Here is a 72,089-nt window from a genome sequence, read left to right as displayed (position 1 = left end):
TGAGGTGCAAATTGTCTTTTTTGGGTACACGTTAAGCTTGTTCTTCCAAAATTTCAAGCCGCGCCTTATTATGCCGAAAATTCAAGCTAGCGTCTCTATCTATCGTGCTGGGAAACTCCCGCCTCTTCAACCCGTGCCTTGTTAGCCCGAAATATTTAAGATATATCTTTGTCTCATTCTGCTCCGACAACTCCCTCCATCTCAACCCGCGCCTTGCTATTCCGAAATTACAACGCGCGCGAAAACTCCCACCTCCTGTGAAATCCCGACACGCGAAATGCCCGTGGTACCCCTGAACCGAAAGAACCGCCTCAAATCGGTGGGGGTACTTTCGTAACTTACCCCACATTTTGGACAAGCGCGTCTCTAAGCCATGGTTCCCCACTGTCATCTCATCCGCCCACCCATTCGTACACCGAGGCCGCGAAAACCGGCGACGAAACCCCACACCCTGCTCCGTCCACCATCCAGCCGGAGCCTCTTCCCCGACGACGTCGTCCACAGCAACACCTCGACGTCCCTCATCCACCGTACCGGATGAGGATCCGTCGTCGATCTCATCGTCCTGCCGGTTCAGCCACACCATCCTCCACCTCCAAGGAGTTGCCCCGACGTTCCCCTCGTATTTCGTGCCACCTCCATTCCCACACCGTCGTCTTCACCTGCACCACCGAAAGAGCATCATCATCACCGTTTCCTCAGATGAAGCTGCGGCCTAATCGGCGCCACCAAAGAGGCTGTACACTAATCGCCGCATTTTCTTCTTGATTCGATCTCACGGTGCTGCCGGCGCTCGGTCCCGAGCCGACACGGCGCAGCTCCATCCACGGCGGCGTCGCCAGCCACTTCCTCCACGGCGTCGCTCCCTCGGCGGCGACGACCACATCAGTAGGACCTGCTGCTGCTTTAGCTCCTGCTCGTGCTGCTGCTCTGCTCTTGCTCTCGGTCCCCTGCCTGGTCTGCTCTTGCTATTGCTCTTGCTCGCGCTGCTGCTCTCGCTCTTGCTCTTGCTTGCGATGCTGCCCCGATTTAGCTACACTTCACTCCGATGCCGCCGGGGTGAAGGAAGAACCAGCCGCAGCAGGGAGGGGGCTCGCCGGAGAGGTACCCCACTATCTATCTTAGGGTTCAGGATGGGGGCGGTGGTCGCCGGCGGTGGCGGGGCGTTGGCGGGGCGGTGGCGTGGGGATCGCCGGAGAAAAAGCTCGGCACGGGAGGGCCTAGAGGGATGGCCGGGGCGGCGGCGGACCGGCGGTGGGGAGTGTTTTCGGGGCGGGCGGGGCGGCGCACCGCCGGCCGCGGGCGGCGGGGGGCTGTTGTTTGGCCGGCTCAGGGGGTGGAGGTTGAAGATGAACCGCAGGCCCTTGATTTCGTATCCAACGGCTGAAAAATCGACTGATCGGAGATGAAAAAGTCAGTCGACCGACGCGTAGCCTCACCTTGCTAGTGCATTCAGTTTCGGCAGCAAAATTCAGTTTCGACAGCAAAATTCAGTTTCGACAGTTAAGTTCAGTTTCGACAGTTAAGTTAAGTTTCGACAGTTAAATTCAGTTTCGATAGTTAAGTTCAGAGATGAGCGGCTGATGTATTTTACATCTAGCACTTTGTGTTTATGTATTTTACGTCATGTATTGGAGATGCTATTAGAATTCCACTCAGGTTAACGTTGTTTCTTGTCTCTCTTGTCCTGCTTCAGCCTTGGCATCGTACAACTCACTAGAGCTGCTCCAACGATGAAACCCTCCATCACAGCGGAGCAGTACCTCGGGCTCCATCTCCAGACGCCTAAGATCTTCTCCCCCTCCTCCGACAGCCAAGTCAGCCGGAGGATCCTCACCGGCCAACCCAATCACGCTGATATCGACATGGCTTCGCCAAAGAGGTTGTACACTTGTTGCATCTCTTTTTTACTCTACATGTTATATATATTGTCCACTAAGCACTCGTAGTACCGGAAAATATGATTATTTTATCCTACTATATGACAAGCAGTGAGGTACCAGGCAACTTAGCTATCGGTGATGGACTCTCTTGAACGCCATCATTATTTATCTCTGCGCGTTTGAGCTGTGCATTTGTCCATGGGCCTGGGAGTTGAGCTAGTATGGCAGTGGCATGGGTCCAAAGTAATAGAAGTAGCACAAAAACATTTTTTTAGTGTAGGATTTTCCTTGCTCAAGCCTGCCTACTAGAATCGCCAGTGCTTGAAAGGAAAAGTGAATGAAAAACATCGGAATTGGAAAGTTTCCTATGGTACTACTTTTCATGAATTTGGTGCAAAGGAATGGAGCAAAGGAAAACTGTAGGATTTGTTCCTTTAGTGTCTCCTTGAAAGAAAAACCATAGGAATTCTAATTTCCACTTCTCCTCCTTTTCATATTCCTATTCATCAAGCACAAGACTAAGAGATAGTAGCATAGTAGCATTATAACCATACATTTTCTTGTGGTTTGACTTAATCTCACCATGCTTTTTTGCATCCTGTGATCTTCCAATTGTTGTGAACTAAACACCCATAATGGCAGAAATCCTGTGTTTTTAAATTCTCTGTTTTGCACGTGCATTCCTATCCTATTCCTGTCTATTTCCTATCCCTGCATTGTTAGAATCCTCAAATTCAAACAAGCACTTACTCAATTACTTCTATTGCAGATATGTGTCAAAGAAAACCTTGTGTGGTTTGTCCTGCTCCTACGGCGCTGTGTTCCACCCCAACTCAGCTGCTCCAACGATGGAAGGGTTCACCACAGCAGGGATCCGCTCTCTAGACTGTCTTTCGCCGCCTCAGATCTTCTTCCCCACCGCCGGCAGCCACGGCAACTGCATTACCATTATCAACTGAGCAGATGACCTTGAGGACTACACGGGTCCGCAAGAGAGGTCGCACTCTTCCGTGTCTGCTTACGTTATGCGTCGCTTAATATGATGACATGCTACATTATTGTCGTGTTCACCTATTAGACTCCGAGTCAGGTCCAAACTAATGCTGAAACTTGAGTTTTTAAATGGTTGTGGGGTACATATTGGGGCAGCAATCAGTACTATCTGTCTACTATCTGGTTAATCTCCGGTGTCTACTATGAGTTTCATGTTGGGTGCAAACAAACATTAAATGAGCCATTATCTGTATTTTTTAACTAAAGCTATTATCTACCTGCTATCATTGGTTTTGGGTCTATCCACAGTTTGCTACCATCACTCTGGATTTGTGCATGCACTCCTTACATAATCTCACTATGTTTTATTCCTATTCATGCCAGTTATTGTACACAATGGAACTGATCATGTAGAGCAAAAGAGACGAGCCTTGCGTAGCAATAAAATTTCATGCTGACGTCGTTCCATGGTGGGCGCAAAGGCAGCCCCCCTCCACCCATTTCGGATCATAATGAAGAGGAAGATAACTGTTATGAGGGGGATTCAGAAGGAGAAGACCACTCCTATTTACCCCATGAGGTCTTCGCTCTAACTTGGCATGCTGATGTTGGTAATATCATGCATATGGTGCCTTGCATTGCTTATTGTATACATTAAAGATGTCATCTGCTTAGTTTAGACATGCTTTGTGTCAATGCCATCTGTTTAGTTTCTTTATCGTATATGTGAATCATGCAATGCCATCTTGTCTAGCCAGGCATCATATATGTGAATTTTGCAATGCCACCCTGGTTAGCCAGTCATCTTATATGTGAATTATATCATGCCATCATTTTTTTATTACGTGTTAAATTCGTCAACAATTTTAGTACATACAATTACTCTTCCTGTGCATCATCCATTTGGCACGGTCATGGAAAAATCTGGAGTGGAAACAAGGTCTTCAGAGTAGACAATGCTATCTGACGAAGCGCATGTCTTGCTGGTTACCGATAGCTCCTCAGAGGAGGATTCAGAGACAGATGACCAGTCATATTTCCCCCCCCCCCGAGGTGCATGCCCTAACTTGGGAGGGTTATGTTGCTCATATCGTGCGTATGGTATCTTGCATTGCTATGTCATTTGCTTAGTTTAGACATGCTTTGTGTGAATGCCACCTGTTTAGTGTCTAATTACCATATATGTGAATTATGCAATGCCACCTTGTTGCAAGATATTATATATGTGAATTATGCAATGTTATCTTGTTGCAAGGCATTATGTATGTGAATTATGCAATGCCATGCTGTTTAGGCAAGCGTCATATATGTGAATTATATCATGCCGTCCTTTTTTTGTATTTCTCATTGCTTTTGTTGGCAATGTTTGTATATTCAACTGCTCTTCCTGTGCATCAGCCATTTGAATTGGTGATGGAGAAATCTGGAGTGAAAACAAGGTCTTCAGAACAGACAATGCTACCTGCTGAAGCAGATATCTTGCTGGTTACAGATAGCTCTTCAGAGGAGGATTCAGAGGCAGATGACCAGTCCTATTATCCCCCTGAGGTGTATGCTCAAACTTGGCAGGGTTATATTACTCATATAATGCATATGTTGTATTGCAATGCTTAGTTTTTACATCATATACACAATGTTGAATACCATCTCCTTAGTTGACACATCATATATGCGATTGCCCTCTGCTCACTTCCTTAGTATATAAATCATATATTTGAATTATGTCATGCCATGATGTTTACATAGACAACATGTATCTGAATTATGGCATGTCAACCCATTTTCTAAAGACATAATATAGCTATATCATCTCATCCTGTTTACATAGTCATCATATTTAAATTATGTCATTCTATCCGTGAATTATATCATGCCATCATGTTTCCATCGACAGCATGTTTGTGATTTATGGCATGCCAACCACTTTAATAGACACATCGTATAGTTATATCATGTCATCCTGTTTACATAGTCATCATATTTTGAAGTATGTCATTCTATCCTGTTTAGTTAGCCATCATACATGTGAAATTGTGTCATGCTATCCTGTTTAATTAGCCATCATATATGTGAAATTATGTCCTGCTATTCTGTTTGCTTAAACAACATAAATGTGAATTATTGCATGCCCTGTTTTCTTCCCTACTATCCATTGCACCTGTCTATCTTACAATGTATGCACATTCAATTACTTTTCTTGTTTATCAGCCATTTCAATTGGAGGGAGTGATGGCAGTATCTGTGGGAGTAAAAACACGGTCTTCAGAAAAGATCGTGCTACCTGTTGATGCAGATAGAACCACGGTTGTACTTGCCCAAGAACCAGCCCCACCACACATAACCCACACTCATGCATATTGTACCCCTACCCAGTTGGACAGAGAACTAGCTACACCCCTTCTAACCCCAACCCCAGCAGATAGACACCCAGTTCCCATTGACACAGCACCGTCTCCACCACAGAGCACCCAAACACGAGCAGTTAGTAAGGCAACTGCAGTGCCCAAATCATGAGGACCACCACTCCGAACCTGAAGTCATCGCTTAAAGCAAAAGAAGAATTGTTCTCAGGTCAGGTTTCATTGCTATGGTTCATACTACTTTGCTCTTGCATCATTGTATTTACTGATACCAACTAATTTCAAATTTGAAGGATGCAATTGAAACTCCAATGGCGCAACAGGTATGTTTTAAACCTGTTTCTTCAACGCGTTTGGCTGTTTGCTGTTGTAAGTTGCTCTATGTTGATTTTAGTTTCAATTGAATAAACAGTTATGTTCTCATGCCATGCACATTACAAGTGTTGTTATTGCTGTGTAGTTTCCCACACTTATATTCTGTCTATGTTGCTTTGTCTTAAATAGATATGATTCGAACTGTATCTATCTTGATTTGGCAACATAAACTAGAATGATATAGACCATACAGTGACCATACTACATAGATATATGTTTGTTTCATGCTGTTATCCTGTCCACCTTACTATTGAACTGGTTTACCAAAATGAGTTTCATATACTACATTGTAAACCTGAGATATGTTTGTTTGTTTCTCTTTTAGAACGCGGATAAAATATTGGAGAAGAGTACCCTGTTATGCAATGGTAAAGGAAGTAATGCAGATAAGGTTCAAGATAGTGAGACATCCATGTTGGTCTCCAAGAAAGCTGATAAAAATTATATTGAAGACACTGAGACAACCCCAAAGTCTTGTCTTGATGTAGCGTTCGAGTTACTGGCTACCACTGCTGGCACCAGCTCTTCGAACTCATTGCCTGAATCAGTTCGGCTTCTTGAGTTTCAACTTTAAGTTGAAAGACATCGATCAGATGTTATGCGACAGGAAGCCGAAGGACTGAGGAAGTCCCTGCAGAATTCAGATGCATACTTTCTGGTGCAACAGCAAGCGCTGGAGGACTTAAGCGCCAAACAAGAGAAACTTAATAAGCTTGCTAAGCATCTTGCCAGCATTATGGGTACCCAGGATATTGTTTCTTGAGCTCTTCTGAAGTGGTTTCAGTTCTGGACTTGTTTTGCTGCGGCGTTTATATGCTGTTGTGTTCCCTATATTTGCACTGGTGGCGAACTTTGATGTCCAGTGGATGTAACATGTGTAATAGCCGTGATAGCCTAGTGTAAGTTGCTTGCTTATTTATTTCCTTGTTGTCTTGTTTATTTGTTTTGCTTGTAGTCAGTGCAGTTCTTTTTCTGCGGTTTGCTAGTGGCTGCAATAACCTATTTTTCAAAACTAGGCCACAATAACCATGGGCTAATATTTACTGTAGTGACACTGGGCCTCCTACGGGCCGTAGAAACAGTGGGCCTTCTACGGGCCGTAGAAATAGTGGGCCTTCTACGGGCCGTAGAAACAGTGGGCCTTCTACGGGCCGTAGAAATAATGGGCCTTCTACGGGCCGTATCATCAATGGGCCTTATACGGGTCGTATGATCGATTGGCCAAACATGGGCCAAACAGACCGCATTCTGGCCGTAAACGGGCTAGAGTTGGAATCGTCCGTTCATGGGCCGACCATAACGGGCCATTGTTAATAGGCCGTATTTGATGACACTATGAAAACGGCCCAACGTATTAACGGACCACAAACGGGCCGACTTTAACCACGAGCTGAATTTGGCCCACAAGCAGAAAATGATAGTAATGGGCCGTAAGTAGACGAATGCTGGAAATGAGCCCAAGAATAAATGGGCTCTGAGAAGGCTGAAAGATAACATGGGCTGGAGATGGCCCAACGGAATAACGAGCCGTTAATGGGTATAAAGTGATACACTGTTCATTACGGGCCAGTTTCACCACGGGCCGTTAATGGGTGTAAAGTGATACACTGTTCATTATGGGCCAGTTTCAGCACGGGCCGCCAATGGGCCAAGAGTTACAAAGGGCCTCATATGGGCCGAAAGACATCATGGGCTATACATGGGCCAGAAGTGAAAATGGGCTGGAACCTATTGGACGGCCCAGATGACGCTACTGGGCCTAATTCGGATAGGGCGTAACGGGTCTTGGGTTAGCGGGCTGTAAATGGACTATATACGAACAGGTTGTTAACAGGCTTTCCATGGGTCGGCCCGCCAGCTTTTGACCAAGTCAAATGGGCCGACCTTTTCACAGGAATGGGCCACTGTTGGGCCGTGCCACGTGTCGACGTATCATAGGCGCCTTTTGTCCAGTGAGTGGATGACATCTGTCCCAACGATGAGCCGACACGTGTTTCCTCTATCCAATGATGATTTTACATGTGGAAAATCCCCATTGGTCGGGGCTGTTAACGGGTTATCGGATCCAAAACCCGACCCGATAGCTTAACGGCGTTCCGTTATGGTGGATGCCACGTGTCGGTCACCCTTGACGAAAGCACTTCTGTGACGCGCGATTTATTGTCACGGAAGTGGACACTTCCATGATGATAATTATGGTAATGTCATGGAACACTTCTACGACAGCACAGGTATGACTATCTTGATTCTGTCATAAATTTGTCATGGATGTACATGCATGACAAAAAAAGCGACCTACTGTGACAAACACGTATCATCACGGAAGTGTATTTTTTTTGTAGTGTAACCCCTATTTCTCCGTGCTTCGTCCAAACATTATAGTGTGGCATGAAACCCTTATAAAGCAGGTGGGTGTGAAGGATTTTTCGTTCAGAGTAAGACTTCGTATTCCCATAATTAGGGGCATGGACAACACATAAAACCATTCTGCTTGTTCGCCTCAGCCACTTCGAGAAAATTATGCACGCCCTTAATGTACTCGGAGGTGTGTCTGTCATCGTACACCCATTGTCGGTTCATCTGCGTGGATTATATATAACTAAGTGTGTCAAAAACCATTACAGAATATCATGAATAGATAAGTGACCAAATTAATAGAAGTTCATCATCACATTAAAACCAAAGTGCATACATAGTTCTCATTGAACAACATATAGCTCTCCAGAGCATCTAGTTAAACCATACATTGAAACTATGTAAAACCTTTCAATGCAACAACAAATGCGATCATAATCACAACCAAGGTAACAATTGATCCAACGGCGTAATGATACCAAGCCTCGGTATGAATGGCATATTTTCTAATCTTTCTAATCTTCAACCGCATTGCATCCATCTTGATCTTGTGATCATCGACGACATCCGCAACATGCAACTCCAATATCATATTCTCTTCAATTTTTTATTTTTTCCTTCAAATAATTGTTTTCTTCTTCAACTAAATTTAATCTCTCGACAATAGGGTCGGTTGGAATTTCCGATTCAACTGCCTCCTAGATAAATAAAAGCTATGTCAACTTGATGGGCATAATTGTCATAAACAATAAATGAACCAAATAGTTATAAAAAATAATATATATACCACATCTGAATCATAGACAGGACGAGGACCGACGAGGGCGGATACCAAAACCATCACACTATATAATAACAAGCAATAATAAAAGTAAGAAAATTAGACAAGTATCTATCTAAAGTAAGAATTTTTTTCCTTTCAGAAGAAGATAAGAACAAGAGGCTCACCACAGTGGTGCAGGCGATGAGATCGGTGCGGGCGATCAACGGAGGTGAAGACGGGGACGGGACGTGACAGACCGCTAAACCTAGACAAATCTCGGGGAAAATGGAGCTTGGAGGTCGAGCTTCAAGGGGAGAAAGCTTAACTAGTGTGGCTCGGGCATTTCATCGAACACCTCGTGTGCATAGGAGGTGAGCTAGAGCACCACAAAGCTCTCCCCTCGCCGGCCAGAAAAAACAGAGTAGTGTGGAGTGCTCTGCTCGCGGGCAAGGGGTATATATAGCCACCTCATTGGCCCCGGTTCGTGGCTGGAACCGGGACTAAAGGCCCCCCTTCTGTCCCGGTTCTAGGCACGAACCGGGACCAATGGTTGTGGGCCAGGAGCGAGGCCCATTGGTCCCGGTTCGTGGCTAGAACCGGGACAAATGAATCCACATGAACTGGGACAAATGCCTCCCGAGGCCCGGCCGGGCCCCTGGGTGCACGAACCGGGACGTATGCCCCCCATGAGTCGTGGTTCTTGACTGAACCGAGACTAATGGGCTTCGCAGGCTCCAACCAAAGCCCTGTTTTCTACTAGTGATCGTTCCTGCTCCTCCATGCGATGAGCCTCTTCCATGTTTTTTTCCTAAATCCTGAAAAAACGGTGTTGCTCCGCATAGTATTCTTTTTAACTCTCTCTCTCTCTTGCTCTGCTTTATCCTCATCTTTCGCCTTCTCGCGTCTCTCTTCCGCATAGAAACTATTCCATGCTCGGTAACTTCTTTCAGGAATCTCAGTCATTGCCCAAGCCGGCACCTCCGTGTCAATCCAACGATAATGCATGCATAGAGGCGGAGGAGACTACAACAAGAAACAAGAATGTTATTAAAGAATCAATCAAAATACCAACAATATATATTCGTGATGGTTAAAGCATACCAGAGGCTTGTCATACTCTGAAATAGCTACGGGTGGATCTACCTCATAATTGGCGCGCATGAAAAACTTCATGCCCAACCAATATGAAAAATCTGTCACCTCCTTCACCTTGCAAAGATCGCCACACCAACACTGCAGGACTGCCACCCCCGGAGGGAAACTTGCATTCTTCATTTTCGTCGGCCTAATGCTTTGATCCGAGCAAGGCAAACTCATACTGACTTAAAAAATGTGTTACACACTTTGCGCAATGACGATTTCGAGGATTGCTGGACGAGGATGATGAGAGCCTCGGTGTCTCCTTTTATACGCTTAGATGACAAATGATGGCGAGAAAATAAGCGCGAACAGACGAAATTAGGCGGGAAATTTTAGGATCCCTGTAGTGTCAGCACAACAGGTTCCCGCAACGAGTGACTGATTCCCGCAGTGCCGTCGCATCTGCTCAAGCAATAGTCAGAGCGATTCTCGCAGTGCCATTGCATCCGCTGAGGCAAAAGAAGCAAAAGCAGGACTAATTCTCGGGCGAAAGAACCAAAAACAACATCAGCGTGCATATTCCCGCGCGTGGGAATCACCGCCGTCAGCGTCGCTGTCGTGCCTGGGAATCAGCGCCGTCAGCGTACGTTGTCGCGCGTGTAGGAGAGATGCCGCCTCGCGTAGTGGCGGCGTGGCCCACCGGCTGGGACCGCGAGTAGCAGAATCTGTCGGCCTGCGACCGGCAGGAGCAGCGCCGGCCACCTAGTCTTGTGGCGGCAGGGCCCACCAGGCCCGCCCCGTTCCATCCCGACGAGAGGAACTGTATCAAATATGTTATACCCCGCGCGGCCGCCTCCTGCCGTGGCAGTAGGGCCTGCCGCCTCCTGCCATGGCGGCAGGTGCCACATGTCGCCTGCCGCCACGGTCCAGGGGGTCTTTTTTGTCAAATTCATCTGCATGTGATTCTTTTTAGCAATTCGTTTGCGCAGGTGGTCTGTTTTGACAAAAAATCTGATTGATGTGCTCGGTGGCTGACAGGGTACTATTGTTGCATGGCACGTCGTGGGTCGTGCGCGACCGGGAGACGCAGTGGTGGGTGAACTCCCGACAGGATCAATTGGGGTTTCTTGATCGGTTTGGCTGTAGCACAGTTAGAAAAAAGAAATCTAAGAAGGCTTCTTTTGCATGCAATTTAGATTAGCCTTTGGATACAAATCGTCAGAATGTATATTTTTCGTCGAGCTTGCGAATAAATTTAAAACAAATTCGAGCCTCATGCTTTCCACCTTTATATTGTCGGGAAATGGCTCTTTCCAGATTACTTTTTGAAATTAAATTGATATCAAAATCAAGAAGATGAAAGAGGTACATCCAATTGCTCGATTCAATAGAAGGAGTTATGTTGGCCAAATAAGTGTATCACTACTAACATTTTCTATGTAATTAGGGCATCTCCAAGGCGTACTGGCAAACCTTCCGTATCTGTGGGGACCGCAGAAGCCATCCAACACGGGCCCGTATAGATCCACGGCGCGGTCCGAACACGGTTTCTCCCAGAGACAAAGTTGGGGATGTTTACGGGAGTCCGGACACCCGAAACGTAGGACACCGACACCCTTGGCCCACCCAATCCCCTCTCCTGGTCTCATTTCCTTCCACTCCGCCCATTGTCCCCCTTACTTTGCATGCACACCCTTCACCCCCGTCACCACTGTTGTACGTCTTCGGCCGCCACAGAGGCATTGCCGGACGTCCACAGCCAGCACCAACGCGTCCGCTCGCCTTTACGACAGAGTTGTCCATCCTGGAGCCGTTTGTGCACAGGTACACTCCGCCCACTATCGACGACCTCCATGACGGACACCATGCCCGGCAGGTGTTTGGTCAAACGCCATTGAGCTTATTTTCAAATGCTATGTCGTTTTGTAGAGTACGAAGGATGGTGAGCTAATCGATCATGGAGGATGAGTTATTGTGCGACGCGTGGCTCGTTGTATCCGCAGATTTTGTAGGCAAGAGCAGAGGGCCGGCCTTCTGGGCGCAAGTGCATGAAAAGTTTCACGCACGAAAGCACATTGCGTCCTACGACATGTGCATCATTCAACCACGCAACATGAGGTCGTTGTCGTATCGCTGGCACACTATCCAGATCAACCTCACCAAGTTTTGCGACGCGGTTCGTCAGCTCCAGAAGGCCGGCCAACATGAGATCTCTTTTTATCCATTTTGATGACAAGTATTTTCGGACGGAGGGAGTACTGTTTAGCTATTACTTCCTCCGTTCCAAAATAGATGACCCAACTTTATACTAACTTTGTACTAAAGTTAGTATAAAGTTGAGTCATCTATTTTGGAACGGAGGGAGTAGGTTCTATGAGTATGGCCGGGGTGAATCCTGCTCATACGCACTGAAAGAATAAATAATTGATCTTTCATTTCTTCATGAAAAATATGTCTTTTCGTTTTTAAAGAAAAGTTATATGAAAAGTTGCAGTAGAACACTGCTAGCTGTAATTCCCCATGTGTCTTGGCATTTTAGGTGGAGTGGGAATCTTTAAGAGGAAGTATCAAGCGACACGAGCACCTATGGTAGAATGATGTGTTGACAGTGTACCTAATCCACCTGTATTGACAATGCATATAATTTTTAAACTCGAGATTATATTATCAGCTGCAATATCTATTCCCTTTTAAACTCAAGACTTTTAAACAAGATCATATACATTGTGAACCAAAGATAGTTGAGTATACAGTTTAATTCTGCAATTTGTTCTATTAGACAAATTACTATTGTGTTGAATCCTTGTTGTGGTGTGCTAAATCGTTTCCTTATGTTTGTACCTGCCAGTTCTAAGCACCTATTCTTTTCTTCTTATTTTGTATCTATACATAACAATTCTATTTTTCTTACCTCTGCAATTATACGACCTGTAGTTTATTCTCATGGATCTTAAGGTACTAAACTTCCAAATTAGAACCTGGCCTAAATTTGAGATTTCCGGAATGTATATTTTTGTTTTTCTTTCATTCTTTGGAGGTGATCCGTTGGTTGCTCAATGCTCTTTACTGCATGAGTAAATTTCTTTTTCTTTATTTCTAAAGTCAGTTTTATTTTCTTCGTGAAGGTTTCCTGATGCAAATATATAGTGAAAGCGGTTTGAGAAAAGAAGCAAAACGTTCGAGCCAACCTATTTATATGGTGTGGAGAATATAAGGTTCTTGGCTTATTGATATGATCTGGTCATTTTTATAGGTGCCTGACTACATAATGAACTTTCTAGCTGTGTTGATGACAACAAGAAGAAAAGCTTCTTTGACCAGGTGTGTCTTGGGTTGTATCCTTGAAATATTTCACTGCCTATGTTGGATAGATGATGGATCTCATACTTGCAAGGGATATTTACTAACAAACTACTAAAAATATCTAACTACTTTATTGTGATAAGTTTTTATATGAAAGTCACATGCGAACTTGTCTGTTAGTATCTTTCTGTTTGAAGTCAATGGGATTTCATATGAACAAGTGCGTAAGAAAGTAAAGATTGTTCTTTTCCTGCTAAAGTTTTCATTGTGCAGGTTTGCTGACTTAATTCAAGCTATCCTGGTGGACTGACATCATACATCCAGAATGCCAAAAGGCTTTTGGTAGATTGCAAGGCAGGATAAAATCCATACGATGGTTCCACACCTTCAGTAAGTCTTGCCATGCACCATCGTTTCATGAATTTGTTGGGTTGTTTGAAATGAGCCTTTTTGTGTTGTATGAGATCTAAAATTTCAATTCAGAACACCCATCTGATCATTTTTTCCTACTCTGAACTGTTGTGTACTGATATTAATTTAACTCATTTGCCTTATGTTATTATTCTGGCTGCCTTCAGTTTACATGACTGAAATAGCTCGGTGAACTTTCTTCCCACATCATGTCAGAATTCTATATGGAGTCATCTTGGCATAGTTATGTTCTTCGTAATAGTAATAAAGGCAAAAGAGAAATTTTCATGTCTCGGTACATTTTAATTTCAGGTACCACTACTATGTTGCATATGATGGATTACATTATTATAAGCTTAGTTCTCTCAAAGCTTCGTGCTTTAATAATGGATGCTGCCTTTTCAAAGTATAATAAAGATTTGGAATTATTTGGAATTCTTACACAAGGACATCACCAAAGCAAGTGTTCCTTATTTAAAGATTTCTTCAGCTCAAAATGTTGCTGTACTATTATGGCTTTTTGAACTGAAAAGTTTCCAGATCCCAAGTTTTCCTTGTTTAAAGATTTCTTCAGCTCAAATTGTTGTTGTACTACTATGTCTTTTTGAACTGAAAAGTTTCTAGATCGCAAGTTTTCCTTATGTAAAGATTTCTTTAGCTCAAAATGTTACTGTGCTACTATGTCTTTTTGAACTGAACAGTTTCTAGATCGCTAAGGATTGTCCTCTTCTTTGTTTAGAGAACTCGGCATTCAGACCTCGCTGGCGCTGGGCTAGATGGGCTTGCTGGTATTTTATAGTCTGGTCAGAGCATCTCCAGTAGCTTGTCTATATGGATGTCTGTACTCGTTTTCCATGACGTGAGCCCAAAACAGGCGTCCAACAGCTTGTCTATATGATCGTCCAAATATACACATCTTCTAAATCGGCCTTGACAATGTCCATGCCTGGACAATGTGAAGGCGTTGTTTAAACTCAGTTGCAGTCATGATTTCTTCCTCTCCCTAGCGACGGCCCACCTGTCATGGTCCCTGTATATAGACATTCTGATGCAAAACTGGATGTGTATATGAGGGAATCTTTTTAGACCATTGTCTATATGAATATATAGACATCCAAATATACACATGCTATTGGAGATGCTCTAAGCAGATTTGTTATCTTCAAGTAAAGCTAAATGTGAGCCACACCAACTTCCTTTAGTTCTTGAGAATTTGTTGCCGTCCTTTGGATTAACAGTCTGCCACAGTGCTCATGGCTCTTGCATTCACTCAAGAATCAGGGCAAGTGTGGTGAGTGTCGTGCTTCTGGATATGTTGTTCTACACTTGACATTGCAGCGCTCATCTATTAGAATTTGCATTATTGCCACAAATGATTCCAGTAACTAGAATCCATGTTAGGGAACAGAAGCTGACAGGTACAAGCTAACCACCCTTGCCTAACTCGTTTGCCTGTCGTACTTGGCAAAAATCTGTACTTGGCAATCTACTACTTTTTATTTGATGTTTGGTTCAGGAAATAGGACCTAGCTTCAGTTGTGTTAACTATCGATTTGTTTCAGGGACAATCTCTATTCTTAGCAAATTCCCATGTTAGAGAAAAATTGTAGCATAAATTAAGTGACATCATGAAACATTTTGAATCAAGATAACAAAGAAGAATTACAAGTTTGATAAAGCACGAGGAATCATTCATTCATTTACTTATGATCCCTTTAAGACTGCTGCCTCTTTGTTAATACAAGACTATTAGTATATATCAAACCCCTAAACTTGCTTTGGTTTTTGAATGTGATTTTTAACCAGCAACATGGACCTGTCACTCATCTGTAATGCATGTCTTCTTGCTAAAATAAGTTTAGTAATACTGCTATGCACATGTCATACCCACAGCGCCAAAAAGCAACAACAAGTATGGTAGCCTAATTAGTAGCGCACCTTACAGCCTTAGTTGCATCCTGATGCTTTACATCCTCTAGATGTTTTTCTGATTTTTTTTGCATCCTCTAGATGAACTCTTTTTACTGAACCTTCTACCATTGTTGGTAGCTGATGTTTAGAAGTCCAAGCAGCTGAACGTTTTACAGATTCATATATACCCCCTGTAACGAAGAAGTGGGTGTTTCCATGGATGGATCGGGTTTAATCTATGCATAGATATCACGCTTGAGGTCAGTTGTGTTTTCTCAGGTTTACGTAGGAATGACAACTGTTTTCAGAAGCAAAAAACTTGAATTGGGAATGGAACCCTTGATGGATTGATGTTTGCTGAAGAAAGTCCTTGCAGCAAAGAAGAACATGAAGCAGGTTTTCTATTTTTTACAAGTATTTCCTTTTGTTCCTAATTGTTGTCTCTTTCATATGGAAGCTCTGAAACAAAATGAGGTGGCCTAAAATTAAGGATTAATTCTTTTGATAACTGATTTGAGAAAACAGATACATGGAATATAAGTACAAGGTAGACTGTAGCATTGCTATCCTGTACATACAGTTCAACCAACTGCTCCAAGAGGAACCAAGGCGACGTGCAAGTTGGCACCTGTGAAGCTTTGTCGGAGCCATTCCTGCTCTTCCAGAGCCACAAGGAGAGCCTAAAAGTCAGGGTACCACTCACTTCTCCAAGAATTTGTATAATCATTAGAAGTTTAGAACCAGTCAAGCCAAAAATATGAAATGGAATGCATTTGCAGGCAGAAGCGTGTCCAGCTGTCGTACGAGAAGAAGTGTGCACGGCTGAGGAGCCAGGGCGCCAATGGTGCGGAGTCGTTCGCCATCAAGAGGACCAAAGCTGCCATCAGGGACCACCGGATCAAGCTCAACATCTCCCTCGCCTCCATCAACGCCCTGTCCCAGAGGGTCGTCGCCGTCCACGATGAGCCCGCAGCTCGCGGAGCTCATCCAAATGTACGTGTTTCTATTATAGTGTGCTCGATTGATATCCCCAAGAACACCGCTGCCGCACGTGTTTGATTAATGTTTCTTGTTGCTGTCTTGTATGTATAGGCGGGCAAGGATGTGGCGACTCATCGGCGACGTGCACCGGGTGATGTAGCGCATAGCGGACGAGGTGAGCGTGCTCCTCTCGTTGTTGGCCACATGGTTGGAGGGAGGCATCAAGGGCTCGCTACTACCGGGGTGGACGTGCGCACAATTTATATTGATATATCTTATTTTGCCAAACAACAAGATATATGCTCCTGATGCTATTAACCTGACAGGGAATTTCAGTTTCTTTCACATGATACATCAATAAATATATAGAGATCCAGATGTGTTGCATTTCCACTGGTTTCTTTTATTATAAATGTCACTTTTTTCATAGCAACATTACATGTATACAAAACACACTACTTTAAATAGGATAGTAGAAGGGGTGCGTCTTACCTGGCACCACCTTGCTTCCGCTCAAGCGGCGTGTCACGGGCGCGCCCCAACCACTAGTGCATGTAACGCGTCACTGCCTCACTGATCAGCGGCCACTACAGCTAGAGTGCTAGACTGATCAATTCATGCATGCCGTCCCTGGCCCAGCTGCATTAGTGTGTAGTACGAGCTAGGTTCAGAGCAGCGAGATTGCGTTTGGATCTTCGGTGTAAGCCGGCCTACATCAAACCCGTATGTATATGCAGCAAGCAGAAGCACGAGGCGAGGAATCAGTTGGGCTCAAGGACACACAACCTAGCTGCTTGCTCCATGTTAAACGGACTTTAGGCATGCAATCTTCATGCATGGCCATATGCATAATGAAATCGTGAACAGCTCATTTGTTGGGTCCTATAAATTGAGCCGGTGTCAATCCAGTGATAAGGTTCGTCCAAGTAGTCATATGGAACTCTCAAAAAAAAGTAGTCACATGGAAGATGACATGTTTTATATGTGTCGTCTGTGAGTTAGGATATTAGAGAACAACTGATATGTCACGCCAAATCCACTCATACAACCTTGAACGTACTACTCCACCATCGGGTTATTATTGTCATGGGTGTGTCTCTATCACCGCTAAGGCCGGCTAACGAGCCAGCAATTGCATACCTCATGGCATGCATACTAAAGTTACCATCGCCGATGAAGTATGATGTGTGGCAGTAGGAGAAATTGTTATCGCTGAGCTTAGAAACTAACGGTGATAGCGCAGCAGTACCAAGCCCGATAACGCCAGACATGCCCATGGTACAGTTCTAGCCATGGGCAAACTCCCACAGCCAATTGCTCTTGACATCATAAACTTGGAATGTTGGAATATACGGATTCAAAAAAATGAAAAAGTCTTTAGGCAGGAAACCCAAAGTATGGATTCTTGGAAGTTCCTTTTGAAACAAGAGCTCTCTTTGTTGGAACAGAGTAAGCAGAAGAACATGGGAGTGCTAAAAGAGTGGATTGCTTCCAACCTTTAGAATAAGTCTAATCTAAAGTTCTTTATGATGATTCCAAAAACTGGCATTGGTTAGAAGAGTATGATGAGCGTGGTCTTGCCCATGATGTGGTAGTGCGAGGGAAGCTCTGACTAAGAGAGACTATGTACGCATCCTTGGTGTGTAAGGTTAACTCCCTCATTTGTGAGAGAGTCTGACATAGTTCAAATTAAAATTAAAGTTTTGAACATGCCAAGCATCGGACGACGTACAAAAACGACCACAAATTCTAGGTGTGGTTCATGGCATCATCACAAAACCTAATGCATAGTTTATGACGCCACCATGATCATGCCCTGGCAGCTCTAACCAGCTAAGCTTCTTGACCGTAGTTGCTAGCTCACACACTGCTCATCCTAAGCCGACGTACTTCAAAGACCTTGTTCGTGCATATGTGGAGGGCAGTAGTAGCACGAAGAGGGGAGTCAATGGAGCTCAAAGACATGTACACATCCTAATAAAATCCCCCATAGTTTTACCCGTAGAAATAAAAAGTTCCCCATTCTTCCTACTCACACCGACTCTCTCAATTGCTGCATAGTCCATACACAACCATTCAAGAAGAGAAACGGTGAACAAATATTTTCCCCAAATTCTAAGTACGATATGAACATTTTTCAAATATGTGATGGACATTTATCTAATATGTGATTATTCAAATACATACAAGCATTTTTTATTGCGATTAATATTTTTCAAATACATAATTAATGTTTTTCAAATACGTGATAGGCATTTTTCAAATATGCGATGAACATTTTGAAATACAATGTAAATAATTTTTTTCAAATATGTACAAGTTGAACATTTTTTTCAATTCATATATTTTTTAACAATTTTTAACTAATTTTCACTTTTTAATCTACAAAATAGAGAGTTCCAAGGAAAACTGGATCTCGGTCCGGCCCATTAGCTCCTGCATGTGGATGTTACCCCACCTATCCCACACCAAGCCCTAAAAAAACTATCCCACATCATACACGTGAAACTGAGATCTTGTTAAGAACTAGACGATATCCCACATGTTATCGTGGAATTAGACGTTTGGTTTCTAAATGTTGTATAGAGTATAAATTCAACCCTTAATATTAAATGTGTGAGAATTTTATGTAGAAACACAAACAAAAATATCCTAATATAAAAAGTTAGCACATATCGCAATTAAATATGTTGGGGTTTAGAATCCATTTACAATGCACTAATGCTTGTTGCATGGTAGATAGAGACTCCTGCCTAGGTTTGGCGAGTGTTAGTAGACCAAGATGGAGGCTCTAAAGGATCGTTTTCGGTAAGCTCTGGTCCTCTAGGGTTCCTCTCTCCCGCCCCCCCGCCGCCTCCGGCCTTCCTAGGCCCCCGCCGCCGGCCGTCCCCGCCCCCACTCCCCCCTCTCCCCCTCCCGGATCCGCCCCCGTGCCGCCTCCCCGAGAAATGGCCGGGCTGCGCGAGCCCCTCCCCTCTTCGGCCGCCTTCCTTTGCTCTTCCCTCCCTGCCGCCGCAGACGGTCGCCCCCGGCGCCTGGCCGAGTGGTGTTGGCGGTGGTGGGATGGCCTGTCCCCGCACGCGCGGCTCCCTGCCCGGGGCATGGGGGCGGTGGCGGTGCTCCTCGGCTCGGCGACGGTCCGGCGGCAGTGGCCGGCGGCGCGCGAGGTGGTGGCGTGGCTCCTTGGCGGCGAGACAACGTGGTGGCGTTGGTTGGCCGGCGGCGCGTCCCTGGCCCAGATCTAGGCCCTGCGGGCCCCATCTGGGTCCTAGCGGGTCGGCTCCCCGGCGTGGCTTCGTCGTCGTCTGTGTGGTGTGGAGGAGCAGCTAGGATGGGGGGCGGCGATGCCGACGACGTGCCTGCTGCAGCGCGGTGGCAGGAGCTTTACGGGCGTGGAGGTCCCGGCCGGACCTGTGGGCCCACGCGCCTGGTATGCTCCTACTATTGTGTCCGGTCAGCTACCATCATTGACGGTGGAGGTCGTGCCCACCCGCGTGCCGACGATGATGCAGCCCCTAGTCCCGGCTCCTATTCCCCATTGTCCAGGCCTCTCTTCATGGTGTCGTGGTGAGACGGCGTGGAGGCTTCATGACCGCGGTGGCGCAAGATGGTGGTCGGTTTGGTGGCAGGCTCTGGAGCATCCGAGGTGAAGGTTGGGATCGGGGGAAACTCATGTCGACCTGTCCGACAGCGACGCCGGTGGGTGCCACCGGACCTTCCCGAGGCCTTGTTTGATAGGAAGGAATTGTAGAGGTCTTGGGAGGGGGAATTTCAGGGGATTTGGTGAATCCCCCTCTTCCACCCAATCCCCTCAAAACCCCTTGAATCCTCAAAACCCTTCCTTTCACAGTCCTCTTTGTTTAAAATTTCTATTTGGTAGAAAGGGTTTGTCATGTTGACATAACATGGTGTAGAACATTTAAAAATCCAATCTTTACAATGTAACCCTTAGATCCTTGCTGCAGAATTGATAAAAATGACTTGGAGTAGCAGCACCACCTCTTTATCATAACAACATAATTTGAAGCAGCTTGTTTATCACCAAGCTCATAGGCCATGTTGCTGCTTTCACAAGATAAAATCAATATCTCATCACAGCAACTACATAATTTATCATAACAACATGTCTTTGAAACCCAAATCCTAGCATTCATAATTTACATAACAACATAATCTTTTGCAGCAAACAGTTCATCACAGCCACAACATCATTTTCCAACGAAGATAATGCATACAAATGTATCCATCTTTTGGTGTCATGGTCATCTAGCATTGACAACCTGAGAGAAATTTATTCATCCAGAGTGCCTGAGAGAAATGTATCCATCTTTTGTTGCTTCTTTTGGTGCATGAGAACCTGATGAAACAAAAGATAAGAACATTAGAGCGCCCTTAAAAAAACCATTACAGCAAATAGCTGAACAAAATGGATACTATGGCAGGAATTGTAAATCTTTTTTCAAGAACAACCTTTTGTTAGGACAAAGGATATTTATGTAGAATTGGCAGGCTAATGAAACAATGAAAAGTCCCTATTCAGGAAAGATCACCACCCAACCTAAATGGGAGACGTACAAGTTGAGTGTAAACTGAAGATACGTTCAGTCCACATCCATCATATGATCCAACCATCATGTGACAACATCACCCAGTTTTTTAACATGCCCTCTAAGGATATCGTCAACACGCTTCTTGCCATATAGGATAGAGCTATGTCGCTGCTTTCTCTCAACTGGTCCTCTATTACGCATTCGATGCAATACAGGCAGAATAAAGGACATCATATCTTCATCATCCTCACTTCTCCTCTTTCTAATTCGATCGATAATCTCGGAGTTTATCTCGACACTAAAACTAGAGTAAACAAGCAACAAATAAGAACTACATTTCATGGTTTACTTGACTTGAAGCAAATTATTAATAAGACATACACACATAGTAAGACTACAAGAGCAGTAGAATATAGTACTTCGGTTAAGACTTTCGAAACAAGGTCTGGATTTCATATCATGAGGACAAAATGATAAGACTACAAGAGCTATCAAGTAGGATATAGTACTTCGATTAAAACTTAAGAAACAAGGTCTAGAGGCCTAAAAGCTTGTGTAAATTACCGAACTTAGGCGTGGCAATTGGATCCCAAGATGGAGGCAACTCGTCCACCCCAACAAGAACCCAGGCTGCTGGCTGTCAAAATAAGAACATATCAGAACCTCCCAATCGGTAATTAAAAATGAAACAGGGAAAATCAGGTATATTCTAATCAGGTTACATCTTATCATATCTTTCAGTTCAGGCAATACTCCAATTTGCAATCAAGTACAGACTCAAAACATGAACTCACAGTATCTATATAATCTATGTACATGATATCAGAAGCATGAAACATTATATCATGCGGTTTGAAAATGAATAGCTGTGCATTTATCCTACAGTTGCTGCTTCAAGGGCCACCTGAAATATAAGATGGTCCACTGCAGAATATGGGATTAACTTAGTTTTCAAATCACTGGGCATCTGACTGACATAGCCGTCTTAGTGAGATTCCACAACTACAGAATTGTTTTAGCTAAAGTAAAATAAAGGACAACCCTGTAATTGCCAGATTTAGGATAAAGATATATGCTATCGCACTTGAGCCACTATGTGATACCAAAATCTATATAAAAGGAGAGCCACACAAGTTTTCATGAGCATGTGCATGCAAAGGGAATCAGACACAAACAACCTTATCTATTTAATCTGGCCAACTGTCATTTTACACAGCCTTATTTTGTACGCAATGGCAGGCTAACAGTTAGGACCAGACATACTATCAATCCAAATACTGAGAAAGTTATACCAGTTGAAGAATGTCTCTGTAAAGATTTGCAAAATATGCAAATCTGTATCTTGCTGGCACTACACTAATCAAGATGTTAGATTCTACACATAGCGACATCAAATAGCAGCAATTAGAGGTGAAGGTAAATAGCTGGGAACTGCAACAAAACAAAGTGCTCCAATAAAGGAAATTAAACTTGAACTGCTGGATTCTGCTTGGACGTCCAAGATTAGAAGATTCCATTCTGAGCAGTGGGTGTTTAACTGAAGAAATGCCTGGTGTCTCTGATGAAAGGATCAGAATAGGGTATTGTTGTGCGCCAGGGGCCTGACTACGTAGCTTCTTAGACCTCCGATGAAATGAGTCGCCTCGCCTCTCCGGAAGATCATAGATGACATTTAGAAAAATAGCAGGGGCGTGCAGTTCAATTTGTCAAATAACCAAAGCCTTTTAAACAGAAATGATATACTGACAAAGAAAGAAATTCAGTTGTTATATTCAGTTTGTCAAGATTAGAAGATCAATTATATGTTCAGCTCACTTAGTTGTTATAAGATCAGTGGCAAACAAAGAAATATATTCAGCTCACTTAGTTATCACCATCAAACCAAATTCATCAAGCACAATGATAACCCACAAGTATAGGGGATCGCAACAGTTTTCGAGGGTAAAGTATTCAACCCAAATTTATTGATTCGACACAAGGGGAGTCAAAGAATACTCTCAAGTATTAGCAGCTGAGTTGTCAATTCAACCACACCCGGAAACTTAGTATCTGCAGCAAAGTGTTTAGTAGCAAAGTAATATGATAGTAGTGGTAACGGTAGTAAAAGTAGTGTTTCTAGTATTTTGCAGTGATGATAGCAATAGCAACGGAAAAGTAAATAAGAGAAGAACAATATATGGAAAGCTCGTAGGCAATGGATCAGTGATGGAGAATTATGCTGGATGCGGTTCATCATGTAACAGTCATAACCTAGGGTGACACAGAACTAGCTCCAGTTCATTGATATAATGCAGGCATGTATTCCGAACATAGTCATACATGCTTATGGAAAAGAACTTGCATGGCATCTTTTGTCCTACCCTCCCGTGGCAGCGGGGTCCTTACGGAAACTAAGGGATATTAAGGCCTCCTTTTAATAGAGTACCGGAACAAAGCATTAACACATAGTGAATGCATGAACTCCTCAAACTACGGTCATCACCGGTAAGTATTCCGATTATTGTCACTTCGGGGTTAACGGATCATAACACATAATAGGTGACTATAGATTTGCAAGATAGGATCAAGAACACTCATATATTGATGAAAACATAATAGGTTCAGATCTGAAATCATGGCACTCGGGCCCTAGTGATAAGCATTAAGCATAGCAAAGTCATAGCAACATCAATCTCAGAACATAGTGAATACTAGGGATCAAACCCTAACAAAACTAACTCGATTACATGATAGATCTCATCCAATCCATCACCGTCCAGCAAGCCTATGATGGAATTACTCACGCACGACGGTGAGCATCATGAAATTAGTGATGGAGGATGGTTGATGATGACGATGGCGATGGATTCCCCCCTCCGGAGCCCCGAACGGACTCCAGATCAGCTCTCCCGAGAGGTTTTAGGGCTTGGCGGCGGCTCCGTATCGTAAAAGATGATGAATTCTTCTCCTTGATTTTTTCTCCCCGAAACACAATATATAGAGTTGGAGTTGGAGTCGGAGAGGCACCAGGGGGCCCACGAGGTAGGGGGCGCGCGCCCCACCCTCGTGGATAGGTGGTGGGCTCCCTGGCCTTCATCTTTTGCAGGTATTTTTAATATTTTCCAAAAAGTTTCTCCGTGAAGTTTCAGGTCATTCCGAGAACGTTTGTTTCTGCACATAAATAACACCATAGTAATTCTGCTGAAAACGGCATCAGTCCGGGTTAGTTCCATTCAAATCATGCAAGTTAGAGTCCAAAACAAGGGCAAAAATGTTTGGAAAAATAGATACGACGGAGACGTATCACACAACACACACAAAAGATCAAATATAACTACGCTTAATATGATTCGTCACAAATTCAGAATAGCAGATATTGTTCCATTAACAGATCAAGCAGCACCAGAGAAACATCCTCGTACAACCAACCACGACTATGCACTAATCATCATCCATCCAATGATTCCCAACATCCACATCAGACCATGAAATTGATCAACCGTGTGATGAACAGTGGTCACCAGGAGGGGGCGAACTTGGAGACGGGCAGTTTGGACGAGGCGGGGATCAAGTACCTTAGAGACGGCGTCGCCGGGGAGAGACGAGGTAGCAGCCATGGCCGGGCGGATAGAAAACCCTAGACGACGAGGGGAGGAGAGGGGAGACGAGGCGAGGACTTACGCAGGGGAGAAGTCCAGTGTGCCGGACAAGATCGCCGACGTTGAGGCGTCGGGCAGCGGCGGCGTCTTGGGGAGGAGTCAGCGGCGGCCGGCGTCTTGACGAGTCAGGGCGGCCAAATCCTCGAGGGGGGGCTCGAGGGTTCTGAACCGCGTGGGAGGAAGTGGATGGACGGGGAATCGAGAGGGTTCGGCCCATGTAACCTCACCTACCAAACAGGCCGATGGGCTTTTGCGAGGATTCTGGGCCTCGCGGGGTTAATCCTCTAAAAACCCCTCCGACCCACGTCTACCAAATGAGGCCTGAAGGGCGTCGGGGGCGACCCTTCCTCTCGCCTCGTTGCGTACGGGGGGAAACCCTTGGTAACAGCATCGTCATCGTCGCGGTCCTTCTTGGAGGTGTTGATTGGTACCGGTGCTTCGGAGCCTTAGAGCTTGGTGGGAGATCTTCGGTGGGCGCAGTGGTCATGAAGCTTCTTCGTTTCCGTTGATCCGCCGTTGTCGGCATTTTTTCTCTTGTTTTTTTTCTTTCGTTTCTTTTGGGTGTGATTGTGCTGCTTCCGCCCCAGCATCTATCGTTGGTTGTATCGGTCGGTTGCTTTGTAATACAAAGCGGGGGAAAACCCTTTTTCTTAGTTAGTAGACCAAGATAACAAATCCATGACGACAACAACTTTTATTTTCATTTAGAATCAATAAATTCCACCTTTTATCGAAAAATGCAATCCGGGAAGCAAAATTGTGTTAGGATCTTCGATGCAACTGCATGCCCACAGACGCAGTTGCGCGGTTGCTCATCTGAAGGCAACCTACATCAAATAAGTATGTATGCAGTAGGCAGTAGCACGAGGAGATGAATTGGTTGAGCTCAAGGACACACAACCTAGCTGCTTGCTTCATGCTTAACAGACTTTATTCATGAGCGTTCATGAACGGCCATGTACATAAAGCATAATAAAAGCATGAATAACTCATTTGTTGGGCCTATAAATTGAGATGGTGTCTAGCCTCAGTCAGAAATAAACTTTACCCATGTAGTAGTCATACAAGAAACGACACGCTTTATCCGTTTCATCTATGAGTTAGGAGTTCTCGCAGAAAAAAAAACCATATAAATTAAGTAGGATATTAGAGGACAACTGATACGTAACACCATGTCCACTCGTACAACCTTGAATCTACGACACCTCTGTCAAGTTATTGTTGGCACGGGTGTATCATCGCTGAAGTGTGGCATGGGGCCGCAAGAGTACTTGCTATCGCCGAGCCAAGAAGCCAACGAGAAGGCCGCGCCTCGTAGGTGGTGCGCGGTCGTCAGACGTGGTAGTGGGCAAACTCCTCGCGGGAGCAATGGGAACTCCTTTGTTGCATTGGTTGCAGCACGCAGATTGAGTTCTGTTGGCCAAATAAGTGTGGCAGTAACTTTTTTCATGTAACGTAATTAGCGCATACTCAAACATCCCGTTTCATATGCAATCTTCATGCTTGGCCATATGCATAATGAAAGCGTGAACAGCTCATTTGTTGGGTCCTATAAATTGAGCCGGTGTCAGCCCGGTGATAAGGTTCGTCCAAGTAGTCATATGGAACTCTGAAAAAGAAGTAGTCATATGGAAGATGACATGTTTTATATGTGTTATTTGTGAGTCAGGATATTAGAGGACAACTGATATGTCACGCCAAATCCACTCATACAACCTTGAATGTACTACTCCACCATCGGGTTACTATTGTCATGGGTGTGTCTCTGTCACCGCTAAGGCCGGCTAACGAGCCGGCAATTGTACACCTCATGGCATCCGTACTAAAGTTGCCATCACCGATGAAGTATGATGTGCAGCAGTAGGAGAAATTGTTATCGCCGAGCTTAGAAACTAACGATGATAGCGTACCGGTACCAAGCCCGATAACGCCAGACATGCCCATGGACCATGGTACAGTTCTAGCCATGGGCAAACTCCCACAGCCAATTGCTCTTGACATCATAAACTTGGGATGTTGGAATATATGGATTCAAAGAAATGGAAAAGTCTTTAGGCAGGAAACCCAAAGTATGGATTCTTGGAAGTTCCTTTTGAAACAAGAGCTCTCTTTGTTGGAACAGAGTAAGCACAAGAACATGGGAGTGCTAAAAGATTGGATTGCTTCCAACCTTTAGAATAAGTCTAGTCTAAAGTTCTTTATGATGATTCCAAAAATTGGCATTGGTTAGAAGAGTATGATGAGTGTGGTCTTGCCCATGATGTGGTAGCGCGAGGGAAGCTCTGACTAAGAGAGACTATGTACGCATCCTTGGTGTGTAAGGTTAACTCCCTCATTTGTGAGAAAGTCTGACATAGTTCAAATTAAAATTAAAATTTTGAACATGCCAAGCATCAGACGACGTACAAAAACGACCACAAATTCTAGGGTGTGGTTCATGGCATCATCACAAAACCTAATGCATAGTTTATGACGCCACCATGATCATGCCCTGGCAGCTCTAACCGGCTAAGCTTCTTGACCGTAGTTGCGAGCTCACACACTGCTCATCCTAAGCCGACGTACTTCAAAGACCTTGTCCGTGCATATGTGGAGGGCAGTAGTAGCACGAAGAGGGGAGTCAATGTAGCTCAAAGACATGTACACATCCTAATAAAATCCCCCATAGTTTTACCCATAGAAATAAAAAGTTCCCCATTTTTCCTACTCACACCGACTCTCTCAATTGCTGCATAGTCCATACACAACCATTCAAGAAGAGAAACCGCGAACAACATTTTTTCCCAAAATTCTAAATACGATATGAACATTTTTCAAATATGTGACGGACATTTATCTAATATGTGATTATTCAAATACATACAAGCATTTTTTATCGTGATTAATATTTTTCAAATACATAATTAATGTTTTTGAAATACGTGATAGGCATTTTTCAAATATGCGATGAACATTTTGAAATACAATGTAAATAATTTTTTCAGATGTGTAACAATCCTTTTTTAAATTTGTGGTGAATATTTTTATAATACAAACTTGAACATTTTTTCAATTCATATATTTTTTAACATTTTTAACTGATTTTCACTGTTTAATCTACAAAATAGAGAGTTCCAAGGAAAATTGGATCTGGGTCCGGCCCATTAGCTCCTGCATGTGGATGTTACCCCACCTATCCCACACCAAGCCCTAAAAAAAACTATCCCACATCACACACGTGAAACTGAGATCTTGTTAAGAACTAGACGATATCCCACATGTTATCGTGGAATTAGACGTTTGGTTTTGAAATGTTGTATAGAGTATAAATTCAACCCTTAATATTAAATGTGTGAGAATATTATGTAGAAACACAAAAAAAATATCCTAATATAAAAAGTTAGCACATATCGCAATTAAATATGTTGGGATTTAGAATCCATTTACAATGCACTAATGCTTGTTGCATGGTAGATAGAGACTCGTGCCTAGGTTTGGCGGGTGTTAGTAGACCAAGATAACAAATCCATGACTGCAACAACTTTTATTTTCATTTTGAATCAATAAATTCCACCTTTTATCGAAAAATGCAATCCGGGCAGCAAAATTGTGTTAGGATCTTCGATGTAACTGCATGCCCATAGACGCAGTTGCGTGGTTGCTCATCTGAAGACAACCTACATCAAATAAGTATGTATGCAGCAGGCAGTAGCACGAGGAGATGAGTTGAGCTCAAGGACACACAACCTAGGTGCTTGCTTCATGCTAAACAGACTTTATTCACGAGCGTTCATGAACGGCCATGTACATAAAGCATAATAAAAGCGTGAATAACTCATTTGTTGGGCCTATAAATTGAGATGGTGTCCAGCCTCAGTCCAGAAATAAAATTTACCCTTGTAGTAGTCATACAAGAAATGGCACGCTTCATCTATGTCATCTATGAGTTAGGATTTCTTGTAAAAAAATAAAATAAATTAGGATATGATATTAGAGGACAACTGATATGTAACACCCTGTCCACTCGTACAACCTTGAATCTACGACTCCTTTGTCGAGTTATTGTTGGCAGGGGTGTATCATCGACGAAGTGTGGCATGGGGCCGCAAGAGAACTTGCTATCGCCGAACCAAGAAGCCAACGAGAAGGTGGCGCCCCGTGGGTCGTGGGTGATGGGCAGACGTGGTAGTGGGCGAACTCCTCGCGGGAGCAATGGGAACTCCTTTATTGCATTGGTTGCAGCACGCAGATTGAGTTCCGTTGGCCAAATAAGTGTGTTAATAACTTATTTTCATGTAATGTAATTAGCGCATACTCAAACAGCCCGTTTCATGTGTTCTGCTGCTCGTTGTAACTAGCTAACTGTTGGCGGTTGCAATCAGAAGCCGACCTACTAACCCGCAAAAAAAAGAAAAAAGAAGCCGACCTACTACATCAAGGCGTTGGCGCTGCGCGTCTGAAGCTGACCTGCTACATCAAGAGCACAGTCGGTACGCACGCAGCAGGCAGGGCAGTAGTAGCACGAGGGAGGGGAATCAAATCGAGCTCAAGGACATGTACACAAACCTAATAAAGTTCCCCCGCCCTTTCAAGAATAAGAAACACCCAGCACCAAAAATTTCAATTGATTGTGTGTACAAAATGTAAATTCTGAACTTTCAGAACAGACGGGCCGAACAGCAAGGCCACGAAACGGAGCGGAGCGGCAACGCATTGATCCGAAACTGTGCGAGACGTGATGCTTCGGGGCGCGCGGCGTGTAGAGTGTCACGGTCACGTCCGGCTCGGGCCCTCGAAAAGGGAGGGAGGCCGCCGCGCGCGGGGTGTGCTGCCAAGCCATGGCCGCAAATCCCAACAAAGCGAGGGCAGAAAGGGCGTGGCGAAAGCAGGCCCCCTGTTCTCTCCTCCCAGTCCCGTGCCCCACTGCACCCCTGCCTGCCCTCCTCATCTTTGACCCCCGCGCCACCACGGTCCAACCCAAAAGACTGCCCACTCCGACCAGGAGTCCAAGAAACTCGCCAAGAACAAAGCAACGCGCACGCCGCCACCAGAGCCAACACACACAACGCAAGCCCCTTCCAATCCTCTGCAGGCACTCCAACTCTTCCGTCCAGTAGCGGCGCTGGCCGGCGAGCCCGTGATCGCTACCAGGCGCAGGCGCCGTGATGGGCTCGCTGCTCCTGCTCTCCTTGCTGGTGATTTCTGGGGTCGGGGTCGGCGGCGGCGTGAGGCTGGCGGGCAATGGCGGGTACGAGGACTGGAGGCTGGGCACGGCGACCTACATCAAGGAGTCCCAGGGCCACCCGCTCAATGACGGTATGTATGTGCTCCTGTGTTCTTATTTATCCTTTTTTTCGTTAGCAGCATCAAGAACATCAGGAAGGAAGGAAAGGGAATGTCTGGTCTTTCTCTCTCTCCCTTTCCATCCCCTTTCTTTTCTTGTGCATTTTCACTGAATGGAGATTGGGGATGGTGAATGCTGTTTGCAAGGATGAGATGTTGTGGTATTGTGTAGATCCGGCGTATTGGGCAGAGAAATGCCACTGGGAGGTCGCGATAGAAAGCAGATGTGAAGATTTGCTGTTGAAAGTTGCTCCCTTTTGCCCTGCTACTGATTGAGAGATGCATTTTGACTCTTGAAACTGAACATTCCATGGATGTTCTGTGTAGATGATAGAAATATTCTACTAGTATATTTAATTGTGTTTTGTGAAAGGGTACAAAAGGGTTTCTTTGATAAATAATTATAGTGCGGTGTTCACGCTAATGACAACATTTTCACTTAAAAAACTTCCTCTTGATGTGTTAGTCTATCCTAATCAGCCGAAAGAAAACCAATAATGGAGTACTAGCGCAGTAGTGCACCTTTCCCTTTTCTGTTCACTAAATATAAAGTGTCTGTAAACCAAATTCTTGACCTTTGCGTAAGAAGTGGGAGTGAGGCACATTGAATGCTTTGACAATCCTAACATGAGGCGCAGGCCAGTACAACATGGCCTCTTCCTGCTGTCATTGCCTGCACTCAAGTCAGTGTACCTTCACAGTAATTGCTCCACTGAAATCGGACCCCGTTGTCCCTTCCCCACCTTCACAGTGTACCTTCACGAAGATCCACCAAAATATACTCTGAATCCTGAAGACCGTATGCTCAATTTCTTCATTTAGTTCCATCCCGTGCCCAGTGCCAATAATCCTTGCTCTGTTTCATGTTACCTGAAGAAACGAAAAATGCTGTTGTCTGATGCAATGGCTGCTTGAAACTCCAAAGGTGGCGGCGCTTGCGGGTACGGGGACCTGGACATATTCAGGTACGGGAGGTACACGGCCGGGCTGAGCGGCGCGCTGTTCGGGCGGGGCAGCGCCTGCGGCGGCTGCTACGAGCTCCGGTGCGTCAACAACATCCTCTATTGCCTGCGGGGCAGCCCCACCGTCGTCGTGACGGCGACCGACTTCTGCGCCCCCAACTTCGGCCTCGCAGACGACTACGGCGGCTGGTGCAACTTCCCCAAGGAGCACCTGGAGATGACCGAGGCCGCCTTCCTCCGGGTCGCCAAGGCCAAGGCTAACATTGTCCAGGTGCAGTTCCGAAGGTAACAAACGGTTCTTGATGCAAATTTCATCTATTTTTTCTCAATATATATGTGCAAAAGCATGGCGGTATCGTTCTTGAGTTGTGCATCTGTTGTAGTTAAAAGTATGGCACTATCGTTCTTGAGTTGTGCATATGGAGTAGTTTTTTTTAGCCTGCTTGGGCAGAAGTTCAGAATGATGTCTGAATTCTGATGATTACAAATGGATCGTAGAATATGTGGAACATGTCTGAAGCCACTTTGGGTAGAAAGTATCAGGGCTGATGAGGGCATATACAATGGTGGCATATGGATACATATGCCCCATGCCAAAAAGTAATTTGAGGCATCTATATTTATTTTTTCTCCCCAATGCAAGCTATCACTAGTGGGCCTTATTAAGAAATAGAAAATAAAGACTCTAATACACATGCATCTCTACTTTTTACTTCAACCTTTTCAGCTTTTGTCATCAGACTACACTTTTTCTCTTCAAGCATCCGCCTCCTGAAGAGGATCCCGCTTCCCTATCCGAACCTACTTTACGTCATATCCGATCCTACATGGTATACGAGGCATCACCTTGAGGCTATGCATTATACATGCCCTGAGAGGGTGCTGAGGAAAGGGCAGCTTTAATCCCTGACGCTTTCTTCTTTTTTGAATCTGACTTGTGTATGCTGATCATGAGTACTTCCACAGTTTCAGACCAGTGCTATGAGTATGTCCCAACAGTAGTAAACACCAAGTATCCTTTATAGTGCAGGATAAGATCAAGATAGTGTGCAGTTTGATCACCATGCTTAAATCACGCAGCATCTGATCGATTGACGATGGTGATGCAGGGTGAGCTGTGACAGGGCCGGCGGAATTCGGTTCACGATCACCGGCGGCCCCAACTTCCTCCAGGTGCTGATCACCAACGTGGCAGCCGACGGCGAGGTCGACGCTGTGAAGGTGAAGGGGTCGAAGACCGGGTGGATACCGATGGGGAGGAACTGGGGGCAGAACTGGCAGTGCGACGCGGACCTCCGAGGCCAGCCGCTCTCGTTCGAGGTCACCGGAGGAAAGGGGAGGACGATCACCATGTATAACGTTGCGCCTTCGGACTGGATGTTTGCGCAAACGTTCGCAGGCAAGCAGTTCGTCGAGTAGGTGAAAGAGGATTGCAAGCTCCAGCGACTGTAATTACAACTACAAGGGTTACTAAAATGCCGTGACCCAAGAATGAACGTGAATGGTTTTCGCTCTGCCCGCCACGCACGTCCAACATGATTATTGAACTTTAGGGCGTAGTTATCTGTAAGTTGCCTGAATAAACCATGCCAGTCTATTTCCCAGCCGTTGGATTGAAATCCAAAGGCTGGTGTGCATCCTCATTCTCCTGCCCCAGCCGGCCTGCCTCTGCCCCGAAGCATCCTTCTAAACCACCACCATTCACTGGCACCGTCAGCCCACCCCAAGCCACCAATCTTCAACTCCTCTCCACCAACAACACCACTGCCGTGCCTTGCCGTGAAACGGCTCTCTCTCTCAAAAAAAAAATTGCTGCATCCCCAGCTCTGAGGCACTCCCTGCCACGGCCTTGCCATCGTCAACACCCCGGTCTGCGCCTCAGGGCTGCACTCCAGAAATCGATCAGCGCAAGTTACAAATTCAGACAACTTGCCAATAGCAAACACAAAAACTTTAAGTTCGGAATTCACTCATCACTGTTGCAGTTGTAGAGACATCACTCTCTGTAGCTTTTCGGACGACATACCAAACCACTGACTTGGCCCACTGTGTGAATACACTTGCACAAGCACAGCACAACCATGAGTGCAACGGGAGTTATAGCATACCAAGGCAAAACCGACAGACACTAGTTAGTAGTTACACACACATTTGGTTAGCTTCGATCCCACTTCTCCACGTTTGGCAAACACACTAGTTTCACTGCCACGGAAGCTATCTACAGACACGAATTTGGTTAACTATTGGAGTTTGTTTAAGCCGAACGATCATGATCTAACTGCTGCAGCACCCCAGGAACAGTTCCAAGAAGGAAACTTTGCTGCCCTGTAAAAAATAAATATTTATCAGGGGCATGAGGCAAATAAAAAGACAGAAGAGTTGCAAGTTGACCAAAATCTAGAGAAAAAGGACACAAGTAAAATGACTCTGTACATGATGTTATAAGGTCTCGTTTGCAGAAAGATAAACAAAAACACAACAGTTTACCGTGCATTTTCATTCATCATCACGTCTTGCAACCTCTTGGGGCACCCCTCCGTATCCTCTTCAAAACATGGAGAGGGGCAACAGACTCGGTTTGCGAGGAATTGCTGTCCAAATCATCTGACAAGCCCATTGGTAGTGCATGCAAGGAAGTCAGATGATAAGCTTAGAGGTTTTCCCTATTCTTGTTACTTTCCAGCGTTTCTATTTTGTCTATCATGCATACCTTCGATGCTGTTCGTGCCGTTGGAAGTATTCTTTCGCTTGTTGACAATTGTTGGGATTAGCTTTACATTCTGAGCACACAACACAATGAAGTTATTTACTTCTCAAATTGACCTTCCAAAAACATGACATGCATATAATCCTGAGGTTTGTAGTTACCTTCACATCTTCATCCTGACTGAACTCATTGTTCCCTATTTTGTTTGTATCAACCTTAGCTGTAGCTTCCCGCTGGGTCCTATTGCGGCCAACATTACCGGACCTTTTCTCGCCTATGGTTATGGTACCATGGCCCATTTGTTGCTCTGGTATCGTACATTTCCCATTGAAGGGTGGCATCAAGCAAAACCTGAAATTTCAGGTGTCAAAACTTCAGAACTGTCGAAAGAAAAGAAGGAAAGAGGCTATCCCATATATAAATTTTACAGAACCAAGATATTTAAGTCACTGTATGTTTCTTAAACCCTTAGAATTGTGATGATACAAGAATATTATTTGAACTTATTAGTGAATAGAGTTCTGAATCTTGACACAAATATTATTAGCTGATGTTTACAAAATTTAAATGCAAAATGAAAAATCATCCAGTAAGCACATGATGAACCAGCAAGATGAAGTAATCAAAAAGACAGTCAGAAAACAATAAATCATGATATGTGAGTGTAAAATAGTTATTTCTAGTGTTGTGTCAGACATGATTGACATGAAACTTATTATTTTCATGTTTTTGAACTGTATTTTTCATTCTAGTTTGCACTACCAACAAGAAACTGGAAATTTTGAACTTGGCAAAATTCAAACAGTAATTGGTTAGCATAGAGAGTCAAACTGTCTTCCTGAATGAACCCCAGGATTTTTTTTATAGAGCCAAATCCTAGTCACAGAAGTCAAATCCTAGTTAGGGAAGTACAATCGATATTGTTGCAAACTGCAGGCTCCAAATTTTGCCTGGCTATGATGGGGGACACTCAAAAGAATTCCTTTAGAATTATAAAATCAACTAAGCTTATCCTGTACACAGTAAAAAAAGAGAGCTTATCCTGTATGATGTTGAGTATGATTGCCTGATACAAACCATTGATCTGGTAGAGACTCTGTATCAAAGCCGGCAGTCAACACTCTCCATTTACGACAGCCATAACACTGAACCCATTCATGATCAGGCTTGCAGCGGCCGGCCGCTTTTCCCTAGATAAAGAAAGGTGTAAACTGAGTAACACTTCTAAATGCAGCGAACATAATCTTCCAGAATTGTACAGGCAAACCTTAAAGGTACCACCGACATAGCTTAGTTCTTGGATAATAAACATTTGGAACTTAGTTCTTGGATAATAAACATTTGGCTCCTGATCACTAACAGAAACAAGGATTGAAGAGCAACCCCGATCCCTTACCCAACTACTACATCCCTAGCAGCATGATTGATTATATACATGTAAAATATGTTTTCCGTAGTAAAGTACATATATTCTGCAAAGAGAAGGTGCATACATCACACCGATATCTATACGTCCATCACCATAGTTACAGAAGGTAAGTAGCTTTCAAACTCATAATAACTAAAATTATTTTTGATTGTCTACATACCATGATGATACGAGATGGGGACTTCACCCTGTTGAAAGTCTACCATATTTCCATTCCTACTCGCTATGGTTAACATTTTCATATAAGAGTTATCAAATAAATGCAAAATGGAACAGACAGTAGTTTTTTTCTCAACAAATGTATGATCAGTTATGTCCAAATCTATCGATGTTGTAGTGTTGCTATCTACTCCCTCCGTTCCTAAATATAAGAACTTTTAGAGATTCCAATCTGGACTACATACGAAGCGAAATGAGTGAGTCTACACTCTAAATTATGTCTACATACATCCTTATGTAGTCCGTATTGAAATCTCTAAAAGGGCTTATATTTAGAAATGGAGGGAGTACTTGTCTCTTGCCAAATCCAATGCAAAAATATTTCATAAAGCAGTTTGTGACCAGATATGCCTGACAAGATATTTCCCAATATAAACTATGTCCAAATTCATACCAATTCTACGTTGTCAAAATTTGTCTCCCAGTATTCATCCATACTGCTACCCAGCCATTCCTCCAGCTCAGCATACATCTCACAATCTTGAAACCCTTGTTTGCTGTTAAGAACCCATGAATTGCCATCTTCATCATCCTGCAGGATAAATGGAGAAGTTTATTCAAACAAGATGAAACTGAACAACATCCCTACCAAAGCCAAGATATTATGAACCATACAACGAGTTCTGTAATATCTGCAACTCCTATTACTCCACGTCCCGTGTCAGCATTATGCATTTGACCTCCAACTCGTTTGTAAGACTGAGAGAAGAACACAAAAATCAAATGTTAGAAAAAGCATGCACATGTGTAGAGGCAAAGAATATTCACACTGAAGGTATGGAAGTACTGTAAAGTCTAAAATATATGTTAAATTGTTTAAGTTGCAAACAGCTTCCTGCAACGAAACAAACATTTATTGTTTGTAAGGCACAACTAATACACTGAACATGAAAAAGCTCAACCTAGCTAGGTATTACATTCAATATAGTTTTCAATGCTCAACACACACGGGGTTAACTCCACACTCCTACCCACCCTAGCACGCAATAAAAAAAAGTGTACTCTAATGGAGTAAAAGCACTGCAGCCTATGAGCACGACAAAAGCTCAGTTTGTGGTAGCTGAACTTGTTTTATAATATATATACTGTGGTAACAGCCACGAAACAAAGAAAAAGTCAGTTGGCCAAACAATAAAATAGGCAAAAAGGTGGTTGGACAAACAGGCATACATAGCTAGCTGAAGATGGTCAGGTTAGTCATTTAGTGCAATGTCAGCTAATCCCACCTCTATTAGTCGACCACGCCAATACAAGAAAACCCCACAGTTCGTTCTTTCCCATTCTACTTTGCTCATTCCAATAGTCAACTCAATGGTCCTTCCCGCAATGTCACCAGAAATCACTGAAGTTGTGTTAAGGCTCTTGTCCAAGGGGCGCGCTTTGACCTAGAAACAACATAGATTATAAACAGGGATATATTGTGCCCCAACAACATAAACATGGGAGAATATCACATGGAAACCAACATTTATATGACATGTGCATTTACCTTAGACCCTTGCACTGTGATTTTCATTCGAGGATTCCGGAAGATAACTTCCAGATAAGAGTGAAGTGAATAGTCCAATGGGACCTACATAATATAATTAATCAACAAATCAAGCCATGCCACATTTTTAGCAGTTTCATAAAGCTAAGTGCATGCAGACAGAACGAACCATAAAAACGAAATTAAGACTAAGTTTGACATCACAAAGTCATGCATGTCATTAGAGAGTACTGAATGTGTGTGAATATAATATCCAGGTTCATCAAGCTCATCAAGCCCCAAATATCAACTTTAAAGCTATAAATATGAAATTCATTTATCTTGAATTGAGCCTAGAAGTTTATCTCTTGTGTCAAAAGCAAAAGCATTGTTGAGGAAATTGTTAACTGGTAGCTACTCGGTTAGCTGGCGAGTAGGAGATTAATAGGCTAATCGGTAAGTTAATCAGCCATTTAATCAATTAATCAGATGATTTATCGGTTTATCAGCTACTTGATGACCCTACGAGTAGGGATTAATCGGCAAGTTAACTGGTTAATCGGACGAATTCTTGAATAGGGGCAAAAGTACAACACACACCTGTTTACTTGTTTGTCCTGGACGTGATCTTACTCTTTTTGACCGGATTAATATGTCTCCATGACCTTTGTCGGTGGGGTTTTCATCAGTCCTCCCTGAATTCCAGTCCAAGGTGTAGTCTTTACCCCACCTATCTAAATTCCATATATATATCTGTGTTCCAGTACCCTCTTCACCAAATAAACCTAGCTTTTCTCCGATGAAATACTCATTAAAGGGGGAGAATTCCTTGATAGCATTTAGGTTATATTCCGCAGTAGCTTCAGACTGGACACTCAAATCAACTTCCATGTATTGTCCTTCCTTGCGATAGGTCACCACAGGGATCTCAAGATTCTGTAGCAAATCAAACTATTATAGCCTTAACATAATAGTAGACAAGGAGTAAAAAAAGTAGAGCACTGCTTACATCTTTATTTTCATTAAAAGACTGGGATAGAAAGGACACTGATCTGGAAGTTGAAGTTTGGGTAAGCACAACTGCATCTTTCCCAAGTTTCATTGCACCAGTCTACAAAACAGCACCCAAATTTGATTGAAGAAGACTGCAGACATGCGTAAAGCATGCAGTTGCAAAATGTAATTTAGTATTTCGAGTTTGACCTCCATAAATCTAGGGGTAAAACAATGCAGAGGGCAGATGCTACTGTTCCTGTAGAACATTTCCTATCAGTGCAAACAACAGCTTTCAAGTGGCAACTAATCGTTACTTCACTCATTGCTTGCGCAGTCAAGTTAAACATAATAGCACTAGCATGATAGCATTGCACAGGAAAACCTAGCTGGCAATACTAATGAATGACTGTAGCAGTGAGCCACTGAGAGTATAATAGGCAAAAGAACACATGTCTAGAAGTATATATTTAGTAACAGGCAAACAAGTCTTCATTTACTCAACAGCATTACATGTCTTAATAGTGCATTATAGGCGAGAGAAGTATGAAGCTATCATCATGAAAGACATATTTCAGTCCCACATTTCAAATAAATCAGAAAAATTACTGCAACACAACATTCGCGGCGGCTCAGGATGTAGCAGATTTAGTGACGTATTTAAAGGTAATTCATAACACAGACTACATCAACCATGAATAACAGAAGACAGTATAAAGAAGAGGGGAATCAAGTATTATGCAGAAAGATATGAAGACCTTCTACAACTTTTTTTAATAGATATTTACCTTAAATCCAATTCCAAACCTCCCAATCTGCTCATTGCAATGTTCATTTGGTCGTTTATGACCAAATGAGATCATTCTCATCATTTCAGGGTAAGCCATGCCACGCCCATCATCAATCACAGATAAAACAGGAACTTTGCCTGCTGCTTTCTTCGAAAACATAGTTTGGATGAAAATATCCAACCTTGCAGAAGGATGGAGGAACAACAAGAATAAGCAGTCAATACAATAAAACAACAGGAATAGCTCCAAATATGTCAAACGCTATCTCTCAGTGAGGAATGTTCAGAAAATGTATTGCTACAGGTAACATTAATTTTAATTACAAAATAAAAGCAACGTGTTTTGTACATATTCAACTGGAAGAGGAGCATAATGAGACAGTAAAAATAAGGCTTAGATTGGCACAGCGGTGGCTTTCAATGTGTAGTTTTTCACTTATTATTTTTGAAGATATTAAAGGGTTGAAAATCTCTTGGGAGACATTGAAATATCTATTACCAAAATTACTAGATAATATCTTGAATAACTAAGGTTACATAATGCAACATGATATATCACCCGGGTTGACAGACTGTCCATAAAAATAATAATTTAAAAAATAAACAAAAATAATTTCTGAGTTTAGCATGTTGAAGTCATGTACCTGGATGCACCAGCATCTCTGGAGTTGTCAATGAGCTCTGCTATTGCTCCAAAGATCCAACCAGCATGTGTCTGACTGAGTGTTCGGAGATAAGTAGGGTCTGTGCTGACGAAATTTCTTCTAAGAGTAGATTTTCCCCTTTTCACTAATGAATCTGAAATTCTATTACCATCTTCAACAGATTCACATGGTGAGGATTCTGGATCATGGTGTATATGTGAAGCATTCAGCCCTCTTGGATTGGGTACACTATCACAGATCTCCTCGCTTTTGTTGGATTTCTCTGGTGGCACATAAAATAAGTGAAAAACAGTTGATAAGAAAAAACAATTCAGATCAGCAGTAGTGAGTAGCTAATAGCAAACAATGGCATAAGATGATGCAGAGCTTCAGCTCCAACTATAGATAGAAGTATAGAACTTCCCTCAACAAGATGAAGTAATGATCCACATAAAGAATGTAAAAACTAAAGCTCAGCAAATGCGACTCTTAAGAAATGACATGATGTCAGCTTCCCCTAGTAAGCAAACAAACAGTACAGCAGGCTGACTAAAATATATACTCATGAAGGACAAATAATGAATAACCCAAGCAATACATTATTGTCCAAGTAATATAGCAAAACTCTCACCGGATATTCCGGTCCTCCTTTTGCAGATTACAGGATCTTTTCGTTCAGTCTCGTACAAGATCACAGCATGTGAGTAGTTAGGGTGTTCTTCAGATTGATCAGGAAGAATATGGAAGGTGAAGGACCCATGTCTAACAATACCGGCCTACAAGATAAACAAGAAAAGAACAAGGGCCTTCACTTAAAAGGCAACAAAATAAAGCTAGTGGATTGCATTAAAATACATACAAACTGCTCGACTTGCAGGCTACAAAAACCCTGCCCCAATTCTAAATTCCATTCATTGAAAACTAAACATTCCTAACAGTATTGCATCCCTCTTTCCCACGCCTTCATTACTTCCCTGTCTCAACCGCTCCTGTTACTTTAACTCGTGCCTAACGCCTCTAGCTATCCAGTAGCCACAACCCACCAATAGAAGTGTAATCTTTCAGGATGGTGACTGTTAAAATATATTGCCCAGCCCTTCTCTGGCAGTTTAGTTTTTTGGGTGAACTGGCCGGTGCATCCCTCTTTCTTACACCTTCATTACTTTTCTGTCTCAACCGCTCCTGTTACTTTCACCCATGCCCACGCCTCTAGCTGTCCAGTAGCCACACCCCGCCAATAGAAGTGTAATCTTTCAGGGTGGTAACTGTTGAAATATATTGCCAGCCCTTCTCTGGCAGTTAGGGGCTGTTTGGAATACAGCCGACGAGCGCCTTACCAATTTTTTGGCGTTGACTAGCACGCCGGGCAGCCGTTTGGATTGGAACCAACATTTCGCGACCACGCCAAAAATTTTGGCAGCTTCGTTCAGTTTTTACGCCTGCGAGTTGGCGGAACCGCGGCGGCGGATTCCTTCGCCAATTTTTTGGCGAGCCCGCTATTGGCGGGGCGGACTGGGACGTGATCCAAACAGCCCCTTAATTCTTTTGGGTGAACTGGCTGGTGCATCCAACAGAACCAAGAGGTCTCGAGCTGAAGACCCGGTCAACGCATTATTGATAAAAATAATAATACTTGCAGCCTACATCGACCCCATGTCTAAGGCGTGGTGGAGCCCAGACGTGAGGGGGAGTGTTCAAACATAGTGTCCGCCCTTCTCCACCATCCACATCCCCATTTTTCAAAGAGTAATTTGAAGATAGAAAATATAGCCTATAATGTACCTCCCATAGTAATAATGAGTAAATAACTGAATACCCATGAAGTGGAAAATATATTTACCCTCTTATTGTGCCAAAGGAAATGCATAAACTTTCCCCATTCACTACTCTGGCGAGCATCTTCCGGATCAGGATACAGTGAAAATTTCAGGAAATTATTCAGCTCGTATACCTTACTTGACACGAAATTACTAATTGACCAAAGAGAGGGCCTGTAAAGGAAAGCATAAAATTACTCTAGTGTTCTGACAGCATAGAATGCTGGTACAACCTTCTGCCAAGCGGGAAAAAAACATGTAAAAGAGAATGCTCCCATAGTAATTTTGAAAAAATACTCCCTTTTGCTCTGCTTATATTTCCTTGGGATACCTGGTTTCAATAGATTTGTACATTTGAGGAAACCAAGGATATCATAGTTGTAATTATTAGAGGTTGGGTCGTTGTAATATGTAAACAATGCATGCGCGGGAGGGGGGGGGGGGGGGGGGGCGTACATGTGCTCCTATGCAATAACTAGCTTCTTAATTTGGTAAGTCATGACTTCACCCAGAGCCTGTTTGGATACACTCTGATCTGAGTTGGAAGAATTGGATCTGATCATTGTGTACCCAAACAAACCTTCGAGTGGATGCGGCTAGTGTTAAACATGATTATGGCCGCATTTGCTTTGTAACAGCAGTGGAAAGCCCACCCATCAACAGTGTAAACTATAAATTGACTCGTCAGCGACAATATGCTACAGAAAACATGAATAATTTTGATCCAAGCTAGTATACAAAGTACACACTAGAATAACCAGTCGAGAAAATTAAGATCAACTTACAATTCTATTGAAACATCACAAGCTTTTGTGCGGCATATATTCTTACAATCCTTTTGCAGCAGTACATGGCTCAACCTGACACCTATCATAAGAAAATACACACTTCATGGCAAGTTTTGGAGCACCTATATTGTACTCCCTCCGTTCCAAATTACTCGTCGTGGTTTTAGTTCAAAACTAAAACCACGACGAGTAATTTGGAACGGAGGGAGTACCACATAGTATGACATATTCCAATGAAAAAGGAAAAAGCGGCAAAAACCAAGATTTATTCATTATAGGAGATGTTGAGCTCAAGTAAAAAAAAACTGGATACATATGTTGACTTTATTTAATATAAATTCTGAACTTCATCAATCCACGCTATTTATTTGCAGATTCTCACCCTTTAAACTCCAAACTAATTCTACTTTAGATTAAAAATCATCCCTCTATCTAAAATTCTGAATCTGTGCAAATTAATACTCCCTCCGTTCCGAATTACTTGTGTAGAAATGGATGTATCTAGAATGGAGGGAGTACTTGCTAACTTCTATTTTCAGTTTTTGCTCGGTTTTTACTGCTACCTTTCGAAAATCGTAAGTTGGTAATGAATAAATTTGGCAACTAGCATGTGTTAACATGAGCTATTATCCATAGGTAAGCTAATAAAAGTATACAACCACAACAGTCAGTATGCACTTAGTATTATAGGCAGTAGACTATCCAAATTAGAAGTACAGGTGGGACTTTGAAGTATATCAAGTTTGAATAGTACAACATACATGTGGGGTTGGTCAATTTTCTCTCAACTTTTCTAAGTCAGACCGAATCTACAAAAGGGTCCTTCTTTCATTATAACAGCAACAGTCATACCTCGGATTTTGTGTGGTGGTTCATTCAAATCAATCCCTTCCACGCATTTCTTCGCCTCCTAGAAACATCAACACACATCAGATTGTAACTAATTCTTTTCAAAGCGTATGTTAATGCACATACACGCAGACTACAGTCAAGCCTACCTGTTACACATAACTGTTATGCTGCCCATGAAGTTAAACACGACAATACAAGTAAAAGTAAAACACAAAATGAGAACTGAGGGCTAGCTCAGTGGGTGGTGTTCAGGTCGCTGAACCCGCCCACCCGCGTTCGAATCCCCACGGGGACTCCGCTGGGGTGCTATACGCATTAATTTGCGGGGATGTCTCATTCCTACCTAAGAGCGGACAGTTAAGGGAGGGAATCCCCCCCCCCCTTTAACCCCGTTTTTCTAAAGTAGAACACAAAACATTGGTAGCCAAGACATGAACAGAGCACACTCATAAAAAATCTTTAGTAATAATGATGGGTCATTAATTAAGTATACCAATAGATGGAAGAAAGTGATTCCACATCCACAAATTGTACTACAAAAAAATCCTATTGAGAAACGAAGCACGTGGACAAGCCACTCCTAAGCATTATTAGTTGCCCAGATGCAGCATAGTTACTCTTTCTAGATTTTTCAGATAATGCAACCTTTTCATGTGCAACCACAGAGGAGTTCAACTCTGGGCGCGTGCCTCGAGGATGCACACAGCCAAACTACTCTTTCTAGATAAGGCAGCAGGGGAACTAGATGATTACCCCCCTAATAACATGGGAAAGCAACCCTACCAAGTAACACAATGATTCCATATTGCATTCCGCAAGGAACACGGATGATACAAGCGAACCACATATCCTCCAAGACCTGGCGGACAAAGCCCCAAAGGCCAAAATATCATACACACACACTAATGCCAGATACATAACTGAGCACAAGCTTCAACATAATAGCACCATATACCTCCAAATGATTGAAACTAAGATACAACAAAATAACCGAATACAGCACCAAGGCCATGAATAATGCCCTTGTCATGCAACTAAAGATAATTATCCGATTCCACGCAGAGCAAGATGAGGACCAAAATACTTAAGATCACGGCCAAAAGCAAGTTGCTGCTTCGATTCAACCCCCAAAGCACACAAGACAAAGACCATCGCGCTTAATTAACATAATTAAAATCATTCCCTGGCTCAAGTAGGCATTTCCACACAAAGTGAAGAAAGCAAGTGAACAGAACAGAGCACACAAATTGGAAGCATGCAAGTTTGTAGTGCTCAACGATTATCCCTCCCTTGTTGGCCCTGGAGAAGCGAAGACCAACTTGCCAGAAAAGGTATTTTTAAAAGAAGCAGAAAAGAGCTCGGGGACAAGGGGGAATTTAATGCACAGGAGCTCCCATTCCTTTTTGTTTTGTTTTGGCAGACACAAAAAACAAGGAAAAATCATGCTGCGGGGACGCATGAACCACTACGCGAGCAAGGAGCCCGGAATCCTTTCGAGAGCACGCGAGACGCGCGTCAGCAATCGAGCACCATACAAACGGCGCCGCGCACCCGCTTCGTCTCAAAAACCCCAAACGCCCAAACCCCAACTGCCCGCGACCGACCCAACCAACCCCTAGGACTAGGAGAGCGGCGCAGCACGCACACACCATCGCGCAACCATAACCCCGGCGGCGAACCAAGCAGAACAGGCCCGCCTCGCGCGGCGCGATCGACACGCGCGCCCCGCGAAATCCGCGGCGGGGGTCGAGGGAGGGAGGAAGGGGAGCGGAGCGAGGGCTTGTGCGGTACAGAGGCATTACCATTGGCTACGCGGCGGGAGCGGGCGGCGGCGTCGGCGTCGCCGGCGCCGGCGCGGGGGAGAGGGGAACGCGGGCCGGGTTCGGGCCGAGGGAGGGCGGAGGAGGACGAGGTGGTTGGTTGGAGACTTGGAGGTGCGGGTCTGTTTAGTGCTCGTAAGTCGTAAACACGGGGAAGGAAGGAGCAGAGGAAGACGGAACGGTTGCCTCGCTAAACCCCCGCCCGGTGTTGATTGCGCCGCTACACTGTGATGAATGGCGATGACGGACGGCGTTGGAACGACCGATATGCCCCCGCCTGGGCGTTTCCGTTTCGGCCGATGGATGGGTCACGTGCCGTGCAGTCGGGGGGCGGGGCGCTTCCGTGCCGTGCGTGCGTGCGCTTTGTTTCGCCGCCGCGGCGGAGGGAGGAGAATCTCTTCTCTCGTCGCGTCTCGCCTTTTCGCGGCCGATTCTTTTTCTGTGCTCGACTGCTGCTGCTCTGTTTTCCGCCTCCGCGTGCCGCGCCGGCGACTTCGCTGCAGCTCAATTTGGGAAAAAAGTTAGCCTCTTTTGATTCATAGGATAAGATTATCATAAAAATAGGAATCTTATAGGAAATGAGATGACATGTATCTCAAATCCTATGAGTAGGAATAGGAAACAAGATGTCATTTGGTTGACATCAAAGGAATTTTTCAATTGAGTCTAGACTCTTTTTTATTTTCCTATGAAATGTGGAGGATAGGAACCAATTCTATATAGGAATAGGAATCCATTCCTATAAACCAAAGGGCTTTAAAGGAAAAAATCCTATAAAAATCCTATCCTCTAGAATTTCTATGAAATTCCTCTAAACCAAAGAAGGCCTAAGAGCATCTCCGGCACGGAAGCGCCCCGAGAGAACGCATCGGTGTAAACCGCGTGCTGGGATGTGATGCCCTCAGTCACGGTGCTCATATTTTTTTTAATTAAATTCCGGCACAAACACGGCGCAAATTCAACCAATGCACTAGTGGGACGAGCGGCCGGACGAGGGGGAGGACGCCCTCGGGTCCATGCGCCTCGGCGTCCACGAGCTCTGTAACGCCCTCGATGCGGCTATAGCTCCCACGTGTCGAGGCACGACTTAGAGACATAACCGCATTGAAAGCAATGTCGCAAGTCAGGCAATCGTTACAACATCCCATGTAATACATAATAAAAGGGGGAGACACATAGTTGGCTTACACTCGCCACGTCACATCAGAGTACATAAATAACATCCATCAAACAAACACTCATGGCCCGACTACGGCGCCAAAATAGAAAAGAACCCAACATGCGACAAGACCCTGAATCAAATCCCAACTAGGCACCACTACTGATCATCGGGAAAGGAAACATAATAACGCTGAGAGTCCTCGTCGAACTCCCACTTGAGCTCGTACTCGTCACCTGGAACGGAATCACCTGGACCTGCATCTGGAATTATAGTATCTGTGAGCCACAGGGACTCAGCAATCTCGCACCCTCGCGATCAAGACTATTTAAACTTATAGGAATGGATGAGGCAAATATATGTGGAGCTGCAGCAAGCGACTAGCATATATGGTGGCTAACTTATTCGCAAAGGAGAGCGAGAAGAGGATGCAAAGCGCGAGCGAGAATCTAGAAGAACAACCTGCGCAAGCATTACTCCAACACCGTGTCCACTCCCCGGACTCCGCCGAGAAGAGGCCATCACGGCAACACACTCAGTTGATTCATTTTAATTAATTAAGGTTTAAGTTATCTACAACCGGACATTAACAAATTCCCATCTGCCCATAACCGCGGGCACGGCTTTCGAAAGTTCAATCCCTGCAGGAAGTCCCAACTTAGCCCATGACAAGCTCTCACGGTCAACGAAGGAATAGACCTCCACCCGAGACACACCGATCAGACTCGGTAACCCGGTACAACAAGACAATTCGACAGGTTAAAACAAGACCAACAACACCGCCCGAATGTGCCGACAAATCCCGATAGGAGCTGCACATATCTCTTTCTCAGGGCACACTCAGATAAGCAATCCGTACAACTAAAACCAGCCCTCGAGTTTCCCCGAGGTGGCGCTGCAAGGGGCTCTAGTTTGGACCAACACTTAGAGGAGCACTGGCCCGGGGGGGTAAAATAAGATGACCCTTGAGTCTGCAGAACCCAAGGGAAAGAAAAGGCTAGGTGGCAAATGGTAAGACCAATGTTGGGCATTGCTGGAAAAGCTTTAATCAAGGCGAACTATCAAGGGGTTCCCATTATAACCCAACCGCGTAAGGAACGCAAAATCCGGGAACATAACACCGATATGACGGAAACTAGGGCGGCAAGAGTGGAACAAAATACTAGGCGAGAGGCCGAGCCTTCCACTCTTTACCAAGTATATAGATGCATTAAGATAACATAGCAATATAGTGATATCCCAACAAGTAAATAAATGTTCCAATAAGGAGCGGCCTCCAATCTTCACCTGCAACTAGCAACGCTATAAGAGGGGCTGAGCAAAGCGGTAACATAGCCAATCAACGGTTTGGTAGGACATGGTGGGTTAGAGGTTCAACATGGCAATTGGGAGGCTGACAAGCAAAAGATAGGCATCGTAGCATTGGCATAGCAAGAGCGAGCAAACTAGCATAGCAAAGATAGTAGTGATTTCGAGGGTATGATCATCTTGCCTGCACAGTTGTCAGAGTTGACTGGATCCTCACAAGCAAACTCAACGGGCTCCTCGGTAGCGAACTCGTCTCCCGGCTCTACCCAACAAGACAAACAAGCAACAAGGATACAATCAACCACGTGCAAGACTAAGCAATATGATGAAATGAAGATATGCTATGCGGGATGCGATGCGGGATGCAAAATGCAAGATATGACAGGAAATGCATGAACCTGGCCTCAACTTGGAATTCCAAGGGTGCCACTGGATAGAGGGGATGAAATCGCTTGAAAACGATATAAAGATCATTGGAGTCGGAGTTACGGTTTGGAAATGGCAAGCGTTTTAAGATATGACACCGGTCTGCGATTTACAGCAAGTAGGCATCTAAATGCAACGAAATGAACATGCTACAGCCACCAAACAAGACAACAAAATGCACGGCAGGGATGCACACAAGATGCTTAACAAAAGACTAGCACTGAGCCACGGCCTATTCATCCATTACGAGGTTCAAATAAGCATGGCAAAAACGCAAATGCAAAACAGATTCCAGACTTAGTGAAATTAACACTAGTCTGAAATTTCAGATCATGAAGCCCTCTTCGGAGCAGCAAAACAATATGATAAATGACCTGAACATGACAAGTAAGAACATGGCATGGAGCTACTCAACAAGCTTAACAAAAGTCCCAAAGTGACCTGGGGCCAAAAGGGATCACAAAATATATTAACAGGCACACGAATATAGCTAAAACACAATCAGTTTTCAGACTTAGTGAAAACTGAGACATGCTGAAATATAACTCACGAAGGCATGTAAACGAGCTTGATGCACTCACCACGGTGCAAATCACAGCAAGGAAAGCATACATCTATTAATAAGACACAAAATACAAGCTAGACATGGCAAGAGCAATGGCATAGCATGCACGGATCAACTACAACAACGCCGGCAAAATCGCAAACGAGTTGACGATCTGCCCAGATTCACCACGAAGCAAAAGTAGAGCTCGATTGACTCAAGCTAGGGTGCACCATAATTGCAAACAAAGACATGGATGGATAGAGAATAACATGAATAACAAAAGTCCCTTAATGATCATCCTCAAAAGAGGCACGGATCATTAGGAAACAAGCTGAACATATGGCATCATGAACTAAAATATCCCAGACTTAGTGAAGACAACTAAGTCCCTGAAAACAGATTTACCGGGTGCCTCTCTTTGCAAGCTTGCACAAGTCACCACACACATCCTAAAAATGCATGGGTTGCACCTCTGGAAAGAAGACAAAATCCTTAACAAAACATATGAAGGACTCACAGGCATAGCATGCACACAATAATCATGGCAAAAATGACAAAAGTCTAAGATGAACTAGCAGATCTGACAAATAACTCACGAAGCCTCCTTCTAACAGCATTTTGGGCATCAAGATGAACTCAAATGAAAATGATGCAATGGAATGAAATGATGTAATCATCGAGGCGAAGATTTTGATATATCATATGTCCAAAACGGAGCTACGGATGCAAAGTTATGGGGCCTCGAACAGAGCAACTTGGATCAAGAATTTCAGGACTTGGAGAAAATTCCACCTCGCGAAAATTAGGGTTACTGTAGTTGGATCTAGATCGGGCACTGTTCACCGAAGCTCGCCGGATCCGGGCGGCGAGGCGGCCGTGGCGGCGCGGTGGTGGCCCGCGGCGGCGCCGGCCACCGGCGCTGGAGAGGGCGGCGGCGGACGAGGTAGGAGGCGGCGGGCGGAGATGGGCTCGCGGGGGCTTCCCGCGGGCCTGGCGGGCCTCGGGCGCCGACGGCGAAGCGGTCCCGCGGGCGCTGACGTGGCGGCGGCGGGGTGGCGATTTTTGTCCGGCCGGGTCGGACGTGTCCGGCGCGGCGCGGGGCGATTTTTTTAGAACTAGGGTTCGAAGAGGAAGACGAGATCCGAAATATGGAGGGGGTATATATAGGCATAAGTGGAGTTAGGAGAGTCCAAATGAGGTGCGGTTTTCGGCCACGCGATCGTGATCGAACGCTCTAGGACATGGAGCAGAGTTTGGTGGGTTTTGGGCCAAATTTGAGGGGTGTTGGGCTGCAACACACATGAGGCCTTTTCGGTCCCTCGGTTAACCGTTGGAGTATCAAACGAAGTTCAATTGATACGAAACTTGACAGGCGGTCTACCGGTAGTAAACCAAGGCCGCATGGCAAGTCTCGGTCCAATCCGGAGATGTTTAATCCCCACACACGAAAGAAAGCTAGAAATGGCCATCGGAGGAGAACGAAGCGCCGGAATGCAAAACGGACAACGGGGAAAATGCTCGAATGCATGAGATGAACACGTATGCAAATGCAATGCACATGATGATATGATATGAGATGCATGAAAACGAAAACAACACACGGAGACAAAGACCCGAACCCGAGAAATAAATATAACTTAACGCCGGAAACGGCAAGAGTTGGAGTACAAATTGGGAAAGTTACATCCGGGGTGTTACAAGCTCCCACGCCAGCGAGAGATGGACGGGGGAGCGGGGTACTCCAGCCTCGCCGTGTTGCCGCCCTCGATGTACTCGAGGATGGCCTCTATCGTGTGGCCGGGCACGCCCCACCACCGGCTCCGGCCTTTGGAGTTGAGCCTTCCGGAGGGCACGACGCCGTTGATGGCCTCGAGGTGCTCGGCGTGGCGGCGGCGGAAGTAGGGCTCCCAGAGCGGGCTGTCGGGGACATGGCGTGGACCTTCCCTCGCCGCCCGCGGCAGAGAGGCGCGGATACACGCGATCTCCGCACGCCACGCCGTCCCGGTGGGCGGTGGTGGCACCGGGACACCGCTGGCGCTGATCCTCCACGACTCGGGCACCTGCATGTCCGTCGGGACCGGATACTCGGCCTCATAGAGGAGCCGAGTTTCGTCCTCGTGAAGGTGGCGGCGGCCGAAGCCGTTCACCGCCCGCACCGTCACCTGGGAAGCGCTCGGCCATGGTTGAACTAGGGATGACGAGAGGAGAGGGAGGAATGGGGGAGAAACGGCGCGTCGGCGGTGGAGAGTCTGTGCGTCTCTGGCACGCTGGGGGTCGACTTATATAGGCAGGGGCACAAAGCGTACGTGTGGCCGCCGTGTGCACGTGTGCGCGGGCGAGGGACGCGCGTCGTCTGGTCTTCACTGCGTCGTCCGTGAGGCATCAACGGAGGAGGCTGATCGGCGCGGCAGCGTGCGGCAGCTTTGGCATTGATTCGCCGCGGGAAACGAGGCGATGAGGACGGCGAAGCGGCTAGAAGAGAGACGAGCCGCTGCCAAGGAGGACCCGCGGCTCTTTCGCGTCAAAAATGATTCGCCTGGCGCCCCAAGCGCCCCCAGCGCGACAGGTTCGGGCTGGGTCCACCAGCGCTGATTTCGACCTAGGCCGGCGAAAATCGGGCTCCTAGGGACGCGACTGGGCCGTCTTTTCGGTGCCGGCGCGAAAAAATCACCTGGGAAGGCCTTTCTGGGGACGCGGCTAGAGATGCTCTAAGAGCAACTCCAATGGGGCGACCTAAACAGACACGAATTATGTCCGTTTTTTGTTTGTTTAGATCGCCTGTCCGCCTAGCGGATGTGAGGCGGACACACTCAGCGCATGGATGTACCCAACGCATGATGCCATAAAAATCCGGAAAACGTTTGTTTTAAGTCGGATGAAAAGAACGAAACGCAAGCCGCTCCCGTTGATCGACACGTGTCCTCTCGCCCTCCACCGCTTCGCTCAGCCGGCCTTATCTCTTCACCCCGTCTCTCCTCCACACGTTTTCATCCCCGCTCACTTTTTTCTCTTTCCCATCTCTGCTCGCGAGAAGAGGAGAGCCCCCATGGCGTACTTTGGCCACGGTGCTGCGAAAAAGGGAGCGACGGCTCCACCACGCTCCTGCATCCCACCACAAATGGAGAGACGGTGAAGTCCGCACGCCACCGCCGCGGTGTTGCGTCCTCGAAGGTGCGACGCAACGCGTACGGGGGAGGCGCTCGCTTGTCGGTACCGCCAACGATGCGCCGCGCTCGTCGACGACCATCTGTGCTCCAATGCAGAGCAACGCATCCATGGCCACATCACTGCGATACAACCTGCTGATGCTGCAAGTCGCCGGCGGCGGAGCTGCATTGGAGAGCTCTTGGGGCCATTGGAGCTCCACCGTGGCTGCAGTGAAGCGTCGCCGGAGGGTCGGGGTTGCAATATAGCGTCACCGGAGCTGCAATGAAGCACGCCGGAGGGTCGTCGGGGTTGCAATGGAGCGTCGCCAGGAGCTGCAGTGAAGCAGGCCGGAGGGTCGTCGGGGTTGCAATGGAGCGTCGCCGGAGCTGCAGTGAAGCACGCCGGAAGGTCGTCGGGGTTGCAATGGAGCATTGCCGGAGCTGTAGTGAAGCACGCCGGAGGTTGCAATGGAGCGTCGGCGGCGCCACCGGTGCTGCCATGGAAGCTGCTGCGCTTGGTACAGGAAAGAAAGACGAGGTTTGTGTTGCAATCCAATTGATGCGCTGCGTATAAGGAAGGAAGACGAGGCTGTGCTACGATTCAACGGCAACCCCGTCAGATCGGACGGCTGGTTAGGCGGATGATTTCCCGATGAAATCATCCGACTTATTCGTAGCAGTCGCCTAAAAATCCATTCTATCTGGCTCGCCTGCCCCGCGCCAGCAACAACACTCGCCGGCCCGCGCTCGCCCGCAGCCGTCGTCGTCAGCAGCTGCTAGCTAGCTAGCTTGCCCGCCTGCGTCATGTCGTAGCTAGCTAGCTAGCACGCCAGCACATGCACGTGGCAGCTAGCTAGCTAGCACGCCCGCCGCTCGCGTAGTGCCACGCGCTCGCGCTTGCCTTGCGGCCTTGCCGTCGCACCCGCTCGCAAGCCCGTCCGCCGTCGCAGAGCTCGAGCTTGCCCTCGCCTCCCCATGCGCATCCGTTCTACCCGCAGCGTCGTGTTCCTTCGTCGCCGCCGCGAGGCTGCCGGTGTGGGGCTTTCTTCTCGCGTCGCCGCGTTTCTCCCGTGTCGTCACGACCTGCACCACCGGCACCGCCGCCCGCCCGCCCCGCTGCAGTCGCCGCCTCGTCCAGATGCGGCCTGCACTCCCGGCGGCTCGCCTTCCCCGCTCCCTCCCCGAGCTCGCCGCGCCGCGCCCGGCCCCGCTGCAGCCGCCGCCTTGTCCAGATGCGGCCTGCATTCTCGGACGCCCCGCCTCCCCCGCTCCCTCCTCGAGCTCGCCGCGTCGCGCCCCGAGCTCGCCCCGAGCGCGCGGAGCAGCGAGGCACCGGCGAGGGCGGTGGGCGCGAAGTAGGCGCCGGCGAGCGGCAGCCTTCCCCGCCTCTGTCCATTGACGGGGCCAACGACGGCGCCCTCGATCCCATCTCTTCCGATGGTGAGTGAGAGAAAAGAAAAGAGGAAGGTGCGGGGTCGCTGATTTGTGGGACCAAGGCGGACACAAGAGGCCACCAGCGGATGGGAGCGGACGACGGGAGCGCTCGCTTTTGTCTGCCGCGGACCCATTTGTTTCCATATTTGCGTTTATTTTGAATCCGGGGCGGACATGAAGCGGACAGCGCGCGGATGCCTTGTCCATTTAGGTCACCTCGTTGGGCCATCTTTTTCATCGGATGACCCAAACGGATAAAATGGGTCGTCTCATTGAAGTTGCTCTAAAACAAACCTTAAACTTGTAGACTAAAACAAAATTGAACCTTGAACTTCAAATTCCTGAAATTAGCACACCAAACTATCTAATTCTGGTCTATTTTAAACCTTAAGTGCGTTCCCAAACAGGGATCGTCGACGTTGCAGATGGAACAGGGATGGTGGCTGCGGCCAGACTGGGCCGGCCCATCAGGCAGGGCGAAGCGTGTTTTCTTTTTTTGCAATATTTTCTCCAAAACCGCGCCACATAAGAACGTTGAAAAAAAAAGAGCGTCGAGATAAGGAAAGCGTGAAAATATTTAAACCAACACAGCGTCGAGATTTGGAAACATTTTCTACAATTGTTTGAAACATTTTCTTGAAAATTGTCAACAATTTCGAAATCCTAATATTCTCGAAGAAACAGCCAATTTTTAAAATTCCAAACGTTTTTTAAAAAATTGAACATTTTTTTGTTTTATGAACAGTTTTTGAGAAACATGACTTTTTAAACATGAACCATTTTTTAAAGCCCCGAACATTCTTTAAAGTGTGAACCCTTTTTGGCAAAAAAGGACAAATTGTTGAAAACACAAACAATTTTGAAACCTGGGAAAATAATTAAAGTACGATTCTTTCCCCATTATTAAGTTTTTTAGAAAATGTTCACATTCTAAAATATTGTTCAGGATTCAAAATTTGTTCCTATTTTTTAAATATGATTATGTTTAACAATGTTCATATTTTCGAAAATTGTTCTCAATTCAAAATTTTGTTCAGGTTTAAAAATTGTTACTGAAAAATCACGTTTAAAAATGGTTCATGTATAAAATATATTCAGGGATTTCAAAATGGTCACGTTTGAAACTTTGTTTGTGTTTTTAAGAAACCGTATTTCCAAAATTTCTTTACACTTTTGCAAACATGTTCGCAATTTTTTAAAATGGTCTTTGCTTTTAAGGATATCCAGATTTTAAAATCTTTGATTATTTTCAAGAAAATGTTTAAAAAAATCTAAAATGTTTTCGAATCTGGATGCTAATTAGTCTGGTTAAATATTTTCGCTCCTTTTATATATCACTAACAGTTATTAGGTGGAGTGGCTACAGGATGAGTTTAGTAGTGGCAGATCTTAGGTTTGATTCTCCACGAGTATTTTTCTTTTTGGATTTTTATAAGTCAAAAGAAAAACATGTTTCGCGCTTGGTGGACCGGCCCAGTTGCCAGCGATCCCGGTTCGACCAGCTGCCCCGTCGACAATCCCTTCGAAAAAGCGCCCAAGGTTTAATATAGACCGGGATTAGATAGTTCGGTGTGCTGATTTTAGGGATTTGAAGTTCAAGGTTCGATTTAGCTTTGGTCTATAAGTTCAAGGTTTGTTTTAGACTTTTTCCGCTCGATTTGACCGTACAGTGGACGCAACAGCGAGTTGTCCCGTCTCGTCATCCTGTTTCCACGGGTGACGTGGCCAAAATCACGGTTGTGACTCCTCCCAAGAAATTATTTCACAAACTGACCTTTTTGAAAACACGTATTGTTGCTGGCCTGAACACGCTGGCATTGCTCGTTGACGTGGCAGGTCAGAAACATCAAACTAGTCAATGTTGGACATTCCGAGCACTCACCACCCACCACTCGCTCTTTTCTCCCCCATTGGACATTCCGAGCTCTTGCACTTTTTCTCTTTCTCTCCCCCACTTAAACCCCCTCAAATCCTTGCATATTGATTGCATTGGTCTGTGGATCTGGTGTCATTTTCCGTTCCTTGAGGTAATCTTCTTCATCTCACAAATTTTTATTCATTGGATTTGTGTATTTGGTTGGTTTTGTTCATGTGGATCCTAACCCTAGTTTTGAACATTGTTCCATAATATCATGTTTGCAATGTTTACTAATGAGTATGGTTGGTCCAATAGTGTTGATTCGTAATGTGGATGAACAAAGCTTAGGGTTTGAGTTACGCTTAATGTTAGGATTTAGGGTTAGGGTTAGGATTTGGGTAATGCTTAATTTGGATGAACCAAATTGTTTGAAGTTGTTCTTGTTCGTATGCAATGTGTTATATTTTTCATTACTCCTTTGTTGTACTTATGTTGCCATTGTTTTTTAATGAAGAGGATTGCGAAGATTCATTATGTTGACAAAGCGGCTTTTTATAAGTTGATATTGCCAACAAGAATGAGGGAGTGTTGACATTTCTTGAGAGCCATAGTTATTATGATGTTGTGGAAGAATCGCGGGTTAGATTAAAGAGTCCTAATTATTATGAGGTGAAAGATATTCAACATGGCAATGAACAAGTTGAATATGTCAATGTGTATCCCCAATATGAGTCTGATGGTGGTGCTTCGATCAATGATGATGGTGATGACCTCGAGCAAGACGATGAGAGGCACCACAAAATTCTTGGTGACATAGAGGCTCAAGTCAAGCATAAGGACATGGACCCTAATATCGACGAGGATGGTTGCACGGAGAAAGAAGCAGAGTGGTACACAAAAATTAGTGGTCGAGATCACAAAGTGCCCTCGGTTGAGGAGAAACGGTGATTGAACAACCAACAGGGATACGCTCCCACATCCAAATCTGTAGGGCCCACACAAAACCATAAAGACAAGATTTCGACTTACTCCTCCGACATGCTCCATCTAACTGCACATTCATAAACATGTTAAATGATCGAACACAAACATTAAGGCCATAGAATGAAAATGGATCATACTAAGCATTATCTGATGATACAAGAAGGCTAGTGTCGTTGACCCCCAACTCCACTTAACATCCCAGTCACGAAGAGGGTCCAAGAACATCTAGGAGGCAGTGTCCCCGTGCCATCTGGAAATACCATTTGGGTCAAGAGGTTCCAAAAGAAGGCATGGCGTACTTCTCCACAAGCGTCGGACTGCATTCTTTGGGCACTCGTAAAAATATTCTCATAACCACGAGAACAACACACCTGATGGCCTAGGATCCTTCTGGGTTTCATGCGTCCACGATTCAGGTTCAACACCAACCAATCCCGCAACCCATCATCGCCCCCTGAGACTTCACCTTCCTGATAAGAGCCCTACCCTTGATTGGAAGGCCGGAGATCATCCCAATATCCTCCAAAGTGATTGTCATCTCGCCAAGGGGCAGGTGGAAAGAGTGTGTCTCCAGCCTCCAACAGTCTCTTAGGACTAAGGGCGGTAATGGCCGTGGAGTTCATCCATGGCGGTGTGCCTTTAAAGCCGACCACAAACTGAAGAAGATTCATTCTTTTGTAATAAGGCTCGTTGTGACGGTCAAATTTCAGGGACTCGTTAGGATTGTCGCCCCTCAACCGAAGTATGGAGGAACCTAAAAAGACTAACAACTTGTTACTTCTCTCAACTTTTGACAATATCAAAAAGAGAAACGTATACTTTTTCGTCCCTCAATTTTTGGTGAAATTTAGATTTGGTCCCTCAACTTCGAAACCGAACAACTTGCACCCCCAATTCTTGAAATCAGACAAGTTTCCTCCCTTAATCCAACCAAAGTTGTTCTTGCGCTGACTCGGCGTGGTTTTGACTGGTTCTAGTCCATGTGGCAATCTATTTCTCCCCTTTGATTTATCTCTAATGTGGGCATTCTATCAAGCACTTGGCGTGCAAGGTGTGGAGCTGCTGGCGATGGTGAACTCTTAGAGGAACAGGACCACGAGTGAGTCGATGCTGCCGTCCATGGCCACGTTGACCAGTGACGCCATCACCGCCGTACCAGATTCATCGCCGGAGGATTTCATGAGGAAGACCACGGAGCGGGCACATTCGAGGAGCGAGGTTGTCCGGCTACAGGTATCGAGCAGTGTCACGGTCAAACTCGTCCTCGCGGCGCTCGTACTGGAGCTAGACAACGAGGCGACGCAGCGTTGCAAGTTGCCGGCGTCGAAGCGCGTTGAAACCCGCACCATGCTTGTCGCAAAGCACGGCCGGTGCGCATCTAGGGCTCTAGGCTGAGCGTGACGGCGTGCGTGCTCAGTTAACAAGTTCCTCTGGCTACGCGCTCGTGGAGCAGGGGATGCCTCAGTGGTGTAGGCTCGGGGCGACGTAGGGGCATCTACTACAGCGCCATCGTTGGCAGCGACAGAAGCAAACAGTGAGCACAAGGACGGCAAGAAGGACCTATGCGCGGAGGTCGGGCAGGACGGTCTGCGTCAATAGCCAGGTGGTGGTGCCCTGTGTGTCCGGTGGCCTAGATCTAGGGGTGCAGGGCGGCGCCCGATCCGCCCCACTTCGTAGGCAAAATAGGTTTCAATTAGTTATAAATACTCCTTTCAGATTTAGTTCAATTTGAACTAATCCTCTTTTTATACGGGACTATGCGGGACGCCTGCTTGCATCCCTACCTAGATCACGACCCGGACCTCTACACACACGCATGCAGCTATGTATCATGCCCACGGCATGTACATGCACGAGGAAAATAAACATGCAGCTAAACTAGCTACTCCCTTCTTCCATCTATATAGGGCCTAATGCGTTTTCTAAGACCGCCTTTGACTATTTGACAAGATTAATAGTACATGACATGCACAATGTGAAAATTATATCATTGAAAGCTCCTTTCACACACGAATTTAACGGTCTGCTTTGTGTAAGTTGCATGTCATATATTATTGCTTTAATATTTGGTCAAAGTTAGCCTCGAAAAATGCATTATGCCCTATATAGATGGAAGAAGGGAGTAAGACACGAACACTTTCTCCTGTTGCACACCATCCGTGTCTTCTAGCGCAGGCGCATCTGAACCCGGACACAAGCGCTGCAATCTTCACGACGCGTAGAGCAACCCGCGGCCAAGGGGATAACACGACTAAACACTACACTATCGCCAGGTTGCAGTAGCGAGCACTCAGTCAGTGAGGACGGCAGTAGCTGAGACGACGTCGAGCTGCGCCTAGCTGCTCCCCCGACGAGCCAGGCGACCCATCCACTTCGCAAGACTTGAACGCAAAGGGCAAGCTGTGCACTGAGCCGAGCGAGGGCAGCGAGTCCGACGTGGGCACCAGCATGCCCGACGCACGCCGCGCAAGTTTCTGCCGGTGGTGGATTGGTGATGAACGTCCTGTGGCGGGGGCAGGTCGTTGGCAGCGCCATGACATTGCACGCCAATTGTTTGTCAAAATGTCCATACTAGAGTAGATGGAAGGAAAGATAAACCTTGCCACGTGGGCGCGACGACTGGTCAAAACTGGAGTGAGTCAGCCTCGGAACCCAGTCGGATGGATTGAGGGACGAAACTTATCCGGTTTCAAGAATTGATGATGCAAATTGTCCGGTTTTAAAGTTGAGGGATCAAATCTAGACTTTGCTAAGAGTTGAGGGACGAAAAATATATTTTTCTTTATCAAAAATCCATCAATAGAGATAGATAATTACCTCCCCCTTTCTACGGACGTTGCACGATGCTTCTTCTCATATAAATCATCAAGACCAAGATATTTATCCGACTCAAACATCCTACATGATACATTATAGACTGGTTAATATAAATGCAAGTCAAGAGTCGATCTGCAACTTCCTACATGATACATTATAGACTAGTTAATACTCCCTCAGTTTCTTTTTACTTTGCATATAAGATTTGGTCAAAATCAAACTGCATAAAGTTTGACTAAATTTATATAAAAAAATATGAACATCTAAAATGCTAAAACTATATAGTATGAACATACGTTTCATGATGCATCTGATAATATTGATTTCATATTGTAAATGTTTATATTTTTTAATATAAAGTTAGTCAAACTCTACAAAGCTTGACTTTGACCAAACCTTATATGCAGACTAAAAGAAACGGAGGGAGTATAATGTTGGTCATAGTGGAGAGTAATTTAGACTAGTTACATATATATGTTACTATCTTCATAATGGGTACAATAACATAAGGATGGTAACATGCAAGCTTTTATTAATTGAGATATAGACTCGTTTTATCTCGGGATGTGTTATGTTACAGTAACATATTATGTTACCACAAGCATCTCTCTCTTCATTAACTCCATGCTTATGAGATGTGTTATGTTACTACCTAAGTTACTTCCACTATGACTAGCCTAAATGCAAGTCAAGAGTTGATTTGCAACTGAGACAACTATGAAACTACAAACCCATTTTCAAGTCAAGAGTCGACTTGCATCTAGGATGAAAAAAACTAAGGGCTCAGTTGCGAGTGAAAGATGAACTTGTAACTAGGATGAAAAACAAAACACATGGTTTAATTGCGAGTCGAGGGCAGGCTTACAACTCGGACATGTATAAACCCAGTTACAAATCGAGGGTGGACTTGCAATTAGAACAACTACGAAACTATGAGTCCCATTGCGAGTCAAGGGTTATAACAACAATAAGGCATTCTGACATTTCTCCCCACTGATCTGGATTCTACACATTTCTATCCTTTACATAGACAAAAAACTTGCATTTGCTCCCTTTACATAAATGGCTCTCTTTTTTTTGAGCATCAGTACAAACACAAGCGCTCATATACACGTGCATACACTCATCCCTATGAACGCACACACGCACACCCTACCTCTATGAGCACCTCCAAGAGACTGAGCCGGCATATTATCTTGAGATTTACGAAGTCACCGTAGGCGCCTCGTCGTCGACGGGAACGTCTCCTCCCACTGAAAGCGCATCGCCGAAAATCCTGAAATAAATCCAGAAATAATGCGAGCACCAGGATTTGAACCCTGATGGGTTGGGGATACCACTGTCCACCTAACCAACTCAACCACATATTGATTCGCTACATAAATGGCTCTCATTTGGGATGGACTCTACAAATTCTTTACCAGGCCACAACACACGCACAACGAAAATAAACAAAAAAATGTGCCCCCCCAACGATTATATATATGGGCCCATGTAAAAAGAAATGCGAAAACATGCCAATACAAAAGTAAACATGACAATAGGACGCGCGATAAATAAAAAACCCGAGCTAGCACGAGCGTGCATGAACGAGTCTGTGCAAACATTAAAATAAATAAATCGGGACGTTACAAACTTAGATGAGAGATGAGATTTAGCAAATCCAAACCAAAAAATCTAGTTACGTTGTCCGCTAACTACATAGTGGAGCCAAAACAAACAAAAACATGGAATAAAAAGACCCGTGGTTGTGCAAAAAAAAGCTACGACCCACAAAATAAACCCAATACACAACACATAAAAGGGCCCACTAAACAAAGTCCTATCGGGTCTCACTTATTCACGAGGGACGAACAGAAGACACAACACAATGACAACGGACACGACTCAAAAGTTGGCGTGTCTAACAGCACATGAGTTAGATGAGACATTTTTAACTCTCATCTAAATGAGAATTAGCAAAACCAATCCCAAACGCGACCTCAGGTCGCGTTGCGGAAATAGGTTAACAAAAGATGCATGGGCAAAAAGGCTGACAAGTAGACACCAAACCCACGGGTCTCGCACGACAAAACAACCCGTGATCAAATGTACATGACATTTAGAGCGAACATATGGCAGAATGAAAAAAGTTCATGATTTTTTTTGAACATGGTACAGATGCAAGAGCTTATATATACGCGTATACACTCACCACTATGAACACATACTATCCCTATGAGCACCTCCGAGAGACTGGCCAACATATCATCTTGAGATTTTACGAAGTCATCGTAGGCACCTCATAGTCGACGGGAACGTCTCCTCCCACTAAACGTGTATAATCAAAAATCCCGATATAAATCCAGGATAAATGCGAGCATCAGGACTTGAACTCTGGTGGGCTGGGGATACACTGTTCTCCTAGCCATCCAACCATAGGTTGGTTCCCAAAGTTCATGAATTTAAAACAAATAAGTAAACGGGAAAAAAAAGAAAAAAAAAAGAGTAAGCAAACGCCCCCAACTGTACGACTCTCCAATTTATAAGATGCAAGCCAAAATAATATATATACATATATAATACTATATAACATCCTACACTAGAACATGAAAAAGAGTAAGCAAACACCCCCAACTGTACGACTCTCCAATTTATAAAATGCAAGCCAATGCTGCATATGTTGACAACAGATTTTGGCACGTAGAAAACATTATTAAGATGACCCTAAATGATGAAGTGCTCTACATGAAGAAGTTTTGTATTGTCGCCATGGACATCTTTGAAGTTTGGGTCATTCTCATCTAATCTCATCTCAAGAGTTGAAGAAGTGTTCGAAGTACTAAGATTTTGTATTCAGAGTACTGTTTGGCCGATTACGCCTCATATGAAAAAAACGGTCTACACATATTGTCTTCGACTTGTCGAAATGGTCGATATTCATATAACAATCGTCCTAATCCAAGGTCATATGCAAAAGTTAGAGTCCGCGTAGTGCGACCTTACCGTGAGCAAAAAGTGACGCCCATCACAAGACACCCTTATCACTATGTCTGATGGGTAGCGTGAGTTAATTGCCTATTTTACACGAGCGATTCGGCCTTTAAGACAACCTTGGATCGAAAAATGTTCAACATGAAAATTGTTCGTCTGGTTGAAATGGTTAAATTTTCTTTTGGCCTCATCTTCATCCGAAGATATTTGTGGACCCAAAAACCGATCTGCTGTCTTGGACCTAAATCCTAGTTCGGTCTGATTGGGGGAGAAATGATATGTTTTTTCTTGAGAGGACCAGAGCCCAAGATGAATATTCACTATGCCAACGATGGTGAGGCTGACACATTTGATTCTACCGTCTTCACCCAAACGATCAGGCTCAAGGATGATGAGACTGGCCACCTCCTTGACATCCTACCACCAAGTAAGTAGTGTCTATATCATGGTGCTATTTGTGACCCATTTGAGATGGACAAATCTTATCAACAAACACATGATGGTATGTTCTTTATAGTTATTTAACATTTTCTCCTTTTTGTCCATCACATGTGGCGGTCTGACATGAATGCTCTTTTGTTTTTTCATCCATGACAACATCCCAGAAATTATCTAAGAAGATAGCTTCGGACACTACCATCCCGAGTGATGAAGGCCTTGCTGGAGTATGCCTCAGAGCAGGGGGCGTCAACACCGCAGATTAGAAGATGCATATGGGCGACTGCATTGTCTTCAGCAAGGAGGGCTGGGAGGAGTTCCTTGTCAGGAAAAATCTACAAGTTGGATAAGCTATGCTATTCACTCTGAGGGACACTGCATGCAACAACTTGAAGATGATGATTGTCATTGACTTCAATAAGCTCCAATGATGTGAGTTCAATAATTGGGGATCGAACGTTTCTTAAAATGCATCGCCGTTTATTGATGATGAGCCATTGAGGCTGGTGGTAATGAAGATGAATTCCTCCTCCGATAGAGTACCATATCAGGGGTGAAAACAAAGATTGCCTACAAAATGCGAAGTGTCTGTGGAAAAAATAATGCACCATAAACTGGGTATGAGTTTTGGGGGTATATAAAACCATCAAGCAATAGAGGCTGATGGGTGCACTAGGGGCCATAGACGCCCGCAACATCTGGGCGCCTACACAGTGCACCTACGCCCTGTGGGCCACCTCAGGTGTTAGACTTCGACTTTTTTTTCTTCTTCTGAAATTCAAAAACAACAAAAAAAGAACTAAATTTATAGGACATTGCATACTTCAAGGATGATAGGCATGAAAACATACAAAAGTAGATACATTGGAGATGTGTAAACATCATGTGCTCGTCCCCGAGCACGAAGATGGTAACAAAGATAATTTTTGTATGTAAATGATACCTATCATGAACTTGATTAACTGATGCAAACACTTTTAGTAAGTCTGAATCAATATGATAGATGTTTGAAAATGGTATTAAAAATATTCAACTACCTCAATGCATACAAAAGTTCTCACATATTCTTTGATAGCCAAATGCATCAAGTCAAAATCACCACTGTCAAAGGTTTAGAAAGAATGTCAATATTTACGAGCACCACAACAATAAATTTCTATGTGTAGTATGTAATGATGGCAATCACTTCTGGGTTAACCCAAGATATAGGACCGAATAGAATCACTTCTTTCATGTTTGCGCTATTTTAACCAATAAACAACTTATGAATAATTTCAGTGTAATTTTAGATCCCATGACCTAATCATTGCCAAGAGAACATAATGAGGAGTTATAAGAAGTAAAAAAACATAAAGTCCTACACCATTGTAGCTAATCATTAGGCCTGGAGGAAGATCTTATAATCTGTACTAATGCAACGAGTATAGCTTGCCATGTAGTTGTTGGAATTTGTTAGTAGGCCTTTGGCCCAAAGACCAACTAAAAATCTAAAATTCTCATGGCCCATTCATGCATGCCTGTGAGTTGTGTGAGTGGGACTAAAGTTTAGTCACACCCCGCTAGTTGAGTGGGAGTTGCACCTTTTTATAAGGTGAGTTCTTCTAGCACTTGTATGAGCATAAGAAGAGGAGACCTAGACACGCGCTCCTCTTCCTCGCTCGCCCTGTCACGACATGCCGCGTTGGGTTTCGGGAATGAGCCAAGCCGAGGACAAAGCTATGCATGTTGTCTATATTTGGACGTGGGCTTTACTCCCACGACCTACCCGGCCCGCATTATATAGACAGGCAGACGTCTACCCTAGCCGCCGCGTTGTATGGTTTCGCACCGTTCCAGATCATTGCGCCGCCACACAAGTCTTCTAATTCCCTCCTTCTGGCGAGCACCGCGAGAAGGGACAGCGGGCCTCCAGAACCCCGCCTCCCGTGATCTTGTACAATTGAGGGGCGATAAGGTTTTTGGGGAGCGCACTCGCGCGACTGCTGGCAGCGACTACTTCGCCAACGACGACTTCTTCCCCGATCTCGGCAACCTCTTCCTCAATGACATGGCCGACAACATCAATGCCAATGGTTCTGCTCCTGCCGCACCGTATGTGATTGTGTCCTCTTTGTTTGAGATCGTGCTAGAATTCCTATTCATAGTCTGTGGCTTAGATACGATCTATTTATCTACTGTAGTGATCCGCATGATTAGTATAATATTTTTCATAGTAGTCATGATTTATTTACTGTTTGTTCACATTAAATCTCATAGTAATTTGCTCATATATTCAATAATACAAAAACCTGATTATAGGCAATTTACACCGAGTGGTTTTGTGACGCCCTCGCTTTGACCGTACACTAATCATGCATGCAAATGTGTACGATCAAGATCAGAGATTCACAGTAAGATATCACAACACAACTCTAAAAATAAATAATTCATACAAGCATCATAATACAAGCCAGGGGCCTCGAGGGCTCGAATACAACTGCTCTATCATAGACGAGTCAGCGGAAGCAACAATATCTGAGTACAGACATAAAGTAAAACAAGGTTGCCTTAAGAAAGCTAGCACAAACTGGGATATGGATCGAAAGAGGCATAGGCCTCCTTCCTGGGATCCTCGTAACTACTCCTGGTCGTCATCGGCAGCCTACATGTAGTAGTAGGCACCCTCGGTGTAGTAGTAGTCAAAGGTGGCGTCTCGCTCCCGGGATCCAGCATATGGTTGCAACAACCGAGAAGAATGGAAAGGGGGAAAAGGGAGCAAAGCAACCGTGAGTACTCATTCAAAGTACTCGCAAGAAAGGATCTACACTACATATGCATCGGTATCAATGAAATGGGTAGTATTTGTGGACTGAACTGCAAAATGTCAGAATAAGAGGGGGATAGCTAGTCCTATCGAAGACTACGCTTCTGGCAGCCTCCATCTTGAAGCATATAGAAGAGAGTAGATGGTAAGTTCACCAAGTATCATTGTATAGCATAATCCTACCCGGCGATCCTCTCCTCGTCGCCCTGTGTGAGAGTGATCACCAGGTTGTATCTGGCACTTGGAAGGGTGTGTTTTATTAAATATCCGGTTCTAGTTGTCATAAGGTCGAGGTACAACTCTGGGTCATCCTTTTACCGAGGGACACGGCTATTTGAATAGATAAACTTCCCTGCAGGGGTGCACCACATTACCCAACACAACTCGATCCCTCTGGCTGGACACACTTTCCTGGGTCATGCCCAACCTCAGAAGATCAATACGCCGCAGCCCTACCTAGGCTCAACAGAGAGGTCAACACGCTGGTCTAAATCCTATGTGCGCAGGGGTCTGGGCTCATCGCCTATTGCACACCTGCACGTTGCATACGCGGCCAGTGAGCAGACCTAGCAACCTCCATTACAAAGGAAGTTGCGTTACGCAGTCCAACTCGGCGCAAGCCGCTCAATCGCTGACGTCAAGAAGGCTTCGGCTGATACCACGACGTCGAGTGCCCATAACTATTCTCACATAGTTGGTTAGTGCGTATAGGCCAGTGGCTAGACTCAGATCAAATACCAAGATCTCGTTAAGCGTGTTATTTTGAAGTAACCGTGGACACCGACCAGGGCTAGGCCCACCTGTCTCCTAGGTGGTCACAACCTGCTCTGTCGCTCCGCCACAAAGTAACAGTCGGGGGCCGTCGGAACCCAGGCCCACCACTACCGGGATGGAACCACATGTTCTTTCAGCCCCCACACCAGAATCACTTGCGGGTACTCTACGAGCCGACCCGACTTTAGTCACCACAATGTATCATGTATAATATATGTGTATATACCCGTGATCAACTCTCGAGTGATCACGGCCCGATAGTATAGGCAGACGGACAAGAATGTGGGGCCACTGATGGAATACTAGCATCCTATACTAAGCATTTAGGATAGCGGGTAAAGGTATCAACAATTGTAGCAACAATGACAAGCTATCCAACAGAATAGGATTAATCGAAAGCAGTAACATGCTACACTACTCTAATGCAAGCAGTAGAGAGAAGGAATAGGCAATATCGGGTTGGTCGGGGGGGGGGGGGGGCTTGCCTGGTTGCTCTGGAAAGGAGGGGTCGTCGTGGATGTAGTCGATCACGGGGGTATTGACGGCGGTCTCGAGGTCTACCGGAAAGAAGTAACGGAGGGGGAATACAAATAAATAATAGAGCAATCAAAGCAACACAAAGCATAACATGACAATACACAGTGCTAGGGGTGACCTAACGCAGTAATAGGCGATACCGGCGAAGGGGGGAAACATCTGGGAAAGTATTCCCGGTGTTTGACGTTTTCGGACAAACGAATCGAGGGGGATTGTTGCATGTTCTCCATGCTAGGGATGTTTGGCGGACGAACAGACTGCGTTTTCAGGTTCGTCTCGTTGTTCTGAGCAACTTTCATGTACAAAGTATTTTCGTACGAGCTACGGATTATTTTATATTAATTTCTAAAGATTTAAGTGATTTTCCAATTTCTGGATTTAATATAATTCAATACTAAATTAGTATTTAAATGCTATGGGTACACATGAAGTGTACACAAAAGTGTGCACCTGAGGTTGACAGGTGGGGACAGTTGACTAAGTCAACTACATAGTCAGCAGGTCCAGTCAGCAGCCAATAGGGCGTTGACTGGTCAAACCTGACTAGTGGGACCCACTGGTCAGTGACAGGGACTATTAACAGTGTTTTAGTTAATCTAACTAGACTAATTAGTGATGTGGGGCCAGGCTGTCAGTGGTTCACTCATCATTTTTTAACAGAGTTTTATTTAAGCAAACTAATTAAGTAGTGAGGTGGCCCCACGTGTCATAGCCTATTCTCTTAATTTGAGCCAGTTTTAAATTAGGGGGTTTAATTTGGTCGTGGGACCCGTATGGCAGCCGCACAGGGTGCTGGTGCTCACGGCGGCGCGCGTGCGGTACGCTGGGGCTTAGTCGGGGCACGACCTGCACGCGATGGTCCTCGGGATGACGCGCACGAGCGCGTGACACATGCGCAAGCCAGAGCCGGGCCCAGGGGAGTGCGAGGCGAGGCGCTTGGCATAGGAAGGCGGGCGTTGCGCAGGAAGCGCAGAAGGGCGAGCGACGCGAGGGAGCGCGCTCGAGGGTGCGTCGGGTGCCGCGAGCGCACCGCCAGATCGAGGCAGGGCGTGGGCAGATCGCATCTAGGATGAGCGGACGCATAGGCAGCAGGGTCCGAGCGCGGCAGAGGTTGATCCGCAGCAGTACGCATGGGGGAAGGCAGGGGGAAGGGGAGGCTCACATCGAGGCGTGTAGGGGGGCCCAGGGGAGCCGGAGGGACCCTACCGGCGAAGTCTGGCGGCCGGACGGGCCGATAGGCGCGAGGGCGAAGCAGAGGTGTGCAGGAAGAGGAGACACGAGGAGGAGGCCGCCGGGGAGGAGATGAGGAAGCGTCCGACGAGGTGATGGCGGAGACGGGGAATGGTGGCGTCAGGGGTCGGCGACGGGGTTGAGGCGGCGAGGTGGTACGCGGTGAGCGACGGCGACGGCGGGCCACGATTGCCTGATCCGACCTGGATCGGGGGAGGGAGGCAGAGGAGGAGTGGGACGAGGGGGAGGGAGTGGGGGCAGCGCTAGGTCACGGGGAGGGGTGGAGGCCTAGTGGGCCAGGGGGTGCAGGAGTGGGTCGGCTGGGCCGGTCGGCCCCTTCGGCCAACTGGGCCAGGGCCTAGTTGGGGGGGGGTTGTCTTTTATTTTTCTTTGTTTTCTTTTTGTTCTTTTATTTTTATTCAATTTTTTGTTTCTGTTTTCTTTTAGTTACACATTAATTTTAGTTTAGTAAAATATGACAATAGCCCCTAAAACAATGTTCCAGGATAACCCACTATCATGAAAAGTTCTACCCCGAATTAAAATAGTTTACCAATTTATAAAATACCAAAGGCATTTATATAATTGTTTTTTCTACGGTTTAAATCATTTTAGAGCATTTAAACATTTTATAAAAGTGTGGTTTCTCCGCCATAATTACCTATGCATTAGTTGGCTCACTCCGGACATTTTAGTTTTAATATTTGAAAACTTTTATTGTTTGCCTTTAATTAAAATTTGAATTTGAATCGTTTTGAACTAACGTGAGTTTATTAACAGAAATCAAGGTGACGTGGCATCATTAGTAGAGGGTTATTGTAGCTTAATTATCCGGGCATCACAATTCTCCTCTACTACAAGAAATCTCGTCCCGAGATTTAAGAGGGGAAGTGAGGGGAAGGGATTTGGTTACGAAATTCTAATGAATCTTCTCGTTCTTGGTTGCTCTTCTTGAATAGGTCGATCCATTACGTTGATATCTTCATTTCTCTGCTTCAGGTCATCATGATGAAGTCGGCATCCTTTCTTCGGGAACTCCATCGTACGTACGAAGGACAAGGGGTAACTTCAGAAGAATGGACCGCTATAATGTTGCTTATCTGGTAGATAACATTAGGGAAGGTGGCGGAAAGTAACTCTCGAATTGAAACTTAAGAAATTATCAAGAGCAAAGTAAGAAGGTGCAAAACAGAAGTTTCAAGCCCATAGGCAATCGTTCGTTGCCTGATACGAAATGTGACTGGGGTTCAGATAATGGGAAAGTATTGGGTCTGGTACCAGAATAGATCACTAGGAAGGTGGCCCGTGAATCACATACAAAGCCAAGCGGGTGGAATAACTTTGGAAACAGGGGTGTATAGAAGAGTCAGGTTTCGATCCTTTGGAACTGTGGGTTATGAGCCCACCATGTGGGTTAAAAGTAGAAGGAGTGGTGACATCTTGCACGGTTTTGATAGCAAGGCATGTCAGAGGGTGGCATGTCAGTTATGTCGGCAACAAGGTCGGTACCAAGGGCGAGGGACGAAGAGAACCATTTTCCTGCTCGTTGAAATGTGGCGGACCAATAGGCAAAGTTCTCATCCATCGATGGTTACCAGAATGCCATCAACAAAAGCAACAGGGGCCTACCGACATGGTTGTACACCAAGGTGTTTACATAAGCAGGAGAATATTACTACTTAGATCATATAGATCACCGGTAAGGTTAAACAAAACAATGGAAAGGAAAAGGTGATCATCAGACTAAGCAGAACAATGGAAAGGAAAATGTGTTTAAACACATATTTCAGGGATATATCCTTCCCAAGGACAAGCAGAGCTGATATTCATGGTAGGATATAATGTAGAAAACCCTTTAGGTAAGGGGAGAGAAATTTCATGCCATTACCCATACAACGGTGTTTGGATAATTGAGCAAGAAAAATTTAGCATTAGGCTTCAAATGTTCTTGTTGAAAAACGGAGTGCCATAGACATCCTTCAAGATAGCATTGACATGGTCTTCAAGCAAAGGCCATACTTTGGATACATGAAGGATTCATCAGGAACAACTTGTAGAATAAGTTTACAGTTTCCTCATGGAAGAATGGATAACATTGCTAAAAGGGAACTATAACAATAGGGCCTCCGGCCAGGTGGGCTAGGTATGACACCACCTTACCGGGTCATATAAAGACCAACGTTATAACTCTTGGAAATATGTTCCCACCATCATATCTGGCCGAGACTCAGATATGATTGGTGTCAGGATACCTAAGACTCAGGATGCCTGAGAAGAAAAAGGTGCGACCAAATTGACGAGATGAGATTGTAAGATCTCGGGAAATGAACTATGGAAGCGAGTTCCGAACAAGAGTTCATCATTAAATCAAGGAGAGTGTTAGAATTGTGTCGAATATTCTTGTACAAGGTAGGTTACAGTTGGACTTGGTTTTGGACTGTGTGTAGACAGGGTAGGAGTTGTGTCCTAATAGGACACTTGTATCCTAGGCCTCTCATATATAGTGGGAGTAGACACACGATGTAACCTATGCCAACATAATAGCACGGGCACGCGGGGGAGCCGGCGGCGTGTGCCGGTGCCCGAGCGGCCAGGGTGCGGTATTGTGACAGTGCCATGGGGAGGAGCGCCCGTAGTCAGGCCCCGGGGATGTAGCCATATCGGTGAACCTCATTAACAAATCTCGGTGTCGTGCTTGTGTGATTGCTTGGTCCTCGGTAGATCGACGAAGCGCCTCAGGTTAATTCTAACAAGTGGTATCATGAGCAAGGTTCGAAGAGGCTGCGGTGTTGATCTAGAGGAGGTCATGGAGAAGTCCGACGATGGGCGGGGTGATTAGACGGCAGTGGAGGTTGTTGTCAGGAGCGATCTCGCGCCTAAATAAAGCTGATATTTGATCGGCTCGATCGAAAGGTGTCGGCGTGTATGGTAACCACGGCAGAGTCAAAGCAAGAGCTAGGCGTGCTGGAGGCGGCGAGATTGGAAGCGTGTAACGACGGCGGCGCTGGAACGTGCAGTTGCGGGAGTCTTCAGTTTTTGGCGGCAGATCAGATTGGGTCCGATCCAAAGAAGGAATCATCGGCGGCTAGGGCATGCAGCGCAGGGAGCAAGCGCTGTAGAGGCAGCAGCCAGGCGTTGCTGCACCGGCCGATGGTTGCAGTTGTAGGGAGCGCTCGTGTGAGGCCAAGGTCCAGTAGGGCGCTCGTGCAAGGCTCTGGCAGTTCCAGGTGGGCCGCGGGGTCATGTACACAGGGATCCCAGGAGCAGCACGTGGCTCAAGTGCTTAGGCAGGAAAGCAGACATGAGATTTGTTACAAGGAAAAAAAAGGTGCAAGCCCCAACGTGCACCAGTGTCCAGGAGCATTGAGGTGGATTAAAAAGGGAACTGATCCATATGTGCTAAGGGTACACGCAAGGTTGCAGGAATATTGTGCACTGGCTAAGCTTGATTAAGGTCTACTCGACGTTTGAGAATAAGGTGCTCCATGAAGAATCAATGGTAAATTGGTTTATTGGACGCAAAAGTTTTTCATAACTCTGAGCGATGTTAGAAGTAATTGTGGAGCTGTCAAAGCGGTGGGCACAAGTTTGAGTGGGGCTTGGAGCATGCAGAGGCATGCTGACGACGTGCGTATAAGGCTCGCAGGAGTCTGGAGCGCGTCGGGACAGGATCATGCAAACACAGGGCGTCAAGCAATGCACGGAGATGTGCGGGCAGACACGACGCAGGGTGGAGCATGGTTGCAGTCAGATAATTCGGCTGGGTCGGACTGGACAGTCCGATGGATCGACGTGGATGTTGGTCAAAGCAGAAGACGGCGGTTGATTTCAGCGACGACGACATAGGAGCGTGATGCTGATGGTGGCCGACTTCTGGGGCATGGAAACACGTGGTGCAGGCTTGAGGGCTTGTGCGGCTTCGATAGACTATGGCGCAGGGTTGATTCAAGACGGTGCACATGAGAGTTTGGAGTCGACAGGGCGCGGGAGGGTGGCACGTACAACCACCATGGAGTCATGTTGAAGGTGGAGCTGGAGTCAGACGGATGACTTCACTCTACGCTGATGGAGGGGCTATGGCGTAAGAATTCGGAGAGTTGAAGCCTATTTCAGCGGGATAGCGAGAGACACGCGGATTGGACTGGGGCCCAGCGGTCTAATGGAGACGTGATACTCGGCATCGGTCGGTGATGATCGATGGTTCTCTGGAGTGGGGGTTGAGGCAGTGGGGGCTAGCTACCCAGGAGACTTGACCAGGACAGCAGAGGCTCGACGTGGTGATAGCGGCGAGGCATGCGGTAAGCACGGGACACAGCGACAGACCAAGGCACTAATGGCGAGACATGTGGTCAGACAAAGTGTGCAGGGGGTGCTGAAGCAGTGTTGACGAGTACCGGATTCAAGTTGGTGACTGGGTCTATCGGTGCTAGTTGATGGACAGGAGTTGACCGTGGAGAATCTGAGAAAGTGACGGAAAGTCTGAAATTGTCAAAAGCTGAGAGTACATGGCCGTATATTCTGTGGTGTTCAGTGCGGATGACAAGTACAGAAGGAGGCGGAGTGCTATAGCTATGTGACATGTCAAACTATCCTGGAAAAAGGATGAGACAGCTGTGAATTTGACTCAGGGTGATATAGGGCGGCGGTGAAATTCTTTCAAGTTTCAGAAAGGCGGTCAAGGAAGAGCGGTGATGTTGAGTTCAGGTAACTCTTATATGTGGCGTCCAATATGTGGGCTGTTCATTTTCACGCAGATAGTGGTCGGCGTGTGATGGCATTGAACGGTTTCTCCGGAAGTTGGAAGCACAAGGTAGAGTAATGAGAAACTTAATTTTGCTTGAGTGTTGACTGTGATGAAGACGAGAAGGGACTACAGTTACAGGTGGAGTCACATGGAGTCTGGGAGTAGCAGCGGTGCTCATGGCGTATATCAAGTCCAATGTACATGGAGGTTTGACACACGGACGAATTCAAGGTGGTGGAGAATATCCGTCAAGGTGGAGTTTGTTAGAATTGTGTCGAATATTCTTGTACAAGGTAGGTTACAGTTGGACTTGGTTTTGGACTGTGTGTAGACAGGGTAGGAGTTGTGTCCTAATAGGACACTTGTATCCTAGGCCTCTCATATATAGCGGGAGTAGACACACGATGTAACCTATGCCAACATAATAGCACGGGCACGCGAGGGAGCCGGTGGCATGTGCCGGCGCCCGGGCGGCCAGGGTGCGGCATTGTGACAGT

The 72,089-nt window shown here is 45.4% G+C and overlaps 2 protein-coding genes across 3 annotated transcripts; one reads left to right on the top strand and one right to left on the bottom strand.

Moving 5' to 3' along the window:
* The first annotated feature begins 29,420 nt into the window (after window positions 1-29,420).
* EXPA20 (expansin A20) lies at window positions 29,421-32,530 on the top strand. Its single transcript, XM_048685549.2, has 3 exons — window positions 29,421-29,898; window positions 30,851-31,172; window positions 31,997-32,530. Exons 1-3 carry the CDS (start codon window positions 29,748-29,750, stop codon window positions 32,304-32,306), a joined length of 783 nt encoding a protein of 260 aa, XP_048541506.1. The 5' UTR covers window positions 29,421-29,747; the 3' UTR covers window positions 32,307-32,530.
* Window positions 32,531-32,823: 293 nt separating this feature from the next.
* LOC125520593 (uncharacterized) lies at window positions 32,824-44,639 on the bottom strand. Of its 2 annotated transcripts, XM_048685547.2 has the most exons (18): window positions 44,397-44,639; window positions 42,595-42,652; window positions 41,740-41,821; window positions 40,978-41,128; window positions 39,769-39,913; window positions 39,138-39,420; window positions 38,492-38,675; window positions 37,720-37,821; window positions 37,311-37,646; window positions 36,732-36,815; window positions 36,469-36,627; window positions 35,858-35,941; window positions 35,637-35,774; window positions 34,672-34,784; window positions 33,756-33,945; window positions 33,598-33,667; window positions 33,375-33,491; window positions 32,824-33,212 (listed from the first exon to the last, which is right to left on the bottom strand). In XM_048685547.2, exons 1-17 carry the CDS (start codon window positions 44,397-44,399, stop codon window positions 33,394-33,396), a joined length of 2,280 nt encoding a protein of 759 aa, XP_048541504.2. In that variant the 5' UTR covers window positions 44,400-44,639; the 3' UTR covers window positions 32,824-33,212; window positions 33,375-33,393. The 2 variants fall into 2 exon arrangements, with proteins under 2 accessions (XP_048541504.2, XP_087394169.1); XM_087538043.1 differs by lacking the exons at window positions 39,769-39,913; window positions 40,978-41,128; window positions 42,595-42,652; window positions 44,397-44,639 and having other exon boundaries at window positions 41,740-41,818.
* Between the last annotated feature and the right edge of the window lie 27,450 nt (window positions 44,640-72,089).

Source organism: Triticum urartu, chromosome 7A (assembly GCF_056163025.1).
Source record: "Triticum urartu cultivar PI428250 chromosome 7A, HENAU_Tu73, whole genome shotgun sequence".
Lineage (NCBI taxonomy): Eukaryota > Viridiplantae > Streptophyta > Magnoliopsida > Poales > Poaceae > Triticum > Triticum urartu.
This window is presented reverse-complemented; position numbering and strand designations above follow the sequence as displayed.

Coding starts and splice junctions, on each gene's coding strand:
- EXPA20 (XM_048685549.2), top strand. CDS start 29,748: ATGGGCTCGCTGCTCCTGCTCTCCTTGCTGGTGATTTCTGGGGTCGGG. Junction 29,899..30,850: donor GGGCCACCCGCTCAATGACG/GTATGTATGTGC, acceptor GAAACTCCAAAG/GTGGCGGCGCTTGCGGGTAC. Junction 31,173..31,996: donor GTCCAGGTGCAGTTCCGAAG/GTAACAAACGGT, acceptor ATGGTGATGCAG/GGTGAGCTGTGACAGGGCCG.
- LOC125520593 (XM_048685547.2), bottom strand. Junction 38,676..39,137: donor AGAGATGCTGGTGCATCCAG/GTACATGACTTC, acceptor TCCTTCTGCAAG/GTTGGATATTTTCATCCAAA. Junction 37,822..38,491: donor GGTTTGGAATTGGATTTAAG/GTAAATATCTAT, acceptor GCTGTTTTGTAG/ACTGGTGCAATGAAACTTGG.